At 35.4% G+C, this 60,948-nt stretch overlaps 1 protein-coding gene across 6 annotated transcripts; it reads right to left on the bottom strand.

The window, feature by feature from the left end:
* Positions 1–9,861: 9,861 nt before the first annotated feature.
* Positions 9,862–60,714, bottom strand: LOC125679753 (hemicentin-2-like). Of its 6 annotated transcripts, none has more exons than XM_056156195.1 (17): positions 60,634–60,714; positions 52,800–52,904; positions 43,945–44,208; positions 43,460–43,726; positions 42,956–43,225; positions 42,545–42,817; positions 41,302–41,577; positions 29,775–30,056; positions 29,153–29,404; positions 23,472–23,732; positions 17,962–18,246; positions 17,416–17,709; positions 16,392–17,331; positions 14,987–15,053; positions 14,692–14,811; positions 12,014–13,876; positions 9,862–10,396 (listed from the first exon to the last, which is right to left on the bottom strand). In XM_056156195.1, exons 1-13 carry the CDS (start codon positions 60,698–60,700, stop codon positions 17,228–17,230), a joined length of 3,000 nt encoding a protein of 999 aa, XP_056012170.1. In that variant the 5' UTR covers positions 60,701–60,714; the 3' UTR covers positions 9,862–10,396; positions 12,014–13,876; positions 14,692–14,811; positions 14,987–15,053; positions 16,392–17,227. The 6 variants fall into 6 exon arrangements, with proteins under 6 accessions (XP_056012170.1, XP_056012172.1, XP_056012173.1 ...); XM_056156197.1 differs by having other exon boundaries at positions 12,014–12,684; positions 13,029–14,811; XM_056156198.1 differs by having other exon boundaries at positions 12,014–12,155; positions 12,525–14,811.
* Between the last annotated feature and the right edge of the window lie 234 nt (positions 60,715–60,948).

Genomic DNA, 60,948 nt, shown 5'->3' on the forward strand with positions numbered 1-60,948 from the left:
ATCGCCCACTCCCCTATCGGATCCTTGCCACAACATCTCACAGTGCTGAATGCCCAGTCCTGAAAACCGACATCTGACCAACATAATCATGAGTAGAAAAGTAACAGTTTTAATATATTTGTGACTTCATCCATAAAACTATGATTTGATGAAGAAATATTTGCAACTGAACAACGTATTTCAGAATATGTAATACCCATTAGGATTTATGAAGAAAAAAAACAAGGGGAACATTTTATCTATACATGTTTTTTTATCAATGGTGGTTCCCGTCAATTAATCATTCTGATTGGTCAGACATACAGATGCGGTATTTTCTAATTGGGAAACGCTGAACGTGATGCCTACGTGTTACTTATTTCCTTGTTCCTGGTTTAGAGCAAAACAAACATTTAAGGAGGGGAAAAGGTTAGCTAGAATTTCTTATCATACATTGCAGTTTTCCTGTTTTATTTAAAAATGAAACAACTGTCAAGATCTGGTCACTGACAAAAGCACTGTAATATCAAGATAACACTAACAGAGAGACGCATGGTACAAGATGAACTGTGGTTAAAAATAGGGAATGTTTATCTTTCAAAAACACCCGATGTACCAAATGTTCCTTGAAATAATTTTATTGTTTGTAAGTCTTGAAATAAACTTTCTCATTCCCCAAGTTCTCTTTGACAATTACGTGTCATTCCAACACATAACATACCCAAAATAGAACACATGATATAATGACAACGTTCAATATACTGCTTTGTCGCTTACCCAAAATTACCATCTATTTACATACTTATAGACGCACGCTTTTGTTCACTTTTATTTATTGATCATGATTCTACATATTGATACAAAGATGAAAAGAAACAGTTTGAGATATTTCACTTTATTATATACCCATCAATGTATCGTTCTTTGATACTGTGGATTTCACAGCGTGTGATCCGGTTTTCCGGATCACCACACTGTGGTTTTCTGATTCCGTATCAGTATCCTCTGAAACTGATGCCGTCACAATGACGTCACCATGCATCAACGCAACGTTATTTGTGGAAAATATTGACCGCGTCACAAACGAAACCGCGTACACAAAACACAATTTCATGGTATGTCTGTGTTTTTGATAGTTTGGATTACATTTATTATCTTAGAAATGTGGATTTAAAATGCAGAAGGGGGTATATAATAAATTTATCATTACTACAGTAACTTGATCCGAAGAGTTGGATCACGTCTCGTTGACAGGCGCGGATCATCAGATCAAACTCGACGCTTCGCGTCTCGTGTGATCTGATGATCCACGCCTGTCAACTTGACGTGATCCGACTCTTCGGATCAATTTACTGTAGTAATAATATATATATAGAGTTCAACCCATTTTCTTTCAATAGAATGAATTCCTTCTACACGTCACCTGTAGTTTGTCTTACATCCCATATTGTTTTCGCCAGCTTTATCCAATATACCTACTCGACCAATCCATTGCCAATGTTTAGAAATTATTGCAGCAGAAGATAAAAATCTATAAAGTAATGGGGAAGAAAAATTATTTTGATACAAAGCAGTAATTTTTAGAAATCAGTGGGTTCTAGATCACAGACTGGTATACTTTATTAGTCCTCTACATACAACGTCGATGGGAACTTTAGGTTTTCGCTTTGTCCGCCCGTCTGTCCGTCATTTTTATCTGTTCTTGCAGATATTTATTTGATATTTAGTAAATTACTTTCCGATAACAAGTTACAGATCAAATTCGAATTTCGTCTCGGTCCGTTTATTTTTCACTAAGTTATGGCCCGTGAACTTAGAAAGATAGCATGAATTATCAGTTTTCCAGACTTTTTGTTTGTTGTGCTTGCAAATATTCATTTGATATTTGGTAAATTGCTTTGTCATAACAAGTTACAGATCAAGTTCGAACATTTTCTCGGTCCGTTGATTTTTCACAAAAGTTTGACCATTGGACTTAGATAAATTGCATGAATTATTAGTTTACATCCAATTTTCTTATTTCTGTAGATAAGCGTACTACATTCATTACAACTTTTAACATAGTAGTACAACAATGTAGCTATATTGCCCATGATCACCTACATTTCACAGTTCATTGACTTGGTTAAAGACTTGAACCAAATTATGAATTTTTGTTTGTTCCTGGTCTAGTCTTTGTACCTGAATAGTGGCAGATTCCCAACCATTCCTATCCTGGTTCCCCATTTCCCCTCTTTACCATTACCTACATAATGAACTTTGAATATTGTTACGATTCGGTTATTTTTGCGACTGGTAGGGGAATATGTATTGTCATGCAATCCTCTCAGAATGCTTGTTATTTTACATCTCACTGGCACTATCGTATGTCACACCCAGAATAAACTACACACATCAAACGTAATATGTTACGTCATACATAGAATTATATATACAGTGTAAATCTCACTGGTCATGCCTTATGTGTACGTGTGTGTAAGTGTGTGAAGGTGTGTGTACATGTAAGTAAAGATGTGTGTACCTGTATCTAAGTATATGTACGTGTAAATACTCGGTGAATGTGTGTTCGTGTATGTAAAGGTCGGTGTACGTCAATGCAAGTGTATGTAAGTGTGTGTACGTGGAAGTTTGTGTATGTGTATGTAAGTGTGTGTACGTGAATGTATGTGTGTGTTCGTCTATGTAAAATTGTGTGTACGTGTCTGTAAGTGTGTACTGTATGTAAGTTTGTGTGTTCGTGTATGTAATTGTGCATGTAAGTGTGTGTACGTGTATGAAAGTGTGTGGGTAAATGTGTATGTACGTGTATGTAAGTATATCTATGTAATTGCGTGTACATGTACGGTATGATAGTGTGTGTATGAAAGGTGAAGATAACGAACAATGATCAATTTCATATCTCCTATAAGCAATACAAAATAAAGAGTTGGGGAAACACGCACCCCTGGACTCACCAGAGGTGGGAGCAGGTGCCCAGGAGGTGCAAGCATCCCTTGTCGACCGCCCACACCCTCAGTGAACCCTATATTTTGATCAGATAAACTGAGTTATCCGTAGTCAAAATCAGTGTGCCAAGAACGGCTTAATAACCGGTATGAAACACATAACACGTCAAACAGCATTTGACCCAATGACAGGTTGTATTGGCAAAGTAGATCGTTATAACGACATTATAATTGACCAAATGTTGATTTTAAATGAGACTGTTGGAACCCCTGCACCATCAACTTGTTTGTCAGTAGCTTTCTTAAAAACTGATCACAAGCAGAACAAGCTCTTAGGTATGTAAGTGTATGCACGTCTATCTTAAGGTGTGTCTACGTGTAAGTATGTTTATATGTAAGTGTGTTTACGTGTGTGTATGTATATAAAGTCTTTGTACGTGTATGTAAGTGTGTGTATGTGCACAGTACATATAAGTGTCTGCACGTTGATCTAATTATGTTTACGTGTATGTAAATGTGTTTGTACGTGTATGTAAAGGTATGTGCATGTAAGGTTTGTAAGTATATGTGTGTGTATGTTTGTGTTTGATACGTTTGTATGTATGTTTATGCGTGTTTGTATGTGAATGTATATATGTTTGTGGTGTGTCAATGGAAGATTAGTCGTTTTGGAATTTGTTGTTGAATTTCATCAATATAACACAGAAATGATGTGATCAATGACACTCTCTCCCACACCTGCAATCAAGCATTCCCAGGTATACTAAGAGAGATTCCATGTTCAAATTACCAATAAATTCATCCTTAACTCAAGTGAAATACTGTCAGGGTATTTAGCGCATGTGTGTGTGTAAAGAGATAGTCCAATGTAACAAGCACATCACAAATCCAAATCAAATCAATACAAATTTCCTTTGCAAATTATCTGGGAGTCACTATCCACCGGGCATTCAGCTGAGGTAACCGTGTAGATTTCGTGGCTATGACGGCACATCATAATGAAGCTTTCTGTGTAGCAATGCAATCACTCTCCAAAACATAATGAGTTTCGTTATCAAACGTAAAGACCCATAGTGGATAATGGTACTTCACGCTGTAGGGAGCATCAGAAAACCGAATATTGTATAATACTACTCTGCCTCTGCCAGATTTGTAATGTGGGACTACCACAGGATGAGCAATATCACATCCATGCTCGGCAATCTTTCTTGTAGGACCTATGATAGCGATAGACAAAATTATTATAATGCTAACGACGGTTAATCATTCGGTGGAATCATTCATCATTCGGTAAAATCATTCATATTATGGTATCCCAACAGCAGCATCCATTAGGGGTCATAAGTCACAATTCTTAGAATGTTCCCTCCCTGTGTTCTTCCTAATTAATATGGCCAATCACAGTTTAATATTACCTGCAACAACGTCAAGAACGTATTTAAGCCAACTGCAGGAAGCAGCAACTCTGATTTGTACCAATCTCCACACACTGGGTTATCTCTATCGCTATTGTTTTAGAGATTAATTATTCCCACACCATCAGTACAGTATAGAATGAAATCCATCTGTAATATGATTGCTATATAGAGTGTGCACTATCTGCTATTGAATTGATAATATCATTATATACAATTATAAATACATCGACAAAATGCGATACAACAAACCATAAGAATTACTACATTTTCATGCTCTACACAAGTTTTGTTCAAACGGGATATATATCATCATTAAAGGCCTTGTAGACATATACAACTTATAATCGATTTCTCGCTACAATAAATTGATCGTTATATATTTAACAATTTGCAATATATGATGTTGTATCTAAGTGTGGGGATACATCATTACGAGTAATACCTTGATACAAAGTAGTTTAATGACGAGAGCTGGTAAGTTAATTCAGACAGACCTGTCGTTAGGTCGAATGTTGTCTGACCTGTTTCATATAAATTGTTAGGTCGTTCTTCTTCTATACATGTTAACTATAAATTATTCTGTTTGTCTGATTAAGATAGTGGGATATCTTCGGTTATGACTGGTTGACAGCGGATGCTTATTCCTCAAATGTACCTAATCCCACCATCTGTGTCGAGGGGTACAAGTCTGCCTTACTCTTAATTTTGTATTCTTTATGGGATATATGGAATTGAGTATTGTTTTTATCCTCACTTTTCCATCATAATACTAGAATGAAATTGAAATAAGGGCAACCGATGATTACTTTGCAAAATAAAAAAGACGATCAGTAGGATTATGAGAATTTTTTCAACTTTCATGCATAGGTAGAACATTTAATAGACGTATGTGTAGACTCAAATGTCCTCCAATTAAGCAATATACACTGTATGGTTGTGTCATTTTTAAATTCAGATCATGCAAATACAATAACTTTGCGAACCGAAAATTTTGTAGCTCAAACCATCTCGGATATGTTCGATTGTGTTCCATCCCCCCTAGTATGATGTCGTGTATGTCTCAAAATGCCGATCAGATGCGATACTATGTATGAGACGAGAAAGTACATGAGAATTACCTTAAAGTTAACGTCAAGCAATTGCCATATGTTATTAGAAAATCAATATTGTCAACTAACATTCAAAATCGTAACGGAGACAGATATACTCTTTAAAATGATTTATATCTGCAGTTTGTGTGACTGATCTAAAGGGGATGCTACTCCTCCTAGACACCTGATCCCACCTCTGGTGTGCCCAGGGGTCCGTGTTTGTTCAACTATCTATTTTGTATTGCTTGTTGGAGTTATGAGATTGACCACTGTTCGTTGTTTGCACCTTTCATCAATAAGAAGGTATTTTTATTGATACACTTTATTCCTCAATGTCTAGATACTACTCTAAATTAGGCTGACCTGTCATTTAGATACCCCCTTGTCTCGCTTGGTATTTTTGCTGGACTGGAACTTTACGCATCGGCTGGTTCTAAACCCATGTTCCACATATGTGTAAAGAATTAAGGCAGAACCCTGCTTTATAAATATTTCTTATCTTTTTGGAAAAAATAACATAACAGTGATCGAACTTTTAACATGTATATAGAATTAAAAAGCTGGACAAACACGGACACTTGGATATACTATAGGAGGAATAACTTTCCTAAGAAGATTATGGTCCCATTTCAACCGGTCACACCTACTGTGAGTTAAAATCAATCTTCAAAGAACGGCCTCAAATAGTATGAAACATGTTAGACAGCATTTGAGAGATTGTATTGGTAAATTAGTGATAACCACGACCAAAAACTTGAGAAATGTTGACTTTAAACGACTCTGTTGATGTCCCTGTAATAGCCACAGTCCGAAGTGTTTCAATTGGGACAAACCTGGTTCTGTAGATATATTTTGTCATGCAAGTGTAAGCAACAACGATTCGGAATACAAGCAGCATATATTGATACGTTTCTGTTGATAGATGACAGTCTGCAGGGCTCCGTTTTCATGTAATATGGTGGAACAGGGTTCAATAAAGAATGTTAGTGCTTTAGATTTAAGTATTAGCTACGTGGCTTACACAGGATCAATGGTCTTTACAATAACTGGATCATTTTACCGCAATCGCATTCAACCACTCGGACAATCTTTGAAGCCAACATGTCATTTGCAACTTAAAGGTGTTAATGGACTCGCAATTCCTTATGTTGGCTACATTACTCCTTATTTAACGTAGCTCATTGCACTGCATTTTTATTTAATGGCTTGTTAAAACACCTCTTATGAAGCATGATTTCACCATCGAAAAAGTGACACAAGCTCTTACGTATTTTGTATGAATTGTTTGATATTTATCCCGGAATGATACGTTTGACCGGTCGGCAGGGCCTTACTCCTTTTGGGTACCTGATCCCACCTTTGGTGTGTCCAGGGGTCATGTTTTCCCAATTATATCTATTTTGTAGTGCTTATGGGAATTATGAAATTGTTCACTGTTCGTTATCTTAACCTTTTATACTCTAGAGTTCAAATTTCGCTGTGATTTGATGCATAAAATGAATATCTAAGACACATGCCTAAACCATTAAAATAAGTGGTTTTTTTTTAAATTATGAAAATTGAAAACGTTATTTGCTAATATTTATAGATCTACAGATAGAATCTTAAAAAAAACATGTCAGTTAGAAAAAAAAATATATCAGAGAAATGTATTTTAAAAAGAAAGTGAAATAAATGGTCAAAATTCAGAAAAATTACGTTTTTTCTATTTGAACCAAGCCCGATCGGAATTATAAAATAAGTAGTCATAGAGAACATTGTAATCAGAAAACCACATCCCATTCAATATTGATTAGGAGCGGCACTTTTTTTCTCCAGTTTAAATAGAGTTATTATATATAAAATATTGTCATTTCATTTGAATTTCTTTTCATAATATATTTTTTCGATATATTTCTTTTCTAACTGACGTGTATTTCAAAGATTTTATTCGTAGATTTAAAAAAACAAATAACGTTTTCAATTTTCTAAAAAATGTTTTTCTATACATCTTAATCTTTTAGACATGTTTTATTAGATATTCATATTACGCACCAAATCACAACGAAATTTGGACTCAAAAATATCATTGCAAGAAAACATCTTTTTTATCATTCCGGGAAAATCCCCAAAATTGATTTAAAATGATGTAGAGATTGTATCACTCTTCCGATGGTAAAATCATACTTCATAAGAGGTGTTTCAACGATCCATTTAATATAATTTCAGTGTAATGAGCTACCTTAATCACATTGGAAAATCCATACCGCATCGTAGGTTCCCAATAGAAAAGGAATGAAGTGACAAGTGTACAAGAAAACGTTAAAGAACCGTTCCTGGAACAATCAGAATGAACATTCTCAATGAATTGAGAGAAATTTTAAATGATGTTCGCTCTAATGGAATTCTATGTGAAGCAGTTACGTCCAAAATCTGTTAGAACAAAAGTATGTTTGTGGCTTTGCTAGATTTATCGGAACTGTGCCATTTTGTGTTGCCGCATATACTGCTATGTATAGTGATTCCATGTACAGGACGACGTGTTACCAGTGAAGTTGCTGTTAATTATTTGACCAATGGTGCATATTTGCATAGAAATTTCCACATTGTAAACACGTGGGTCAATTTGGCAAAAGCACCAATAGGGGTTTGTGTAACTAATATTGGTGATGAAAATATTTATGTAAAACCTCGTACAATGATCGCTACTGTCTCAAGATGCGAGAGTGAAAGTGAACATTCCGACATTGGATCTAACCGTGTGGAAACATTGAGGAAGTTTATATTCGACAAAACTGTGAAACCTCGAAAATTGCGTTCCCTGTGGGAAAGTTTGATTTACCGGACGAACTATTCCGATTTGATTGCAGTAACGAAGAAGAGTCGCTACGTATAATCATCGTTTTATTCTGCAAACACAATGGATCTCTTCTCCAAGAATGATGATATCATCGGCTGTACGGGAACTGTAAAACGCCAGATCCGCCTCATTGATAACACCCAAATCGCTCAACAGTACTGGCGCATTCCACCGCCCCAATTCGTGGAAGTAAATCAGTATATCTGCAAGTTACTTCAGCCTTTTGTAATTGTGCGCAAGAAGGATAATTCGTTACTTTTGTGAGTGGAGTATCGCAAACTCAACGAGAAAACAATCAAAGACAAGTTTTCGTTACCAAGAGTAGAAGAAACATTTGGTGTTCTACATGGATCGTCTATTTTTTCAACTATCGGGTTATAACCAAATAGCAGTCGCTGACGAAGATAGAGAGAAAACCGCTATCACCACTCCATTCTGACGCCATGAATTCAACAGAATGCCAAAACGCACCAGCGACGTCCCAGTGTTTAATACAACATTGTTTCTGTGAGTTGCTTAACACGTTGTTAGTGTTTTGGGGTCACATAAATGTGTATTCTACAACATTGAGTGAACACATTGCTTGCTTTGACAAAATATTTACAATTTTTCGCAAGCATGGATTGAAACTAAAAAAAACGCACAAGTGCAAATTCTTTCAATCATCTATGAAACACTTGGGCTATGTAGTGAGCGAAGATAAAATATCTACAAAAGATGATAAGATCAAGAGCATCGAAAACTGGAAATTATCCGAAACAGTGAAAGAATTGAAACGATTTCGTGGATTTGCGGGATATTACCACCGTTCTATAGGAACTTTTCCCAGATTGACGAACCTTCATTCGAAATCTCCAAGACCAATGGAAAGCATTCGAAAACAAAGTTTTGTGACAAATGGACAAATGAGTGTCAAGGTTCATTCGAAAAGCTAAAAATCGTCTTATCAACTGCATCATTACTGGAATATGCGGATTTCCCATTACCATTCATCGTAGACGCTGACGCCAGTGGACATGGACTTCGTGCTGTATTATCCCAGATTCAAACTTGACATACTGTTGTGATTCTGTACGCCAGTAGAGACCTCAGACCGAATGAAAAATCAGCAAAAAATATGAGTAATATAAAATTGATTAACAGCCCTTGTGTGGAGTGGTATTGAAAAAATCAGGGATTATCTAATAAGAAACAAGTTCACTGTATTAACAGACATCAATTCTTTGAAATACCTATCTAAGCAAAACTTACAGATTTCGAAATTAAATACCGACCAGGGAAGAACACCAACGCTCATACTGCAATTTCAACTTTATAATTCCTCGGTTTTCATATGAGACAGGGTTTTCATCTTGGTTACTACATGTATGTACGCCCGTTTATTAAAAAACCAACCAACAAATTTGTTAATAATATTTTATGCTTGGAAATTCTTGGCATGGAATATACCGAGTATGAAATGTGTTCAATAAATACATGTCTAAACCCATTAAGTTGATCCCTATAGTGAATTGTCATCAGTTTTGATAAACTTATTGAATGTAATACAATTGTCTTGGAAGTGCAATTAATAGAAATAACTTTCTTTGTGCAAGGAACTTGAAGGATAACTTTACAATATGATAGCTTAAAGTGAAGACATCACCCCTTACACATGAAAACAAAGGCTTAATTTAACTTAATTTACTCTTCAAGTTTTAGCATCATCAGCTAATGCATTGTGAGCTTCGTAATCTTTGACAAGTAAATTTAGAGTATGTTGCTTCAAGCCTGAAACATCATTTTTGCTGTAGATATGTGTGACAACTTTAAGAGTATTTATGAAACTTTATACAATTCTTGATATTTTGAAATAAAAAGTTTATACATAAGAACAAGGATGTCAAATGTTAAAACATTGTGACAAAAAAGTAATGATTTAATGTCAAATGAATTTATGAACTGTATAAAGGAAGACAGTCTTCCAGCTCCATTAGACGTATCATCAACCACGCCATTGTGTTTCATCATTCTTCCTACAAATGTCCATCATTTTCACAGCTAATGCCTTTAGACTTCTGGGACGATGTCTGGGTTCCTTCACCCCACAAACCGCAGACATCTGGATTATTTCTGACGTTCTAGCTGGAAAGGAAAATGTCCCTGTCAATATCAAAGTAAATATCTGTACACGTGTAGAGATATTTTGTAAGATTATCTAAGCATAGATGCTCCTCCTAGGCACTTACCTCTGGTATATCCAAGGGTCTGTGTAAGCCCAACTCTCTATTTTGTATTGCTTATAGGACTTATGAGATTGATAACCATTAGTTATCTTCACATTTCACATATATATATATATATATATATATATATATATATATATATATATATATATATATATATATAAGAAATGAACATCACTTTTGAGCTGTTCATGGTCAGTATGAACGGATTTGGATTTCAGGCAAATTCTGTGAATCGCGTTAGCGATTCACAGAAAATTTGCCTCAAATCCAAATCCGTTCATATTGACCATGAACAGCTCAAAAGTGATGTTCATTTCTTACATTTATATTTATGTACTAAAACACCGTTTGTTTACATTGCTTCTATTTTGTTGCATAAAACGAACTCCTAGCCTCTGTCGCAGTAGTTATTGTGACGTACGTCAACACATAGACATGACGTCACATTTCGTCTCGTCCTGCCTTTTATCAACATTGCAAGGTGCACTGTATTTTGGAGGTAGGAGACAGCAAGATTGGGATGATAATCCACGTAAGTTTACAATCTTAATCCAAGGGTGTGACCTGCGAGATCTTTGTAACAGATGTTCTATTTTTTTCAAATCATTACCCTCTCTCAGTCGCGTGCTTTAAGCTAGTTCATAATCCGTTCATAGTCAATATGAACGGATTGTGTCGCGCGCTGAAATTGGTTGGTTCATAGAGGAAAATGCGATTTGTAATATAAATATATATATATATATATATGTGTGTGTGTGTGTGTGTATCTATATATATCTATATCTATATATAGTTTGTGAAAAGAATATAATATTTGATATAGTAAATATATCCAATAATGAATATCAAGAAACACAAACCTGGAATAATTTTTCACTATTAGCGCTTTCGGATTTTGCCAAAAGTTCATCGATCAATGGCACAAGCCGAAAACGGTAACAGTGAATTATTACTCGACTTTAATATTGGATATATATATATATATATATATATATATATATATATATATATATATATCACTTTAAACCCACAACATCCAAAGTGTCAGATTTAATAGTGGATACGAGGTCGAATAAAAAAGGATATAAAAGCTCTAAAATGACCAACGATACGAGCAAAAGTGGGCAAAAGTGAATTGATAAATTTGCTGGACAATATAACATTTACACATTGTATTTATATCTATGTAAATATTATACCGTTCTGAGGAAGGGACAGATTGTCCCGAAAATTTTAAAATTCACTTTGAAATTTATAGGGGATTCAGTGACACTTGCAAGTCATTTGTACATAATAAACGGGTTAAGTTTCCTTAAGTGAAATGAATAATCAATTTAGTAAGATCCTTGTAAACTACACATTTCTCACTTCTGTCTATTCAAGCTTATTTTGTGTCTGAAACTAGAGCGCTATGTGTTAACCATCAAACCTGCTGCATAAAATGGAAATTTGAATACCAATAATTTAACAATTGAGAATTTCAAAACATTTTTCTTCACGAACGACTACTTACTTAATTATCAAGCCGTTGGTCTCTTGGTTGAAGATCATACGAAATTGGCCTGTTGGCACTAAAAAGTCCCTCTACAGCGTTACATTTCCTATGTCGTTCTCTCTCTCTGTGTAAAAAATCCCATTACCATTGTAGTCGTCAGCTGAAACACATTTGGAAAGATATTTAAGCTACACTTGTTTTAAATGTACCCTCTTTACCATTTCATATGTATGATATATGTATAAAACTGAACTAATAATTAGGGATTTCACCTGCAATAAAATGTATCTCTCATTATGACAAATGATCTTTAACAAGGTAAACAGTTAGTGGCTCAAAGACAACCATCATCTAATCATCTCAAATATAAAATACAACAATATAAAGTTTATATAAGTTTCCTGGAAATAGCAAACCCTTTGCAATGGAGCGTAATGGAAACTGTAAAAAAAAAACATGCCTGTAAATTGCAATGAACTTCATCCATGCAACCATTTTAACTGGAATAGAAAAAGTTAAATATGTGTACCCATGCAATTAGAGCCTATGCTATTATTTGCCGATCTTTGAAATTTCAGCTGATGACGTTTGCGCTCTGTGCTCCTTTGCACTTGCTCAGGGTGATTATTCAACTTGTTTTCTAGTATGCCGGTGCGTTTAATAGCGAATTCTCCTGATGACATGACTAGCTATACAAATGAAATTCACATATTAATCAAATCAACAAAATTATATTAAACTTTGCATTTCAACTTTGCACGTGAAAAAGAATCTTGGATGAATTCAAAGAGAACATGGTATTTAGTTTTCTTCATGTACATACATTGATAATATTGCGAATTAACTACCACACTTATATTCTAATAACACAAGTTATTTAAACATTCTTGTTTTAAAAATTCCTTAACTCTCTAAATTATGTAAACTTTAATGTTACTAATTAAATTTCTGATTTAGTAGGGGGATAATTTCACGAATTGCATGTAACATAAGGCTCATGACGGGTGTGACTGGTTAACAGGGATATATTTACTCCTAGGCACATCGCCCACATCTAGTATTTTCAAAGGTTCGTGGTTGACCTACTCGTAATTTGTATTCTTCATAATAGTGATGAGATAGATCACTGTTCGCTTTCAACATCGAATTCTAAAACTAAAAAAACAATTCCAAAAAATTGTTTACTTGTAAATTTCAAATTTAAACACATAGGAAGAAACTGACATGAGAGTTACATATAGCTCTTATCCTTAGACGAATTTGACTCCACTTTTTTGGCACGCTGTTTTTGGCTATATTTAGCTCTAAAACTTCATTGTTATTTCGGATTTCAAACATTTCGGTTGAGCATCACTGAAGAGACATTATTTGTCGAAATGCGCATCTGGTGCATCAAAATTGGTACCGTATAAGTTTTACATTATATAACACGTTTTCTTTTACCTTGGAGTTATATAACACGTTTTCTTTTACCTTGGATTTATACTTATTACCCTCGCTTCTAGACAAATTGTTACAGAGAATCTAGTCTCTGTAAAACTAAAGGAATATCAAAATGTCATGACTGATGACAATTTCAATATGCATGGGTAACTTCAATTTCCTAAACATAATGGTATATCTTTCAGCATACAAATTATGATACTTACAAAAGTTTGGGTGACTTCTTAGAAACCACATTGTTGAAATTTTAATTCTAGTTGGTTGGTATTGATCCCATTTTTGTAACCTTACCAGCTTTTGCAACATATATACTTATGCCATTATCTTTGATGTGACTTTTACGTCAGATCAGACTGGGGTTCCCAATGCAGAATCCATTTTTATCTACAGCCTTTCGTCCATGCTTACGTCACAATCCACATGACTCATGTTCACCTGCTATTTAAAAGACATGTATGAATAAACAGACACTATAAACGTATCCTGAATTAGATGAAATTGCGACCATCTTCACTGCAAACCAAAACACCATTCATCAAATCAAAATAATAATTCTCTTATTAACTCCATCACATTTTCATTTGAACTGTAATGTAGTACAATTCCTTGCAACGAAAATATTAAGAATTTGGCATATACAGATACAGTGAACTCGAAATAAAAGACATCAATGCCTTCCAGATCCCATATGGGCTTCGTTGTTAGATTTTTATGATGAATATAAATGTTAACGGCAAACTAGCAACATCATGACAAACGGGATTACCTCAGCTTCCCCACTGTCAACTTGTCATATCTATGCAGCTATACTCCATCATCATATGCATAAAGTATTGAAAGAACAATTTCTGTATGTGTTGAAGTTTTGGGTTTTAGGCTCACGGCGGCTGTGACTGGTCGACAGGGGGTGCTTAATCCCCCTAGGCACCTGATCCCACCTCTAATATATCAAATTGTCCGTGTTTGCCCAACTATCTGTTTTGTATTGCTTATAGGAGTCATGAGATTGATCACTGTTCGTTATCTTCACCATTAACAGTACATATCAACATATATAGCGCGGTGGTTAAAGCAAAGGACTAGTAATGTAGAGGTCTTAAGTTCGATTTCCATTCAACCCCCAACAATTTTTTTTTTTTTGTTACATATCAAGACAAGTAAGAACTGGTCAACATCAAAGTGTCTCCTACAATAAAGGAAACATTTCTCAATATGGTATCTAAATTACGTACTTAAGTACTACTCGTATGTACCTATGCACCTTTGAATCCGTTTCGGTATGGCTGCTGTCAGCCTTTTGCTTAGCCAGGATTCATTGTTGCCTTCACTCCACCAATAATAGTAGACTCATTGTCCATGACCATAGTTTTCACCTGATGGAATTCAGAGAATTGTTGTACATTTCAAACTTACAATGTAATTTACTTAGTTTAAGGGCATAGTATAGAATCATTACCGTGAGATTATCATCATGTTTTTATTATTTATGATACATCTAATCTAAAACATTTCAAAGTAAATCATGACCAAAAAGATTCGTAAAATTACCCCCTTCATCACTGATATCTTGTAGAATATGCCTTGCTATGACAGGCCTCCCAGCCTTTACAGAGTCCTGCCAATTTAATGAACAGCATGTTGTTAAACAGTGTATTTTCTTGCTTTTCATTGCATAATCACACATTTCCTGGTCTTCTCTCCAATCTCAGTAAATGGTAATTAAGGTTAATGATGAAATTATGACATATGAAAGGTGAAGATAACGAACCGTGATCAATCTCATAAATCCCATAAGCAATACAAAATAGATAGTTGGACAAACACGGACCCCTGGACACACCAGAGGTGCCTAGGATGAGTAAGCATCCCATGTCAACCTGTTACGCCCGTCGTGAGCCCTATATCTTGATAAGGTAAACAGAGTTATCCGTAGTCTAAATCCGTCTGCCAAGAATCGGTATGAAACACCCGCTGTAAGCTCCACATACCGACATACATGTATATGTTGCCATAACCCTAATGATCAACAATTGTGCCTATATCATCTCTGAATATATTCTAAATTGATCAAGTTAGAATACACCTAATATTGAAAAACATTATTAAAGATATAACTAGATACAGTCTCGTTATGTTAATCATTAAATACAGCATTACTCTTCAAGTTTGCAAGTAAGGCCGAAAACAAAATGAAAGACTTATACTAACAAGATAGTGGACATTATCATAACTCCTGTAAGGAATACAAAATTAAGAGTAGAAAAAACAAGGACCCCCGGACACAGCATAGGTATGTTCATTTGCCTAGGAGGAGTAAGCATCCCCTGTCGACCGGTTACACCCGTCGTGGGCTTCATGCAGTAATTCAGAAGAAGAGGGTTCGTGTCCTAATCTGGGGGTCGTGAGTTCGATTCCCGCTCGTACCGTGGCCGCGTCAAACATAAAACGTTAAAATATGTAATGATTATTCCCTCGCAAAACGCTGGAAATTTAAAACTGAGAATCACAGGTCTTTCTGACATGATTTAAAACGGAGGTCCTGTGTCGTAGCAGGCGTCGACATGATAAAGAACCCTCACTGCTACGGTCCCGAGTGCTAAGTTTAGGTCTAAATATCTGGTACCTCACCTACAGCTGGTGACATCTCAATATGAGTGAATAATTATCGACGGGACGTAAAATAAAAATCAACAAAACCATGCTATTATTGACTAAAAGATGAACCGAAAGTTGAAAGGAATTCAATTTCAGTTTAGCAAAACCAGGTAGTTCATATTGTGTCTAGATTCACCAAATCTTGTATCATCATTCCTACAGTTTTAAATACAAGACAAGAAATGCAAGGGCATATTGTTAGGGACTACTTGGCTGTAGAAAAAGTTGCCCTTCGAGATGATATTCTTGACAAGATCGTAAAATTGATATTAAAACAGAAATAATTGGTTTTCATTACCTGCTGCCAGTTTATTGTTGGTAGTCCAAGCTTTTTCCTCTTATCTCCGTTGTGTGCTTTGAGTCAGTCGTCATATCATGGGCTTGATTGTATAAGGTGTTTCTACATCTTTCTTCCCATACATACGAGATACCAAACTTGTCAGATTCAAAGTCTCGTAAAATCTGACAGTATTTGAGGGTTGTCTGCCAGAATGCCAAAATCTGCAATCCTTCGACATCTCCCAACACTCCCTACAAATTCACATTCCATACCTCTATCTCGTTCGCCACGTCTTCATACTTACTTCATAGTCAGGTACCACTGGGGTTATCTATTCAATATTGAATCTAATATTGATACATGAACTTCACCTAAGATAGAGGGAGATGTACAAAAATAGGGATATTGTTCATTTCCATTGTGTCATTATTTTGTATTTATCGTTTGCCGCATTACTTACGCCGTAAGGGTAATCTCTGCTCCAAATCCATCTCTTGAAAAACAACCGATGACTCAATTTCTTCTTCTTTATACCTCCAGTGGTCCCGCCCATTTTCTGTAAGGGCTTTTTGCGTTCTATTTTAATTTGTCTTTTTAATTGCTCCTTGAATTTTGTCTTTGCATTGTTCTATTTGTAGGTTGTTTGGTACTCGATGCACTAACCGAAATCGGACCGAGATTCATTTTCGGTTTAACAAAAACACAGTCTTCTACTTTAAGGAATTGTTTTGTGAAATATATCAAGATCCCCATAAAGTATACACTCTAGTGTGTACTACATATTGTTCATTATATGTGATATCAATAACATGTGTTTGGCTAAATGTATCTGTATGGAACCATGAGTTTATATGTCAACCAGAATTAACCTTGCTTAGTTTAGAATATTTCTTTGCATACTTACCCTCAACACTAAAGTTTTTGGAGAAGAAATGTGTTGTTAAATTGAAAACTATACCTGAAAGAAAAAAAAATGGATCAAAATTTCATTCGAAGAAAATGAAGTTATTTCAAAATTTTCAACTTGGTAATTTTGACATACCTTGTATTGTGCACTTTACAGTTGATCCCGACCTCCTACTTCCAAAACGGTTTTCCGCAACGATTCGGAAAAAATAAGGAACATAGGGTTGAAGAAAATTGATATATGCAGATAAATGGCCGACATTGTCTGATGTCACCGGATGTGGATTGTGGGAGAGCCATGATGACGCTACATTGGTTGTGTATTCAATAACAAATCTCTGATCGCTTCCTCCGTCAAATTCAGGCTTCCATTGGATTAGTGCAGTGTTTGAACAGTTCACAGTCAGTTCAGTGGGTGGATGAGGGGGACCTTTACAATTGTTAATGTTTTAAAGACACGAAACATATTAACATAATCATTTTAATTTCTGATACTGAATGTATGCAAGAAAAACGTTAAACTGATATCAGATATGATTTGATTGTTACAAGAATGGTCTAAGTTTAGATATGTGCAATCCACAATTTAGTGCAAATCAAATCATTTATGAAAATAAAAAATTATCGAAAACACCTTTAAAGAATATACATACATCAACCATATATCAACATTTACCCATACCTTGAATGTTGAATTCTGTTTCATTTCGTCCAAATTTATTATTCAATGTAAGTTGATAGGTTCCGAAATCATGTACGCTCATATGACTAACAATGATACTTGTAAAGCCCTTTCCGGTCGCTGTAGGAATTTTCGGAACACCTTTCCTCACATCTTCCTTTGAGAAAAATGTCCATGATGCATTTGGGCTTGGCTTTGCCATAAACTTCACTGTCAGATTCAATACATCTCCAATTCCAAAACCTTTGTTTGTGGTATTTGAAGACGTGATAATAATAGGAGCACCTGAAAAACCAAGAGATCCATGGGTCATCTGAGTCACCTTGGACCATATCTACAGATTTTCCATATATATTCACATGTAAAACTTTGATGCCTATTGTGGCCACGACCTACCCACGGGAACCATGATTTTACAAACTTGAATCTGAACTATGTCAGGAAGCTTTCAGGTGATTGTAAACTTCTTGAGAAGATTTTTAAAGATTTTTTTTCTATATATCAGTATATAAAACAGTGATCAATCTCATAACTCCCACAAGCAACACAGAACAGAGAGGTGGGCAAACACGGTTCCCTGGACACACCAGATACATTGTCTATGCTATTTCAAAGTATTATGAAAACATAGAAACATATGCAAGGTGAAGATAACGAACAGTGATCAATCTCATAACTCCTATAAGCAATACAAAATAGTTAGTTGGGCAAACACGGACCCCTGGACACACCAGAGGTACGATCAGGTGCCTAGGAGGAGTAAGCATCCCCTGTTGACTGGTCACACCCGCCGTGAGCCCTATATCCTGATCAGGTAAACAGAGTTATCCGCAGTCAAAATCAGTGTGCTAAGAACGGCTTAACAATCAGTATGAAACACGTCAGACAGCATTTGACCCAATGCGAGGTTGTATTGACGAACTAGATCGTCAGATTTGAATGATGCTGGTTTGAATAATGATAATCTGAGTTGGAAATGGCTTGATTGATTGATGTTTTCCGGCACACCCAACAATTTTTCAGTTATATGGTGGCGCCCAATTTTATTGGTGGAAGAGGGAACCTAGATACAATGTACCTAGGAAGAGACCACCGACCTTCTGAAAGTAAACTGGGAGACTTTCTCACTTACTGGCGCGAGCAGGATTCGAACTCGCGCCGACAGAGGTGAGAGGCCGTGTGATTTGAGCGCAATGCTCCAACCACTCGGCCACGGAGGCCCCTGAAGATGACTTTAGGATATATAACATTTCTATGCCAAACCCCAAACCTAAGAGTGAGTCCCCCCCCCCCCCCCCCCAATCAATACACGGATGATAATGGTAATGTTACTTAATAACGCTTTGCTTCCGTTTCAAATATTAATGACGTAACTCATCAACCTGACATACCTTATGCAGATTCTAAAGGTGACGGAAATCTTACTAGTGTAACTAGTCAGGAAAATAAATGGTATCGTGTTAGCATTCCCAGCTGATAAAGCAATACAACAGGAATGTATCAGTCGGAAAATTCTAAAGGCATGCAAAGAAATTATTTCTAAACCTCTATCTATACTAGCGGAAAGAAGAAACTGTGCATTATTTAATATATGAACAAATTATAAAAAATAACAATGAACAAATTTTATTTTTTCTAATACTGTTAACAAATGTATTCGTTACAACATTTCATAATCCATTAATGTTAACGTTGAATAACGTCAATTTCAGCACATGCGAAAGAAACTGGTATTCGAACTTGAATTAACAAAGTTGATAACGCGTGTGACCACCATTTGCATTCACGCATGGTTGACAACGGCGCCTCATTGAAGCCACTAAAGTGTACAGAAATGCTTGAGGGATGTTGTTCCAGATGTTGGTTAAAGCCTGGCCTAAATCAGTCAATGGTACTGGCTGATTTGGTAAACGGCGTAGACATCGTTGCATTTCATCCTAGACGTGCTCGATCGGCAATAAATCGGGGGAAACAGCTGGCCAAGGCAAAACATCGACATTCTGTTGAACAAAACAGTCCCTGACTACACGTACAACATGTGGCCTTGTGTTGTCTTGCTGCAGAGTGATGTGATTTTGTTGTCCCTATATGAAGGGTATCACATGGCGCTGAATCATTTCGTCTTGATAGCGTACGCCGGTGAGATTTCCATTGTCAGTTTGTAAAGGGGTCCTTCCATGTACTGTTATTCCGCCACAAACCATAACGCTACCTCCAACGAATTGTCGACGTTGGACAACACAAGCGTCCTGGGACCGCTCCCCAACGCGACGATACACTCTACAAAGACCGTCACTGATATCCAAATGAAATCTGGATTCATCAGTGAACAAAATATTAGCCCAGTCCTGTATTCTAAATTGCAGATGTCGTCTGCACCACGCTAGTCTAGCGATACGATGACGTTGAAACAGTATTGGGCGCACCGCTAGACGTCTTGGTCTGATGTTGTGCTCGCGCAGACTATTACGCACAATTCCTGGACTGATTGGTCGAAGTCCAGGAATGCTACGAGCAGTCAAACTTGCTGTCTGGAAACGATTTCTCAAGTGCACAAGTGTAATATGGTTGTCCTGTCGACGCGATGTTACACGAGGACGCCCAGAACGTGGTCGATCCCGAGTGTTACCAGATTGTTGGAAACGTCTCCATAATGACTGGATGGTGTTCCAATGAACTCCAAAGTGTCTTCTTACGATATTTTGTGTCATTCCAAGAGCACGATTACGTTGGTTTTCGCTGAGTTTTGGCATGACAGAGGGGTACATTTTGCCAAAACTAAAGGTGCTTTTATTAAGGAATAGTTTGCAAACAAACCGTTTACACTTCTTACTACAAGCAGTATTGGCCAGTGAAACTCATGCGTACGAAAACTTCAATAAGCAACATGCTTTCACTAACCATGAAAAAGTCCGTGCATCTGAGTCGGGTACTAACGATATTGTTCAAAAACATCACCTTTATCGATTGTTTAGATTTTATAAATATAAACAATAAATATAGAAAAATTATACTGAATTTTAAAATGCACATTTTCTTTTTCCCCTAGTATATGTTGTATTTACGTTTAAAAGTCTATCCAAATTTGCCCAGCTCTTAATTTGTATTTCTTATAGAAGTTATGAGATTGATCATTGTTCGTAATCTTCACCTTTTCATATACTTGTTTTCTTTAGGAGATAGAGGGTTCCATGTTTGCCCAAACTCTCTTATTTTTGTACTGCTATATGAGTTATGAGATTGATCAATGTTCGTCATCTTCATCTTTTCATATACCTCTTTTCTCTAAGGGAGATACACCTTTAGTTATTTCATATTGTAGACCAATGTCACACTTTGAATAGCAATAGTAAAATATTTGAAAGAATTATGTTTAAACACGTTTCTGGGAGAGGACTACAACTCCTTGGGATCTCCGTAGTGGTGCAGATGTGGAAATTTTCGATCATTCTAAACATTTGCTGGCTTTCTGTACGTAAGTAAAAATGATATGTTTCTTAGTCAATAGATGAACTTATAACCTGCAACTTACGATTTGTGAGACTTTACTGTTTTTAACCATTTCGATGTATTCCAATATCTTGATTCATATTATGCACCATGTTTGATGGAACGTCCGGTTGTCAAGTTATTTAAGAAATGAACATCACCTTTGAGCTGTTCATGGTCAGTATGAACGGATTTGGATTTGAGGCATATTCTTTGACTCGCTAGCGCGATTCACAGAAAATTTGCCTCGAATCCAAATCTGTTCATATTGACCATGAACAGCTCAAAAGTGATGTTCATTTCTTATATTTATATTCATTTACTAAAACATCGTTTGTTTACATTGATTCTATTTTGTTGCATAAAACGAACTCCTAGCCTCTCTCACAGTAGTTATTGTGACGTACATGTACGTCAACACATAGACATGATGTCACATTTCGTCTCTCCCTGCCTTTTTTGGAGGCAGGAGACCGCAAGATTGGGATGATAATCAACGTAAGTTTACAATCTTAATCCAAAGGTGTGACTTGTGAGATCTTTGTAACAGATGTTCTATTTTTTTCAAATCATTGCGCTCTCTCAGGCGCGTGCTTTAAGCTAGTTCATAATCCGTTCATATCAATGTGAACGGATTGTGCCGCACGCTGAAATTGGTTGGTTCATAGAGGGAAATACAATTTGTAATATAAATATAAGTATATGTCCATATAAGGCACTGTAATATTTACATCAATGGGCGAGTGCAGAGGAGGAAGCAATTTTGTCGGCATTGAAAAGGTTTATTTGATATCAAGTTAAAAATCGAACAATGGTGGAAAATTTTCTGCATTAACGTGTAATATTTTAAGCGATAGGCATTATCCATATGACTGAAAATTCTCAAAATGGACGTTAAACAGTATATTCTATGGTCGTTACAGTTCGCTAATATAACCTAGCATTGGGTCAAATGCAGCATGTCTGACGTGTTTCATACCAATTGTTAGGATGTTCTTGGTACCCTGATTTTGACTACGGATAAATCCGTTTACCTGATCAAGATATAAGGCTCACGGCGGTTGTGACCGGTCGACAGGGGATGTTTACTCCTCCTAGGAACCTGGTCCAACCTCTGGTATATCCAGGGGTCCGTGTTTGCCCAACTAGCTATGTTGTATTGCTTATAGGAGTAATGAGATTGGTCGCTGTTCGTTATTTTCACCTTTCATCCAACCAACCAACGTTTTGTATAAATGGCAATGAACTACGTTCAAATCAAAAGATCAGAAAAAGTAAGGTATAGAAACTTATCCAATGTTACTTAACAAGTGTACCCCCGGGCTCTGTACTTGGCCTACTATTATTTTCTATTTAACGTCGACATTTCTGAAAACATGTTATGTATATCATATTCAGACAATGAAGTTCACACGAGAGGTAACTTTAAATCATGACCCAAATATTTTGAATGATGGTTACCTTTCAAGTAGTCAGTTCAAAATTGTATTGTTTAGTTTAGAAATGATAACCAACTTTTTAAAAATAGATTCAGCTAGAAGTTGGTCATGACCACAAAAGCTCAGAATCATAACTTTCCTTGAATCTATGGAGGTCAAATTATATGGCTGAATTTGTGAACAAAGGTTCTGAGAATATTGGAATTTAAAAAAAGCTGACGTTTTCTGTCTCACAAAAAACATTGTCGAAATTATGTATAGATTTTATAAGACTATTACTAGAATATGCAGTTCAAGTCTGATCTGATTGTACCTTGGAATGTGATGGGGAGACTGAGCAGGTTTAATCAACAGCATTAAGACTCCCAAAAATAGCTCCAACAAATTGTTTGTACTTGGTAACAGGGTATGCACCAGTGACCCCAATTCTGATTGACATACACACAACCATGATATCATAACTCTTGCAGCTATCAATGATCTGATGCGTTATTGCATTTAGTAAGTGAAGTTTTGTTACTTAGGATAATAGGCATGCTAGGGATATTTTCTTCAGGTTGGAACAATTCTGTAGTTACTTACACTGAACAGTAAGTGTTTTAGAGGTGGACTGCTTTCCAACAATATTCTCAGCAACAATTCTGTATTTCCCTTCATCTAGACAAGAACTAATGTTTATTTTATACGTTTTGTCTCCTGTGAAATTGGAAAAGAATTCCAACTTCTCCTCCTTGTGGAATATTGTCACATTTGATGCAGGAAAACTGTCAACACTAAAGTTAAGCTTCAGCGAGCCAGGGGCAGCGATCCGTGGAAAATTCGAAACTGTTAATCTCGGTTTATCTGTAAGAGAGAAGTAGTGTAAAATCATTATTAAAGTTTTTAAATAAGATGACGTACGGAGAGGAAACCTAAGGACAATTATGAAAACGATTCGGCGTGCGTAGAAACAGATGCAAAATGTGTCCCGCCAAACAAAAAGTACGACAACGTTAATTGATATACATATCGTAACCGATGAGGAAAATACATCAAAGTGTTTACACATTTACATTCACTGCGGACCAACTGCGGTAGTTACAGCGTTTCTTTCGTAAACAGGAGATTGTGAGTTCGAGCCGCGTTTGTACAAGGGCTGAGTCAAACATAAGTTGTAAATATAGGTAGTGATTGCTCCTTCGCTAAGCGTTCGGTATTTAGAAGTGAGAATCACAGGTCTTTAAAATATGATCTTATAAACGCGGTCCTGTGTCGCGAAAAGTGTTAGCAAGTTAAACAACTCTTAGTGCTACGTAACGGCTCTGGATGCAAAGCATATAGGTCTAAATTTGTGTTAATTCACCTATAGCTGATGACATCTCAATGTGAATCAAAACAAATAACCACTCTTTCATTGTGAGCATCCTGCTTAATTTCTATTGAAATCCATAAATTTTTATTTGACATTTTGAAGACATTATTTGTTTCAATTTAGTTACATGTAGACACGATTTTATTTCTGGTTCACGTTCTATGAACTGGCATTGTTGAGATTGTTAGAAAATATGTTTCTGTGTTTATTTTAATCTTGTGTAATAAATAACGTTTATCTCTGTTACAAGATGGTTTATCATATGGGTTTAAAGTTTATCTTCCTTGAACGATTACCTTTGTTCAAATATGGAAATCATTACAAAATATGGAGATTACTGAAATCATTACTAAATATGGAGATTACTGAAATCATTACTAAATATGGAGACAAGTCACGGTCAGATGATTTTCAGCTGTTGCATTTAGATACATACAATTTGCGGGTAAAACAATATTTAGGTAATTGAAAGTACAGCTGTATTTATATCAAAATTAAATAATCCACCATTTTATCATTTTAAAAAATGAAACAGGGTACAAAATTAGTAAAAAGAACACAGAGAAAGAAGCACTGGAAATACTTAAGTAGTACTTACGACGATTATAGAACAAAAATGTGACGGGCGGAAGAAGAGATAAATCAGCATAATACATGTACGTTCTCCGCATGAGGAAAATAAAAAAAAATTAAAACGCTCAATACTCGAATCTGAATGCCAGCGGCACGTTAAGCAAAATATATTTCCCATGGATAGTGATAATTGCTTTGCCAAGTCTTTAAAACAGAGTTACGGTAGAAATTGATACGATAACCAAATATCACCACTACGACAGTAAGCGACACGCATACGGTAGTCAGTCACGTTTCAAAACGATTGAAAAACTCCTGATTGGACATAGTAAATAGTCATGCAATGGGTGAATATCAATCTATATTTCAGCTCTAAGAATTAGATACATGTTTAAACTGCATTAAAGTATATTAAATGCGTTGAAATAGATTGAAAATATGTACTATTTTATAGCCTTTTTAGGCCACCTGAGTAACCCAAGCCAACTATTGCTATTGGTGTGCGTCCGTCGTCCCCTCCGTGCGTTCACAATTGAACATTTGTAAGTTTTTCTTCACAACTATAATTTCAATTCTGATAAAATTTAATATGGATCATATTTTGGACAAAGGGAGCAAAATGTGTAAATTCAATACTCCCACAGGTACCACCGGGACATGGTACAAACTTGTCTACAACTGAAAACTAAACGCATAAAACTTCCGTATAGAGCAGAAGTTTATTAACTATATATATTGTTTCACGTTCCTCCCGAGAATATTTCACTCATATGAAGACGTCAACATTGCCGGTGAAGAATTGCAAAATCTAGGCCTGTACTCCGCGCCTACGGCCATTGAGCAGGGAGGTATCTTAATCGTGACGCACCTACAGTTGTATTGGACCTCGGTTTTTGCGGTCTCATCCGAAGGACAGTCTCTTACGACAAGCAACGGTATTGAAGACTTATTCTAACCTTGATTCCCACGGGAAAGTGGAACAGGGAGGCGTCTACCAAAATTGTAAATTTCATGATCCACGTGGTAGAGATTCTGACTCCGGGGTGGGGCCAATCTTGAGAAGTAATGTGTGTGTAAAAAAAATTAAAGAACATCTTTAATGTCATTGATATTAAATTGCAACTACCGAGATATTTAAAGACAACCCGTAGCCTTTTACCAAGATTTTGAATTTGATGATCCAAGGACTAAGGTAGTAGGCATCAAGGTTTGGCAAAAATGATCATAGTGATTGAATGTCTACATTTAGAACAATTTTAACATTATCTTAATATCTACATGTGCCAGTTGAATTCTTTTCAAATTTGGTATAAGCATCTTTTTGGGTCAAAGGAGAAGTAAATAGTAAATTCTAGACCCCCCCCCCTTTCCCCCGAAACCCTGACCATTTCGCACAATTCGTCTCTACAACCACAGATCTGTATCAAAAATTGAATATATGCATATATTATATAGAGCTGGAGTGCTAAAAAAATGTTTTTATGACCCCCGCGATAGAGGTTCTGACTGCAGGGCATGACTAAACTTGGCATTTAGTATCTGTCTTTCACATATCAATAACATCTTCTTCAATGCTATTGATATTTAATTCAAGCCGGTACAGCTGTAGGAGTTTTGGTTCCACGGCGAAGCTGCATCATTTGAAATACTCATTTGATTTGGGTAGTACTCTATGAACACTAAATGTATATTTAGGAAAGGCAGACATATATGTGCCAAAGTTGTTAATTTCCTAACCAGAGGGTTTTGACTCTAGGATGAGTTTAAAATAGTCATCTAGTGTAAATATAACGTACATGAAGTAATATCGTTCATCAGTATGGACACGTTCGGGGCGTTTGTAGTTTAAAGCTGACATGATTTAATAAATATATATAGAAATTTAAAGAACATTTTTTTTAATTGGGGAGGGGGGTATTGACTTGACCCAAACATGAACACATGGTATACTGTACAAATGGCAACGATATTTCATTCCTTCAGTGGATTAACATTAATGGTTATGTTTCCAGTACTGTTGGCATTCCTTCATTCTATATTTATTCAAAAGCTTCTACATGAGAAGAAAAAGATCCCGGTCGATGAAATCCGGAAACAGGAAGGGGGCGGGGGATTCTATACTCTATACTCTCTATACTGACTTTGTACATAGGGGGAAATTATGTGCTGGGGCGCTTTTTACCCCTATGGGGCAAGATCTATCCCGGGCCCGTTTTTCCGGGGAGGGGGTCTATGCGGGGGGAAAGTCTATGCTATAACACCGGGAATTTCTGAAAATGCTTCAGTATACCCTCCATAATTCTCCTACTGTTTTCTATCGCCAAGAACGTTGATTATTTTTTAAAAATTTGAAGTTAAAATGTTATTGTTCCAAATAAACAATTGTTACTTGGGTTACCCCCCCCCCCCTTTGCATAGCTACTCGCTACAATTTAGCGCTGTGTTTGAAAACGTTTTTATTTAATATTTCTGCTTAAATTACATTTTGTCATGGAAGAAAATATTATATTTGAAAATAAATTGTGTGCAACATCATTTTTTCATATAGTTTTGTTAAATTTTAAGAGATTAAAGAAGAAATAGCCATTTGAAATTTGAGGGCGAAACAGCCCCTTGACAACGGACCGAGACGGAGATATCTGGGCCCTTAGGGCTAGACAGTCCTACCTCCTTGCAGCTGTCTCACTCGGGTCAAGATAGGTGTATCAGGGCTAATACATTACTAGGTACAATGTATATGATATAGTAGAATTCTATGTGTCCGTCATATTTCTCTGCTTATCCACCATGTTAGTTGGATGTTCTATTGTTATATTATCAGGGTTTGCATGGTATATAAGGGGACGAATTTTGCTACACTTCACTTCACATCAATGTCTTCAATTTACCTGTACGGGTAGCTTCGACAGGTAACACGTACATCTTCGTTTCTAATTTATAGGACATCAAGAAGAAATGAAATGCTTTTTCGCATTTGATTCGGGGTGGTTTTTGGCGAGTTAGCCATGTGCATTAAATATCATGCATATGACATGCATTTGTATATTGCAAGAATTGCAATAAATAGTATATTTTATGCTCTTTGCTTATTCAATTATATCAGTATGTAATTGGCAAAATGATTTCTCCGCATTTCATAAGAAACTGCAAATACTTGCAAGTATGCACGAAAAGCCTGTTTTTGTTGTTGTTGTTGTTGTTGTTGTTGTTGCATTTTTGTCTAAATCATCTAAACTTTCAAAATGTTTCATTCGTGTACAATAGATCATTTGTAATTTTTGAGCAAAGCATAATGTTTTAAAATGTGATTTTACTTATTTCTCATTCCCTTTCTATTACTATCGGAGATGTGCATTGGTCTAGTCCACCTAGAAAAACCACTCAGGTGTGACAACCACACTGGGGGTATATACGGGTAGAGTAAATTAGTCTACCTGAGAGAAATATGGCGGATAAGATGAGAAATGTGTACGTATTTATTGAATCATGTCAGCTTTAAGCACTTTGGTTTATAATGCTGCTGGATATTATAATTCAGCTTAGATAAATTATTGTAGATTTCTTGCCTTTAAGCCTAGTGAACTTTTACTTAACACTCAGGTGACGTATATGGTTTGTGAATCTCTTGGTATGTAATGAGGTCATTATTCTTTGTTCATGCGCAATTTCATCAGTGCTAATTCGGGGTTGAAGAGAACGTTTCTTTTGTAAACGTGAACGGAGGACTCATGTTTTGCACACTGATTTTGACTATGGATTACTCCGTTTACCTCAATCAAGATATAGAGCTCATGTCGCGTGTAACTGATCAACAGGGCATGCTTACTCCTCTGGTTGCGTCCAACTTTTAATGTTGCATTTTTCTGCGGTTCTATGAGATTGATCACTCCCTAATCCCTTATACGGAAAAGTGATCAATTCATCAGTCACATGTTATTTTATCTTGACGCCAATCGATATTGCAGATCACTGTACTTACACTTTATATAGATATCAACAGAATTACTGGAATTTGTGGGCGTGTCTGCTACATAATTCTTTGCTGAACAACTGTACCGTCCTGAGTTTTCTTTCGTTTTATATATATCTCCAGAAAGTCTGTTTTGTTTGCGTCTATCGTTGTGGTAAAACATATAAGAACATGATGGATTGCAGTCTGCATGACAAGTTAGCTTTACATATCCTTGTTTCTCAATTAAATTATTTCCATCGCTTGTGTACTGAATGCTCACATTGACTGGACCATATGAAGTAGAAAAATACATAATGTAGACAATACATGATGAGAAAGACCCACATTTAGCTGATACCAGTTGAGTATTACTCCGGAAATACCTACACTGTACGTTCAAATTATAGGATGTAGAGGTTGTTCCAAAGTAGTCACTGACTGTACAGGTGTATACTCCATTATCTGTCCTTAAAAGGGTGCTAAAGTGAAGACGTTCCCCATTGTGAATTAACTTTCCCTCGTGGAACCAACTGTAGGATAGACATCCGTTATTGCAAGTAGCCGAACACTCCATTTCAAACGGTTCGTGTTGTCTTCCACGTGGAGGTTTTGTTGTAATCCTTACGCTGTCCGGTCCCTCTAAACAGAGATAAGAAATGTACTAACTCATGTAAGTAATACCATGTTTTAAATATACATGTATACGTCTTTAAATTAGTTTTGTGGTGTGGATTTTCGATTTTGATATAGGAACAGCCAACGGAATATTACACAGAATATGTTTGACTTTTAATTTTACATGAATGATTACACAACATATTAAAAATTGTGTTTAGGTTACATTATTGATGGATTCATGAGCATTATCACAACTCACAAGTTTCAACCGTCTTGGAAAAATCAAATATGATCAATAATGCTCTGATAATATACGGGTATCTTGAACCTCCAAATTTGTATAGGGTTCTTAAAATTAACATGCTGTAATTTTCTATCAAATACTACTCACTCTTCATTTCCACTGTTATCCATCTACTTTCTCTTTCGCTGACGTCATTCGTTGCTGCACATTTAAAGCGTCTACTATCGTTATATGTAAAATTTATATTTGCAAATAATGTGTCGCCTGTATTAAAGATTGTGTCCGGCCAGTACGGATTCTCCATCTTCCATGTGTAGGTACACTTTGGCAGACAATCCGCTTGACATGTAATATTCTCCAGTGGTCTTCCTCCTCGATTTGAATAATAAACGTTACTGTCTGGTATTACTTTCACAGTCGTGGGCGAATCTAAAATGTGATAGTATATACATTGATTTAATTTCGTAATTATTCTGTAACATTTTGTAAAGTTCAGAATAAAGGATATACAAACCATTCCACTTCCAACATGTTAATTGTTCCATATTTCACACGGCGACTTAACAAAATAATGTGATTTATTCACTCGAATAATCAATTAAGTATGGAAAAATCCACACATGTTAAGTTCCTTGTAGAGTTACAGACACAACATGAAACTTGTTTATTTGAAAGTTAAAAATTTGTATGTATTCCGCAAAATTAATGTAAAATCAAGCATTCATTTCTTCTCATATGAGTGTTCAAGAAATTGATGTAAAACTGGGGCGTTTCAAATTTTAAACTTGATAATACATCGCACATATTAAGCATTCGTGATACAGTGAACACTGCCTAATTCAACACCAGTGTAAACATGGAATGGAAAACGGAATGGAATTTAAGAATAGAATGAATAATGTAGCCAACACCAACCAAACTAAGGGGGGGGGGGGTGCTTACATTTGATTAAAATTAAAATTTTGCTGTTTTTTAACAAGCAGTATTAGCTTCAATATTATAAATAAGTTAAGCAAAGTTATACGTCTGTTATAAGAATTTACGTTTTACGATAATTTTGAAATCCTGGCATTGACAGATGTGTTAACGTGCAGCGTCACCTATGGGTTGAGAATGGAAATAACTTATCATTAACTTTTAATTCATGTCTTTTAGGTACAATGTATGTTTAGACTTACACATTTTTTCTTTATTTGTGAAACAGTAGACTGTCACAATGGTGGTGGTGGGGGGTTGACAAAGCCGGGAAAAAGATGATATCCACAGGAGCTTCCTTAATATTGTTCATGGTAATATAATAGTTTTAAAACACAAATGCATTGCATGATTGATTGATTGATTAAGATTTTACGCCGTTTTGGCAATATTTCAGCCATTTTACGGCGGCCAACTAATTGAATTATCGATTCTGTGGATAAGTTCCCGTTCTCTGTGATTTCTGATTCCCTTGTTCATAATAAGCCTTTTGATTTTACAAAATGCTGACTTCCTCACAATAGTATTGCATGTAATATTTTTCATTCCGTTCCGTGTTTTAGCAACACCCACCTGTACTTGCCTTGATAAATTTAAAAAAAAAAATCATTAATTTTCTTTATGAAGTGAATTATAGAGTTTTGATGTGATTCTTTCAATGGGACTGCAGTTTATCTGAAATACATGTGAAACACCCTGTTAGATTTTTCCCATCTCGGAAACGCGGTAAACATTTAATCCACGATGCGAATATGTATTACCTGTGTATGCTTGCGTATCTACACATGACTAGTGAATGTCCTACTGTCCTTGAGAAGAATAGTTTAATTTTTTTTTACCTACATGTATATATCACATTTCAAATCTTGATACCCTCTTGTGGCCCCATCCTTTTCCCTGAAGCTCTGAATTTGCATTCTTTAAGGACGCTTTCACATACGTGTTATCCTTTCTGCCCCAGTGTTTATTGAGAAGAACTTAAAAAGGTGCTACCATATTTTCATTATTTCGTAAGTATCTCCCCATTTGAAAGAGGTGTGAACCTTCATTTTAATATCCAATAAATCTTTATGGTTTATGACAATCCTAGTTGAAATTGACCAAGTTGTTCTGGAAAGAAGTAACGGAATGCTATAAAACATAGCTGGCACTATTGGTCTGGCCTGGCCTAAAAGTTAATTTCGCCCAAATTTTGGCCTCTAATTTGGCTCCAACCGAAATTTTGTTCTGACTTGGTTGGTCAGGCCTACAATTTATTCTGTCAAATTGTTTTTGCCGTAAACAAAATGATTTCCCCCCAGTTGTTTTATCGAGTTTATCGATTTATTATTGCCTTTAGTGTTCTAAAGTTATAACAGAAGGATGATATATTTTTGTACGCATCAAAATAATCATATATACATGTACTATCACCTATGTGATTGATTTTATTGAATATATATTCATCAGTTCATTAATAACATCATATTTTCTTTCCTATTTTGAAATTATGTACTAGTTCGCACATGTACCAAAAATAGCATACTGGTGGTATGCTTGGTCTATTAATTTCTTTTCAGAATTGATTAATTTCATTGGTATATTTTTGGTTTTACTCTTGCAACGTTGTAATAAATACATGATATCTGTCTGCTGTTGTGTACATGTGCACATTTAAACTACTAAAGCTTATTTCTTGATTCCAAAATGTGCACCTTGCAAACTTTCTTCTTTTACCAATGCTTTGATATAGAACTGGGTACTGATGAATCATCACTGTAAGATATTCTGCTTTCACTCTCATTGATAAGATAAATTATGTTTGAAATTTGATTATGTTTCACATTGGCCAATGGAGCCTGATCAGTTTTGATAGTACGTATAAAATAAAATATAGAACTTGTTCCCAGTATTGTGACCCCATCGTACATCCACCACCCGCGGCCATGGTGTGAGCAAATTTGAATCCGCATTACTCTAGGATTCCTGCATATTAGATCTTAACATGCCTAATGAAAGCCCTACTGTTCCTGAGATGAGTGTTCCTATACGGTGTAAACTTTGATCTCCTATTGTGGATCCACCCTACGAATAGAATCATGGTTTGAAGAATGTTGAATCTACATTCTTAAAGGAATCTGTCACATTTTAGTTTCGTCAGGCCCACTTGTTCTTGGGGAGAGGATTATAGTTCTAGTCATATCTTTCTTTATTTATCTGTCCGCCCGTCCGTCTGTCCGTAAACCTTTTATATTTTCATCTTGTTATATTGTTGAATATTGGTAATCGTTGGCTGGCAAAATGCACTCGCAATCTTATGCATTTTCACATCCAACTCGTGCCAGTATTCACCAACATAAGTTCAATAACCCTGTAATATTGGAATATCCAGTAATTTAGTTAATTAAGATAAATAGCAGGACCACACTTAATGACATCTACATGCAAATGTTCCCAAGTTGATTGGATTCTAGTTTTTTGTTATGCCCCTGCAACTATAGTCAGGGGCATATCGTTTTGTCTTTGTCTGTCTGTCCGAAACTTTAACCCTGTTTATAACGTTTGAGTTGTAAGTGTAAAATGTTCCATATGCATATTATGTGTGACATGACCTTTTCTTTTGTAGCAAAGTTTTAATCTTGTTATCTTTACCTTGGACTTTGGTCTATTTTACAGAAAACTTAACCTATTTGATATTTCTTGGAACTATATTCAACTAAATTTATATTTAGTCAAACTTTTGACTTAAGTCTATTTTCAGTTTATGATTGTGGGGCCTGATATTGAAGTGAAAATCAAATATGTATGGGCAAAACAATGAATCACTTCCAAAATATCAATTAATATATTCGTTAACATTTGTCAACAATTATATATATATATATATATATATATATATATATATATATATATATATATATATACATACATATATACAAAGCACTAAAATGACCAACGACACAAACAACCAGATTGTCAAATTTTCGGGACGACCCCTCCCTTCTCCAGGACAAACGAAAAGAATTACATAATGTGGCCAATATCAACAGAGAATAATAACAACAACTACATATGAATACATCTAGCACTACAACTACACTAATCTACAAACGTATTTACAACGCAGACTACTTGTTTTTAGGTCTTTAAGCTTGCCAATCAATGTTAAAAATGGATCGAATTAGGATATGCCTTATTCGTCCAAAGAGCTGATTCAATATATATATACTATATATATATATATATATATATATATATATATATATATATATATATATATATATATATGTGTGTGTGTGTGTGTGTGTGTGTGTGTGTGTGTGTGTGTGTGTGTGTGTGTACATTTATTACGCTATATATCTCAATAATATTGCGCGGTTAATAATTGAAATTCTATTTTTTCCCCCGATTAATGACAATGAACAATGAACAAACTTGTATAATAGTATAGATATTTTAATCCCTTAATTTTTTTTTTAATTTTAAATAGCTCCTCGTTATAATGCCACTTCTGATTATTGCCTAAAAATCTCGAGAATAGATTTCTCCCCGTTATAATACTAACCATGCATAATGCCACATATCTCCGATTTCCACAAACAATAGGTCGAATTATATAGGTTTTATGCCCGATGATAATGTAAAATGTCTTCACACTTGAGCGATGCATTGAAGTGTGACGGACTGGATAAATTATTCCAATGGTCAGAATCTCTTTTGACTGCTGAGCGAATTACCAGTAATGGTGAATTCTTTTTATTGCCACCCACGGTCACTGGCAGGTGATGGTAAATATATAGTATGTGCATGTATAAAAAAGGAAGGGTAAGGCACTATTTTTGAGGCAAATTCGGATTTGGGTTATTGTGGGCGTTTCGCAAACGGCCTGACGCGTTGAATCGTTCATATATACCTTACTTTCAATATATGTACGGTTTCATTACGCTCCAATGCCGTTCATTCGAAGAAAAAGATGTTTTTACACCTCCAAGTACCTAAGAATTTGGCTAGACTGTCTTACTTCTGGTTTAATCGCACTGAATCGAAAGGTAAGTTCTGATTGGTCAATGTAATAAACATTTATAAGTTTATAATGTCATTCTTATTGGTTCTGAAATAATGATAGGAATATTTGAACTATAAAAACAAACATGGCTCATATACGTAACCACTAGTCTTTAATACCATCTTGAAGTAATATTCCTGCGAGTTATTTCTTCTACATATGTATTTATGGATTAGATAACATGTGTCAATTCAGACTTTAATTTTATTATTGACCAATCAGAACTTACCTTTCGATTCAGTGCATTAAAACTTTAAAAGATATGACTTATTTGGACTCATCCTATAGTCAAAACGTTGGGTTGTGAAATTCACTTTTTTGTACATCCTTTTCTGCTATTCTTAAGTATGCATTTAAATTGTATATAGTATCAGCAAATTTACATATAAATACTATATACTAAGTTTGACCCTACTCTGGAATCAGAACCCCTACTCTTGGGATCATCAAATTTACAATATTGGTAAAGGACTACCTGCTCTTTCTAAATATCCATTTAGTTTCAGATTAGTATCAATAAAACTAAAGGAGATATCATTTAAGTGTTTTATATATAAACACTATATGGTAAGTTTGGCCCTGTCCTTTGGACAGAACCCCAACCCCGGGGATCATGACATTTATAATTTTGCTAGAGGCCTTCTGCTCTACATTACTATGCACTTAGTTTCTCTTAAACATGAACATTGGTAAATTTTGGGCAGTTTTTGCCCCGCCTCTAAGACCAAAGGGTGCAGGGATTCTGAAATTTACGATATATGTCCTCCTTGTTCTAAAGATGTTTAATACAAAATTTGAAAAGAATTGGAATAATAGTTATCAAGACGTTAAACATTTCTATTGTTCATACATTTAATAACTGACCATTTTGGCCCCACCCTGATAACAAAACCCCTACTCCTGGGATCATCAAATTTACAATTTTGGTCAAGGGCTCTGTGCTTTGTCTAAATATCCATTCAATGGTTTCAAATTAGTATCAATAGCACTAAAGAAGATATTATTTAAAGATACACTACAGCTCATTTTCCACATTTTAATAAAGTGTTTTAAAAACATGTATTAATAAAATGATAAAAATCATATCGATACTGACAATTTTGAACAATTGAATGCATCAATTTGCTCTAAACTGCGCTTTGAAGATCATCCGGAATTCAAAGGTTTCTTTATGCTGACTCGGACTTTTGAATGGTTATTTACATCACGTGGTTTTGAATGACAGCGAAGGTGTTGTGTAAGAAATTATCTAAATTCCCCTTCAAGGGGGTCCACACTCACCTTTCAAATATAAGATTATTCCCTGCTCATTATAATAAGTAAATAATTATATAAATCATTATTTCAACAGAAACACTCCCATGTTGCTATTGACCGATGTTTTTTACGACTAGTTAACACTTGTCGTGTTCAGATAAAAATAACATGTACGCTTACTTTTAAAGCAGTGTCTTCGCGGCTAGTCCCAGTGGCAGATTTAAGAGGGCCAGGCCCCCTCCCTTTTTTCGCCACAAATTGTGAGTGAAACTACAAATTTTGCACCCAGAATGGCCGATTACTTTGGTTGATATTGGACTTTCACATCCCCCTTCGGAAATCCTAGATCCACCACTGAGTTACAATCGTTTCTCCTAGATCTTTGTTTTCCAACGGTCATACTGATCCGAAGGTCAATTTAATTTCAGGTATGAGTTTTATCTCATTTTATTTTTACCTCTTTTCTCACAGAATCTTTCAAAATTCTGGATCTATCCACTACACTTTCTCTCACTGGATGACATGCTGCACTGTTTACTGTCTATGCGCATACGTCTGAAGACCGAAGGAGGAGACTCGATATTTTTTGTATAGGCCATCAAAAAGTATTAATTTTTATGTTAAAACAAGAATTTTTAACTTTAGATAGGTGTTATTTTCGCAAAGTTCATACATTCAACAATGCAACAAAAATTGAGAAAGCCCTGAGAAAATTGTCATTTCATGATTTTTGCGCAAAAAGCTGTAGTGTCTCTTTAAGTGTTTACACATATACATGATATAGTAAGTTTGGTCCTGATCTGGGGTCAGAACCCCTACCTCGGGGGTCATGAAATTTACAATTATGAAAGGGAACTTCCTGCTCTACATCATTATGCATTTAGTTTGTCTTTCACATGTGCAGTTCTAGAGAATTTTCTTTTTGAAAATTTTTCAAGTTTGTGCATTTTTGTCCCATGCCTAAGGCCTCATGGATGCAGGAAACCTGAAACTTACCATTTATGTCCAGCTTGTTCCAAAGACCTCCCTACCAAATTTGAAAAGAATTGAAATGATAATTATCAACAAAAAGTTAAATTTTCTATTGTGTGCACATTTAATAACTGACCATTTTGGCCCCACATTAATACCAAAATCCCCACCTCAGGGATCATCAAATTTACAGTTTTAGTATAAAAAAAACTACCTGTTTTTTCTAAATATCTATTTAATTTCAATATAGTATCAATAGCACTAAAGAAGATGTTATTCAAGTGTTTTACACATCAACACCATATAGTAAGTTTGGTCCCACATTGGAGTCAGAACCAATACTCCGGGGTTTATGAAATGTACTATTTTGGTAGAAGACTTCCTTCTGTAAATCACCATGTGATCACTGTTCGTTATCTTCGCTTTTCATGTGTGTGGTTCTTGAGAAGAAACGTTTTGAAAATTGGTAGCTTTTGGACAGTTTTGTTCCGCCCCTAGGTCCCCAGGGGTGCAGGACTCCTGAAATGTACAATTTATGTCCCCTTGGTCCCAAAGATGCTTCATACCAAATTTGAAAAGAATTGGAATAATAGTTATCAAGAAGTTGAAAATGTTCAGTTGTTAATGCATGACGACGGACGAAAACCAATTGCTATAGGTCAACTCAGGTGACCTATTGTGGCCTTAGTTTACTAAGAGTTCTTTAGAATGTTTTCAGAATTCTTATTAAATTTACAACACTTCTGGCATATGTAGTCGCCCAGTATGTTTGAATTTTCTTCTTCACAGGTGTTACTGTTTTCACGAGGGGCAAACATAGGGCAGAAAGAAGTAAAGTTCAGGCCTATGCCCACGTTATAAGCTAAAGTACATAGAAACAATCAATGTATATTGTAGATATAGTATCAGGGGTAAAATCAAAAGATCGATTTCAGATGAAACACAAAATTCATGTAGGAGGATTGACTGATGAAATATTGTTTTATGTCTCTCTCGAGAATATTTCACTCATATGGAGACGTCACCATTGCCGGTGAAGGGCTGCAAAATTTAGGCCTATGCTCGGCGCTTATGTCCATTGAGCAGGGGGGGGGGGATCTTTATCGTGCCAAACCCGCTGTGACACAGGACCTCGGTTTTCGCGGTCTCATCCGAAGGACCGCCCCATTTAGTCGCCTCTTACGACAAGCAAGGGGTTACTGAGGACCTATTCTAACCCGTTTGGGGGGGGGTCTCGATGAAAATTATGTGAATTTATTATTTTGTTAAACATTGAGCTATTGATCTCGTCCCGAAACGTAAAAAAGAATTAAAAAATATTTTTCAATCATAATTCTCTGTAAAATAGATTCAACAAGAGGACCATGGCCACATTTCTCACCTGAGTCAACTACCCCCGGGGAACTTAAGTTTTACAAAATTGAATTCGCACTGTGTCAGGAAGCTTTCATGTAAATTTCATTAAAATTTTGAAATATTTATGTTAGTATGTAAAACTTTCATCCTCTATTGTGGGGTAGGATGGGACATCCTACCCCCAGGGGCCAATGCTTTTTACAAAATTTAATCTCCACTCTGTCAGAAAACTTTCATGTAGATGTAAACTTCTTTGACCCAATGGTTATTGCAAAGAAGATTTTAAAAGATTTTCTCTATATACATGTATAAGTATGTAAAACTTTGATCCCCAGTTGTGGCCCTATCCTACCCCTGGAGGCCATGCTTTTAACAAACTTGAATCAGCACTGTGTCAGGAAGCTTTCATGTAAATATAAGCTTTTCTAGCCCTGCGATTATTCAGAGGAAGATTTCTAATGATTTTTCTAATATATTTGTATGTAAAACTTTTCTCCCATATTGTGGTCCCATCCTAACCTCGGGGACCAAGAGTTCCACAAACTTGAATCTGCACTATGTCACGAAACTTTCATGTAAATATAAAATGTTCTGGCTCAGTGGTTCTTGAGAAGATTTTTAAAGATTTTCCCTATATATTTGTATGTAAAACTGTGTTCCCCTATTGTTGCCCATCATACCCCCGGGGGCCATGATTTTCACAAACTTGAATCTGCATTATGCCAGGGAGCTTTCATGCAAATGTCAGCTTTTCTGGCTCAGTGGTTCTTGAGAAGAAGATTTTTAAAGATTTTTCCTATATATTTGAATGCAAAACTTTGCTTCCCTATTGTGACCCCATCATTTCTCCGGGGGCCATGATTTTAACAAACTGAAATCTGCACTATTTTAGGAAGATTTCATGTAAATCTCAGCTTTTACGGCTCATTGGTTCTTTAGAAGATTTTTAAATGACCCACTCTATTTTTGCATTTTTGTGATTATATCCCCTTTGAAGGAGACATAGCCCTTCATTTGAACAAAATTGAAAGCCCTTTATCCAAGCATGCTTTAGGCCAAGTGTGGTTGAAATTGGTTTAGTAGTGCTGAAGACGAAGTCAAAAATGTAAAAAGGTTTACAGACGGACGGACAAACGACGGATAATAGGCAATCAGAAAAGCTCACTTGAGGTTTCAGCTCAGGTGAAACAACGGCTCAGTTGTAAGTTTATACTCATGCAAGGTGAAGATAACGAACAGTGATCGATCTCATAACTCCTACAAGCAATACAAAATAGATAGTTGGGCAAACACGGACCCCTGGACACACCAGAGGTGGGATCAGGTGCCTAGGAGGAGTAAGCATCCCCTGTTGACCGGTCACACCCGCCGTGAGCCCCATATCCTGATCAGGTAAACGGTGTTATCCGCAGTCAAATCAGTGTGCCAAGAACGGCTTAACAATCGGTATGAAACACGTCAGACAGCATTTGACCCAATGCGAGGTTGTATTGGCGAACTAGATCGTTATAACGACCATAGAATTTGCGAAATGCTGACTTCAATCGAGACTGTTGAAATCCCTGTACCATCAACTTGTTTGTCAGTAGCTTACCTCGATTTAAAAACTGACTATACCCAGAACAAGCTCTTCCATATCGAATCAGTTGAGATATATGAACACCATATCCAGGTGATAATGGAATATTGCTACTTAAATGTGGGAAGTTGACGATGGAGAAGCTGAAATCATCCCGTTTGTCATACAGTTGAGTTGTCAGTTTGCCGTTAATGTCTACTTTCAATAAAATATCTAAGTATGAAGCAGAAGTGGACGACTCTGAGGTGTCCTTTATTTCGAGCTCACAGGGATATATCAAATCGACATATGAATGAAAGCTATCATTGTTAATAGACAAAACGTCATCGATATATCTAAATGTCGAATTGAAGGTCACATGCAGCGAGAGATTTTTTCTTCTCGCGTAGAAGTTTTTGAATAAATTCTGCTTCATATGAATGTAAAAACAGGTCAGCTAACAAAGGAGCACAGTTCGTGTCCATGGGAATTCCAACAGACTGTTGGAAGACCTGATCACCAAAGACCACGAAGATATTGTCAATGAGGAACTCTAGCATATTTTTTATTTCAACTTCAGAGTATTTGTGAGTGGAATCAGAGTGGTGTTTTACAAAGTAAGTTTTTGAATGACTGATCACTAGATATGAATATTTCCGTTTTCCGTTTTTGTTGCAGAAGCAACTGTCTATGATGTCAAAAAGTCTAGTTTTTAATTTATCATAAGGAATGATCGTGTATAGTGTTGAAAAGTAATAGGTTTTAATGCTATTGAATTGGGAAAAATTCTGTGATTTCAAGTTTACTAAAAGTTCTTCAGAATTTTTTAGAATGCACATTCGATTAACACCACTTCTGGCATTTGTAGTCGCACAGTAAGTTTGAAGTTTCTCCTTCACAGCTGTTAACATTTTCGTGAGGAGCAAAGATATTATTACAATAATGCGATATATTTCACTCAAATAAACAATTACGTATGACAAAATCAACATGCATTTGTGAAGTTCCTTAACAAAGTTAAAGACACAACGTGTAGTTTAAACATCTGAAACTTATAATAAGAATGCATTTCCCAAAATTAATGCAGAAGTATGGATTCTTCTCATTTGAATATTTAAGAAATTGAAGGAAGACGAAGATATTTTGAATTTTAGAATTCAGTGTACACAGTAAGTATTCGTTATGCAGTGAACACTGCCTGATTCGATACCTCTGTAACCCGTTTTACTGGACATCCTGACTCTTAATTTCATTCTCAATTCTATATTATTATTGTTTGCATTGTTTATCCAACATACTGAGAATTCCGACCAAAAAAGAATGTTTCCTAGTGTATGTCGGATTAGACAAGTTTCACTGTGTACACGAGTATCGAACTTGACTCCCGGTAGTATGTGAATGATGTCAAGCTTTGAATACATCAAACTCGTAATGATCTCACGATATCCCATGTATTAGATATACCTGTAGATGAAAGCCTTAAGAGATCGTTACACACAAATGATACTTACATTGAACTGTTATTTTCACTTGTGTAGAAGATACAGTCCCTTCAACTCCACTGGCTTCACATTTATAGTTTCCAGACTCTCGTCTATCGGATGTAATATGTATGGTCTTGTGTTGTTGATGAGACAGCAGTTGCCCATCTTTATACCACGATGTCTTACATGCTGGATTGCAGTCTGCTGAACATGTCAGCGAAGTACCAGAATCCCATTCTATCAGAACAATTTCAGCATCAGCATTTCCCCTGCCCTTCATAATGCTGAGGTTTCTTGGTCCATCTTTCATGATCAAAAATGAGTTTTAGATTTATTTCACATACATGTATCAAATACAATAGTATATAAGGACGAATGAACGCAAATAATTATGCCCCAGTCTCTCATAGATATGTAGTGAATTATGTTTAATTTTCCTGATCATTAGATTTTGATCTGAATATTGCTAAATGATCGAACACCAGGGTGACCTTACGTGCTACCTACATAGTACCCACTGTAGACACACTTTTGTCCGCGGGGTCATTATTCCGCGAATAAGTTATATTTCCAGATTAGTCCGCGAGGTTACAATTTCGCGGATGTGGTAGAACAGACTTATATCCTATCGTTTCATTATTACTGCATTGTTTTTCAATTTAACAACAATAAATTACTGGTTGATCAGCCGTTTATAGGGATGCGCCTTGAATTGTATATATACATGTATACTCGACGATACGTTTAACTAGAAACAAATATTTTGTAATACATTGATATATTTTATTCTATAGTAAAGTTGATAAAATCCAAGTAGTTAGTACCCAAGTGGTTTGGGCTGTATATAGCTGTTCATCTCTAGTCGTCAGTGATTGAGAGTTTGTTACAAACAAAACACGCCATGATAGGATACACCTGATCGGTACTGGTTAAAACCCGGTCTCGGTCTTCGGTTATAAATATTTACCGTACTCGTACTCAAACTCAGCCATGTTTGTTTTGAGTACAACTCAAACAGCTACAAAGCATACTCGAAAAATCTTGAATATGCACTTCTTTTGAGTATGAGAATTTTTTAATATAAGTTGTATAGCCTTCACTGTTGAGTATGAGTACGATTTATAGCACGGGATTTGAGTATGAAAACGTGCTTGAAAAGGTTTTATAACCTCCAGGCCGATAGGTGCTGATTTAAACCTGTTCTCGGTTAAAATATTGTGATACATTTTACACTTTGTACTCATTATCTAGAGAAAGAAACATGACTCACAGAGAATGGCCAGTTGAAAGTTTTCATGTGACTCGGTGTTGTCAGATAATTTACATTTATAAATTCCATCATCGGAAACAAGCGCTTGTCGACTTGGAAATATGCTCTGGTTAGTGTCAATCGTATTGTAGACCTCGGAATTCCTCAGAACCGTGATGGTAGAAGAATCACAACCTTCATAGTTACAGTCAATGGTACACACAACATTGGATGGAAGGTTACGGTTTACATCAAGTAAAATCTTCTTTATGGGTGATAACCTGACAGTCTTATCTGTAATATCCATATAATTCAGGTAATTCTCATTTTCCAATCATGCTTCACTGTTTTTGTAAAGATAAAGCTGATATAAACGTAAATAAGACTAGATATTTTCTGCAATATAATAAATATCATTGATGTTTGACTTACATTTGAGATGAAGTCTGACTGTGTTAGAGGACTTTACATTAGTCCCCTGCACAGAATTCCTGGCTGTGCAGCTGTACTGTCCCGAGTTTTCTCGATCCATGGCAAAGGTATATGTCTTTTTTGAAGATAACCAGCGTCTGTTGTGGTATAAACTCCACCGATTACATTGTGGATTACAGTCTGCATTACAAGTGATGCTTATTTTTCCATCCCCTTCCCATAATTCATCACGATCGCTGGTATACTGAATTGTCACATTGGTGGGTCCATCTAAATATAAAACTAGCTGCTACACAATCAAACCAAAAACCATATAAAAATCAGTCCTTTAAACTTGAAGTAGCCTCTCTACTGGTTTCCAATGCAAATCAATGAGTTTTCATTTTTCGTAACATTATCTTCTTAGTTCTATTGTAAATTTAAACTATCGAAATTATTACTTCTTTAATTTTGATATCAAGCATTAGTGTACATTCATTAAATTCTCATTAATGTTGAACCTACATTTGATATTGAGCGTGATAGAATTAGAGGAAATAGCGGGAGTCGACACAGAATTCCTGGCTGTGCAGCTGTACTGTCCCGAGTTTTCTCGATACATGGCAAAGGTATATGTCTGTTTTGAAGATAACCAGCGTCTGTTGTGGTATAACCTCCACCGATTACATTGTGGATTACAGTCTGCATTACAAGTGATGCTTATTTTTCCATCCCCTTCCCATAATTCATCACGATCGCTGGTATACTGAATTGTCACATTGGTGGGTCCATCTAAATATAAAACTAGCTGCTACACAATCAAACCAAAAACCATATAAAAATCAGTCCTTTAAACTTGAAGTAGCCTCTCTACTGGTTTCAATGCAACTCAACGTGTTTTTATTCGTCGTACCATTATCTCCTTGATCGTACATTTACCCTATACAAACTATTACTTCTTTAATTTTGATATCAAGCATTCATTACATTCTCATTAATGTTGAACCTACATTTAATATCGAGCATGATAGTTTTAGAGAAACTTGCAGAAGTAGACACAGAATTCCTGGCTGCGCAGCTGTACTCTCCCGATTTTTTCCGATCCATGCTGAACGCATATGCCTTTCCTGTAGATACGTCGCGTCCATTGTGACGTATCCAATAATTACACCGTGGATTACAGTCTGCATTACAAGTGATGATTATCTCTCCACGTCCTTCCCATAATTCCTTACGGTCGCCGGTATACTGAATGGCCACATTGTTGGGACCATCTATAAATAAAAATAACTAGATGTATTACCCTTTTGTAACATCTACAGAAAGGTCTTCTGAGACAAACAACCCATGGGTCTTGGCGTCCAATACTTACTGTAGAACATACACGTAAATTAGAAGTGTTGTATGTACACTATATGCTGGATTAATCCTCCTGAAATTCCAAACACTCCCCTAACATCCCAAACACTCCCCGACATTCCAAACACCCCCCTATCATTCCAAACACTCCACTAACATTCCAAACACTTCCCGACATTCCAAACACTCCCCTAACATTCCGAACTCTCCCCTAACATTTCAAACACTCCCCTGACATTCCAAACATCCGCTAACATCCCAAACACTCCCCTAACGTTCCAAACACTCCCCTCATCACCCTGTAACTTTTCTCTGACTACTTTTCTATCATTAATCCCATTTCATCCCCCTATCACAAGCTTTAAAGAAGTGACCCATGGGCCACATCGCTCAAGTCACCTTGGCTCTACCATTGTTCAGCTGTTGAGAGTTTTATCAATCTTTATTTTTTTGAAAAATGTTGACCACACATTTGACATTGTGGCCCCACTGGACCTAGCCCCCCCCCCAAATCACAGCATAACTGAAAGTGAATTCACAACATCTTGCTGTTCTGGATACGTCCAATGTCATTAGGTCATTGATCACAGTATGATATAATGATCTTGCCAGAAAAAACCTATGTACAGAACTTGAAATCTTGATTTTGAGATATTAGATAGGGGAAAGTTATATTGAAATTAGGTCAAACTTTCCATCAAGGTAACAGGATCAAGCTTCACAAAATATGAAAGGCTTACTTTAAATAGTTCAGGAGGTATTTAATAGGTCATTGCTTTTTTAAAAAATAGGTCAAACTCCAAGGTTAAAGGATCACACCATTGTATACAAGGTCTTGCCATAAAGAAGCTATATACAAAATATGAAAGGCCTATCTAAAATAGTTCCGAAAATATTTAATGGGCTATCATTTCTTAAAGGTATGTCAAATTCCGAATTCAAGGTCACAAGGTCAAAATGAAAGGTCTAGCCTTAAGAAATGTATAATATTATACAAAATATGAAAGATATACCTTTAATAGGTCAGGACATATTGTATAGGCCAGATTTTTATCAAAGGTAGGTCAAAGTTTCAGGTCAAGGTCACAAGATCGCATACCATTGATCACATGACATGTCTTTACATAAAATATGTACAGTTAATATACAAAATATAAATCCCTAGTTTGAATAGTTCAAGAGATATTTTAAAGATATCTCCTATATATCGACATGTACCACTTTAATTCACCACTGTAGCCCAACCATACAGTAGAAGAAGGTGGCACAAGACAAAAAATAGTTCCCCTCCACATACTAGACCAAAATAAGTAAACATATAAAGGTAACAGAAGTAAATGCCAAAATACAATGTACTACAATACGTATTCAATATAATCCATAACCGAGGCAAAGGCAAACCAATGTAGTCTACATGTTCATAACTACATATGAAATGTAAATAGCTTACGTATAAAACATTTTATGATATAACATTTTATTTATTTGGTTTTTAAATCAATGAGAGTATGAACTGTTATGCTGACGTACTTTATGAAGTGTGCTGATGTATCGCCGAATTTTGACCAGGGTTGAAAAATGACCCGAATGGGGGGGGGGGGGGGGGGCATTTTTCAACGTTGCATACAGTACGGTGTTGGATTTAGACCCTAGTCAGTTGACAATTGGTTAACCCCTCGTATGGCATATACAATTTTGCTGCTTCAACCTCACACACATACATATGGAATAAAACCAATCTATGATTATATATTCTATCTAAAAGCCATTGATTTTCTTTACTTTGTTTGACAGTCATGCATAGCACCACGTTTGTTGTTTAAATGCGTGTTTGAATCTACTGATCTTCCACACAATCAGTAAGAGATAAATCACTGATGAATTGAAATAATCAAATAGAATAATCAAAACAAAATGAACAGATTCATAAATTTGAAGAAATACATATCTCATCATATAGCCCTTCAGCAATAAACTTGCATTAGACTGATCCGAATTTTTGAAAGGCGTTAATGTGATAGGTAACTGATAGTTACTCCCAGCAATGGGAACACAGTATACCTGAGATGCATGTGAAATATCGCGTTGGATTCGCGGAAATGCGGTTATTATGCTGGACAGGTCAAACATATCAAGCCCTAAGTCATAATATTAAAGAACTTATATTACGGTATATGATAGGATCGTTTTGCAAAACTTATCGTAATCTTCTATCTTATTAAATAACTTCTTTTGTTGTAAGTCGTATTGAAACTCTTCAGTGCATGAGGTTATAAAACTGAACATATATACCTGCGCGCGAGAGCCGACGCTCTGACGCGCAGAAACAGCTCCCCTAGTTCAGTTAAAAATATATATTTGCAGTTCGTTAATGACTATAACAAACCAAATGATGGTCCCTTAATGCTTGTTGGGGGAAGGTGCTGAAAAACGGATAAATTTACCCACTCATAATTTCCTTTCCCATTTCTTATATTTAAAAAAAAAATCGAATAAGTATGAATCCACCAAGGCATTGAATAGCACCGGTTGTAAAGTTTCATGAGTATGTGCAAGTATACACATATAGTTCATGTGAAGGGAAAAAACAATCTTGAAATACTTATCATCATAAAAACCATAAATGATAAATTAATCATTGGAAACATATGGTTTATTAGAGAATATACAAAACAACTATTGCTCTTTTGGCACATACCTATCACTTTTGTTTGATCCGCGCACTCACAATCATCTATCAGAGAAAGTAACGCATTGTGATAAAAGGTGGCAAGATGATATAGCCCTTTAATTGTGTATGAAGACAAGGATTAAATTGTAATTGCATGACAAATTGCTTAAGTTCGTAGGATACTTATACATGTAGGATTTAAGAGATTGATCACTGTTCGTTATTTTCGTCTTTCATGGTTTATGTCTCCCCGCACTAAATACATGAGGTTGTAGAGGTACTGCCTGGGCCAACGATACTTCGCGACTAGCTGCAATAATGCAATTTTTCCCCTGACGTTTTCGGGAGAAGGTTACAATTCCGTAAGATCTTCGTAATGGTGCGAAATGTGTTCGTGAATGTACACCGCACTCAATTCTTCGTCTGTCATGCTTGTTATCGCAATTTCTCGTAAATGAAAAGCCAAAACATGACATTCAGCACTAAAAATGTAGTTGTTCAACATGGACTTTAGTTTTCCTGACAGAGAAAGGGAAATCGTATGGTGGCAGAAATTATTTACACTCTGATATTAGTGTTTGAACTTGCTATCAAATCTAAACCTTTCCAATACCGACGGAATCGCTTCCTCCTGCATATTCATATAGCCTTATACGGGCAATAAAGGCAATTATATGCAAATAGATTGACAATCAGAAGTTCGGCTACAGTATACAAATCATGGAGCACAATATGAGTATATGGAAATTTTAAAAACGGTAGAATAAAGTCTCATAAACGTAAGTTGCGGGTTGTGAATTTAAATAATGACTAAGAAACATACATGTATACATGCAATATCAACTTTGTTTAAAGAAAACCTGCAAATATTTAGAATGATTGAAAATGTTACGGGAACGAATCACTCCCGCATCTGCACCATAACGGAAAGATCCTAAGGAGTTGTACCCCCTCCCCACGTTAAGGAAGGCTACATTTCTACAGCTGCCTCTAGACTACCTCAACATTGAGGTAGACAAACGGATTATTTCTAGATCGCGAAGCACCCACACCACACTTTTTTTGGATTAATATATGACATCCAACATTAGAAATGTAGCCATTTTAAATGATTTTAATAACCATAGTAACAAAGATTTTATGGATTAATTGCCACAAAATCTAAGACAGAGGTTCGCCAACTGCAAATCCTAAATCTTTGTATACATGAAACGGCCGTACATCGTAGTTTACATGTATGTCTGACAACAAATTCTATGATTTACGACTTTTGAGGATGTTTGCATAATAACATGACTAATGAAGGCCCTCCTGTTCTTGAACAGAATATCTTTAAAAGATGCCCCTTATATATATTGATCTTCTATTATGACCCCATCCTACTCCCGGAGGCCATGCCTCTATGCAGTTTGAATTTACATTCTTTAAGAAAGCTTTCACAGAAGTTATATCTTTTCTGATGCAATGGTTAAGAATTTTTAAAGATGCCACCATTATTTTCGTTATTCCTTTATTGTTTCCTTCTTTGAAATTGGTGTGTGACTTCGTAAGAACAATTTTGAATACACAATATCCAATAATGCTTTATGGTACATGTATATGGTAAGTGTCATTAAAATTACCAAGTTGTTCTGAAAAAGAAGTAAACAATTGTCATGATTTAAGCAAACTTGAATCTGCATTACTTGCGGACGATTGCTTATTGGTATGACTAATCCAAGCCCGGCTGTTCTTGAAAAGATTTTTAAAAAAATCCTTTACAGGGTATATCTTCAAAATTCACCTAATCTGTTTCAGGAGTTATTGTTACATGTATTGCCAGCAAGATTATGCTATGTATGGAGTTTGTTAAGAATACTGACTACTGAAAGCGTCTTAGCCTAATGCAATGCTGCCCATCAACTTCAGCTAAACAACAGGTGAGATTGGATTCAATGTTCTGTAACGATTTATAATTTCTGATTTTATTGATAAATATGATAATACAGGACAACATAAAGTTCTAGTGTTATCACATGTACCATTTTTGTGCTCAAACATAAACATTTTAAAATAGGTCGCCATTGAACATGGGGATATTACCCCATTTACTAGATTATGAAACTTACATTAACGACCACAAATAAAATGAGAAAATTGGCATTCCCTGATTTCAAGGAATCGTAAAATACATTTTCATTACAGATAGGATGTCGCCCCCAGAAGAAAAACGTTGGAATGGTTAGTAAAAGAAACAAAAGAAAACCATCTCTAATCCAAAATATGCCTTGCTCAAATTCAGCCAGAAATGAGTCGTTTTAAGGATGTACGGGACTGACGATTTTAAAATTACCACGCAACTCCAAATGACGTAAATAAATCGTTCACATTGCCAGTTTGATTCCGATTACATGTTAGATAATATCTTCAATGCAATTAATTCTATAGATATATTTTACATAAACTAAGACAAAAATATATTACGACTTTAATTACTTTTCGGCAATGTAAACATAGTGAGACTTTTGACGCATTGAAATGCAGGGAAAACGCGGATTTCAGTTAGCTAAAGCGATCCAGCGGTACAGCAATGTTTCTTTGGCCCAAAGAATACGATGGAAAGCTGCCTCACAAGACGCCGGATCATCTGTATCCGCAATCGCAGACGCATGACATCTGTTCAGGTTTGCTAATCACTGTTAACAGGTTAATACATTAATACCGAGTACGCACGTCAAATAAGAAGAACAAATTGTTCAAGAGCAAATCTTCCCAAACATTCCATGAAAATCGATGCTTGAAAACAATATTGAAATAGGGTATGAATTCACCGGCGCTTATTAAATTGTCAATGTCAGCTGATTGTTCATATACTTTGTAGATCTAGACCAAGCTAAATTATTTAGCGCAACCTACAAAAAGTATGATACAAGGGTCTGAGTATGAATATGTTAAAATATTTGTCAAGTTTTAATATACATCTCTGTATTTTCTTGATGAGATTCGCATTGTTTTAAGAATATTGGTAATTTATTATATTCGTGTCTTACTTAGTTGGTGTGTCCTTGCATGTGTAGACATTTACTTTCACAAAGGTAGAAAACAGAGTTAGTAAAAGGGAGATGAAACTTACACACAGTTGTTTATTTCCACGTAAAATGATTATTGTTATATATAAGTGATTCTTTTCCTATAATACCAGTATATCATTGACCGTATTTGTTCTTAATTTATAGCTCATGTCCTAAACGTTTAGAAATAAAATAGATATTCAGAGTTTCTGCATAAATTTTTTGACAAATTTATTAAATTGAATCATGAAATTTTGACACATTGCCAAAAATCTGCAAATACCGGAAACCTATTGTTTTTGGAATTGAAATATAATCGTTAAAAATCCACAAACAGAGATACACATGTAGGCAGTCATATTTCTTTTTTAAAGTGCTTAAATTTTTTGATATATTGAATTATAAAATTTGACTGAGGAAAATCATCAATGGATTGAAAGCTGACAAAGAAAAACATTGATTTTGAAACCTGCTTCAAAGGAAAAGTTCAATTAGATTCATGTTTTAATCAAAAAGTGTCAACCACAACACGCATAAGTAATAAGACTCTGAACTTTGACCTTTGTTCGATTTACAGCGACTTGCGTAAAAACCATTGTTATCACTACAGTATGAAAACCGTAAATGGTACGAACACGAAATATTCACTAAACTTATTGCCTGATCAACTGTAAAAGATGACTTCCTGTTTTTGATGATTTGTCGTTCCCTAACGAGAATTAATGCCCTTAAAAAATTTGAATTTCGCATAGAAAATTAGAACTCCTACAGTATTTGTCCTAGGAAGACAGGACCAACTGAAGTGAGATCCCTGACCTTGAAAATTATGTCAAGGTCAAAGGTCAAGGTCATCAAGAAACTTTGAAAATAAGCACTTTTCATACCATCTAAAGCATATAAAGTACAGATTTTTGTATTCAGAGACAATGTTTGAATGTCTGAAAAGGTGGAAAGACCTCTAATTGTTCGCGAACAATTAGGATTACTAGTTATTATTACATTATTATACCAGACCGAAATTCTATAGGCAAATTCAGAAGTAGAAATTACCTCTAGCTTCAGCTCGCACAACTCTACACTAACTAAATCATGATTTTTCTACAAAGGGAACAAGATACCCCTCGATCCGAAAAGAAAGAACTATAGATATGTCACTTTCCATGGGAAAAAAAATGATTGAAACAGTTTTTTCCATCATTTTAAAATTTGCAATTAAATTGAGTTTCTAAAACCGGAAATTCCTAGGGCCAACTAAATATCAGGGGGGTAAAAACGGTGTTCCGGAAGTAACTAGAAAATGTGCTATTCATTGGTAATGAATGGAAGTAAATTAAGTATTCTTTGATTGATATTGACCAATAATATTCACATTTGAGCATAGCTATAAAGTATCATGCAACAATTATACATCAGAAAACAATTCCCTAGCTTGAGAATATACCGACCCACAGAAGTTCGTGACCTTATATTTTGACCAATCAAATGGGCTGAAACAATAGGGTCCTCCCACCACCATGAATCGCAGACAAACATCAGGCATCCGCCATTATTGGTATAGTAACTACAGATTTCTGTTGGATGTGAAAGGTGAAGATAACGAACAGTGATCAATCTCATAACTCCTTTAATCGATACAAAATAGATACTTGGGTAAACGCGGATCCCTGGACACACCAGAGGTGGGATCCGGTGTCTAGGAGGAGTAAGCATTTCCTGTCGACCGATCACACCCGCCGTGAGCCCTATATCCTGATCAGGTAAACGGATTTATCCGCAGTCAAAATCAGTGTGCCAAGAACGGCTTAACAATCGGTATGAAACACATCAGACAGAAGTTGACCCAGTGATAAGTTGTATTGACAAACTAGATCGTTATAACGACCATAAAATTTACGAAATGCTGACTTCATTTGAGATTGTTGAACCCCCTGTATCATCAACTTGTTTGTCAGTAGCTTACCTCGTTTTAACAACTGACAATACAGAACAAGCTCTTGAGTATCGAATCAGTTGAGGGATATAAACACCATATACAGGTGATCATGGAATATTGCTACATTAATATGGGAAGTTAACGATGGCGAAACTGAAATCATCGCGTTTTTCATACAGTTGAGTTGTCAGTTTGCCGTTAAGGGTTAAAACTTTCAATAAAATATCTAAGTATGAAGCAGAAGTTGACGAGTCTGTGGTATCTTTTATTTCGAGCTCACAGGAATATATCGAATCGACATACTAGTGAAAGTTATTATTGTTAATAGACAAAACGTAACAAGCTTTAAAGACCGAGAAAATAAGCACCACGTTCAAATTTACCTGGTCTGTGAACCCGTGTAAATCAGGGGAAATTAAGCTTCATATTGGCTGCTAGAAATTGATGGACATTTAGTTACTAGTCCTTGTATATACCTTATCTACCTAATCTGGCGATCGAGGTGTCCGTGCAATCTTCTGATGCTTACCCTCCTGCAGTGAATGAAAAACGCTGCGGAGCTCTACATATTTTCGATTTATCATTCTTAAAATCACATCGTTATTCAATTTTATTTGAACAATAAATATGTAATCACCGAACTGTCATTTTTATACCATAAAGCAAATTTCACTAAAATGTTTCATTTTTATAAGCTTAATAATTTTTCTCCATTTTATCTCCACGAAAAAGTTTCAACAATTCGATAAAGCGTATTTTAATATTTGAAGTTGTAAACACGTGCCATATATTTAACTTCATTTACAAAGAGAGCATTAGTTGAAGGAATATACGACAGTGTTTCATACTCACAATCGGCCACTGTGGTAGGATTAATATCCACTTTGTCAGTCTGTAACTCCATTGTGGAATCACTATTTGAACTCAGGATAACTGCAGTTGGAATTGGATTATTTCCTGCAGAATAAAATCAAAGATAGTGGAATAAAAATCATTTAAGGCATTTTAATGAAAAGGGTTTAATATCATTCAAAGCAGGAATCTGTTACCGGTATCAAGTTTTAAATTAAAGTGAATGGAAACCATGAATATAAAGAACAATAATCATTCTCGTAAATACTTTCTTTTACTTTCCATTTCGTCTAGTTTTAAGTTAGCTACATATGTACTGATAGTTGTCCTTAAATATCCACTCATTCATTTTCCTCAATTTTGTTTATCATTATATTTTATTTTATCCTTAAACATATTAAAGCTATATGGTCCGAATTACAACATTTTTTCCATCTCGTAAAAAGCTATTAAATCATCGCACGTATGTAGTTATGAGGCTGTATGACATATCATTCATTACTCCACCTGTTTTAACCAAAATTATTTGATTTTAAATCGATGTTTACAAATAACCGCGTCACTCTGCCATTTCAAGTGACAGTCACGTGACCAGTTCAAACGGTGGTCTCATCTGTGTAAAGCTGTGTATTTTGTTACAACAGTACCTTGTCATAAGTTTAATAGAAATAAAAATGTCAAATACTTCTTAGTAATTCGTTGTTTTACGCTCTTTCAGCCATAAACTAGACAGTTGTGTATGAGTTAATACATCATGTTGGGATTCCCCTGACGCGCGTGGGTCTATTTATAGACGTCTAACACTGTATAATGTATGCGTTATCTGGAACACCTCGGACCTTTCACCGAAACCACGTGTTTTGGGTGATAGGCCCGAGGTTTACCGGATGATTTATATATGTACCACACAATATTTACTTTCTAAATAATATTCTCACTGTTTTCTTTTATATGCAGATGTGTTCGAGCATGTAATTAAGGGAAAGTTAATAACTTTATAAAGTAATTTATCTGCTTTAAAGTAATTATGTACAAAAATAATACATGAAGATTGGGTCATCCAGCTTTAAATATCAACATAAACAATCAGGTTTATTGAAATGATCTCTTTGCAGCCTCCAAAGGATTTTTTAAAAGTCAAAATTGAGTAAAAATAAGATGAAGGCCTATAAGAGTTTTATTAACACCAGAAATATTGCTGTCATACAATGTATATACTTATGTAAGTTAATGTCACACCGTTACAAAATCAACATGAATTGCAAATTTAAAACGAATCTAAGACCAAAAAAGATGATTTGACCAAATGTACGCTAAATATGGCGTTTCGCAGTCACTCTAAGACATATCTTTTCTGATAACAAAAATTCGGCTCATTAAATTTCTTATTTCATTTTTACAAGCAGTCAAGTATTAGGGGGGGGGGATACCAAATTGGGTTACATCTATAACTACGTCAAATTTTGTAACTTTAATTCCCTCCATTCCGAAAATGAATTTAAAATTTTTTTTATCGACAACAGAGATAAACTACTGACATTTCTACAGGTTAGGTGTTTAATTATTTAATCAATGAGTTTTTCTTTTTCGTTGGATGGATGTATATAACATACAGGAGGGAACACCGCATCATTGCATGTAACATCATCTAAAGAGTGAATCCGCCAAAAAACCATGCAAAATACCAAAAGGATAATCGTAAGAAAAGATTTTTTTTTTGTTGTTTAATAGTTTCTTCATAAGTGTTAAAAGTCAAAATATCATCCTAAAATTGTCCGATCCCGCATCTATTATTTAGTATCGGCTTATTTGCATAAAAGTAGCGATTCATAACAAATTTATGAGGAATATTTGCACAATTTGGTTGGCTCGAAAATAATTTATTACAATGCATTTCTTTTGAAATTCTGTTTTTGTTATAAAAATGCGTTATCAACAACACAATAAATACTGTAGAAATGAATACTGGTGATTAGATTATTGATATGAGGTCTTGAGATAGACCCACGTCAACAATTAAGATCCCCCCTTTTTGAGAAGCTAATTTCTCTGAAGAGCAGGTAAAAAATATATTAAAATAATGATATTCTTTAGACTAATCCTAAACTAAACCTATCATTGGGTCAAATGTTGTCTCACATGTTTCATAAATTTATTCAATTAAACTTGATTTGTCTGTTGGTGTCAAGACAATTCAATCATTACATAAAATAGATACATAACCATGTCTTCTAACAATGCAAATAATAAGAAAGGTTTACTAAAAGGAATGGAAATAGATAGTGACGTCTTTGCACTTGAGTTACGAAAAAAAAATCATGATTTGAGAGTTTAAGGACACATTAGGAGTAATGTCAATTTCTAAAACTTCATATAGTTTTCAAAGTCGTGTCTTAAAATTTAAAATGGAACTTAATAAAATGAGGGTTAGAGACCAAATTTTTAAATAAATTATTGGCGAAAATACTGAATTTTTATACAAAATTTCGAGTAAATCAAATTCAACTCTTTTAAGAATCGGTGTTCTGTTTGAAAAAATATCAACCAAATTAATCATTTACAACATTTGATCTAGTTCCAAGTTTCAACTACTTGTATCATAAATTAAATACACGTATAGGAGTATAAAAATAGAAGATAGATTAGATGAACCAGAAACTGTAATAGCATGCAGATTTAAAACTTTTTGATCAGTCAACCTCTCCACCACAATATATAGTCTCTGCAAAACCCTTTCAAAATTTGAATTGACACAATTTTTTTTTCAACTGGATAGAGTTCAGTAATAGAAGTGTAATATGTTTGCACCAATGGGATCAATATCGAACTAGCAAATACTTCGTTGTAGCATCCTGCGACATTGTGCTCAAACGCCCAGGAGCTAACTTCGATAAGGATTTATTCCTAGACTTTTATTTGAAACCATCTTTCTTGTTGTGAATCATTCAACATTTATCTTCTTTAGTGAAGACCGCTAAATCCAACATGTATGTGTTATAGAAGCCAATCCAAATACTACATATATAATCAATATACATACATACGTTGATTTACATTCGGCTAAATTGGCCTTTAATTTGTATTTGCGAGGGCCAAATGCAAAGAGACTAAAATCTAATATGTACATTAGTAGACAGGAGAAAGACAGTTTGATTTCAAGGGAGATGGAGGCATCCTGTTGATATTAATAAGTCACACAAAATATGTAATCTATAATAAAGGAAAGTGCTTTAGAATCGGTAACTCTGAAAAATTCGTATTATCATCTTTGATCACATTTATGACTGAAGTTATAATGAGTTTTATTGTTTCTTGATTCAACAAAGCATTGAAAAATGATATATCTTGTGACGGATTTATCCAACGTCAAGATATTTTCCGTATATTGCTTTAAATTTAAACTTTTATTAAACCATCGGTAACTGCAGTTGAATTGTACACCACAATCAGATTACATGTGATGTTCTCTGTGGGTTTTCCGCTGAACAGCGAGTGAAATATGGTTTTAATCCTGAAAGCAATACGTGGCTCTGTTACTATATAATGAAATACACGTCGCATTCCAATAGTATAAGATAAATAATATGTTATAGGATTTTTAGGTTATTGACTGAATATGTCAACCCTGCGATCGTTTCGCAGTGAAACTGACTGTGCATGCAAGTTCGTATCCGCCCATCCACCGAAGGCAGGGATACCTCACGATATTAGGTCAATAACCTGCTATAAAATTTTATACACTTTTAAATGAAATCGGCTGACGACTTTTCAATAGGAGTGAACACTTCTCGAATAAATGTAAAATAACCATTCTAAATCTATAAGGCCTAACTATCAGTTTGTATTTTCGGTAACATACAAAGTATTAACGAAGTTATAACCATCGGTGTATGTGACGGTGCAAGGTAAGGAGTGGCATATAATAGGTCATTTGATAGCTCTTGATTAGAGGGAAAGAAGTTACATCTCTTTTTAAAAGAGCATCTAGGACAATGTTTGACCACAGGCATCGGGTTCTAAAATCAGTGGGTTTGGTGTTGATGGAATGCTGTTTTCTTTTGTTGTGTGGAAATCGCTATGTGGGTGAGTATTTAATAGAATAGTTCCCTTAATTCAACAAATATCAGGACAAAATGTGTACACGGGTGGTGTAGTCATTCTATTGATGCTACTCAATGACAGAAATAAACCATGACATTGTATATCCTTGGTGAACAGTTGGGGTGCTCTTCCCTCCAATCGTATATTGTTCAGATTTTCTCATTAACAAGGATGTTGCTGTCCCTACCGATGATTTAGTAGGTTCTATAAATGATATCCAACCACTTGGAAGAGTTTACACGTACTTAACATAGAATAAAACGTCATAATGAGGCCAGGGGTTGGTTACTAGTTAATATGGAGATTTAACACTATTGATATCCTAATGATATTTCTGGGTTGGGAATAATTTACGAACTTATCTTTGTTATTTACCTTATACATGTATTTGGTTAAGAGGAGAAATATTACTAAAGGGCCACACAAATATATTTCGAAACATCTTTTTACAGACGTATATTCTGCTTTCAAATTCATTCATTCGCTGTTCATTATCTTCACCTTTTCATTACGTATACAAATATGCTCTTGGATTTGACCCCTGTTTAGTTAAAATATATTTTTTCATTTAGTTTAGCTAATATATATATATTTAGAAACACTTGATAATCCGCACATAAATGGTGTAGTTAGTTTTAATATTCAGTCATGAGCAAACTCAGCAAAAACTCAAGTCTTTGACTTTCAAAACCAACGAGTCACTTACAATGTAACCTGTATCCCTTCCGCTGATTGTCCATTATTCAAGTAGACGTGCATATATTTAAAAACAAAACATACCTCTTGTGCAAAACATGGATAAATCACATTGTCTAGTATGCAAAAACAGTGATTATTTTATATCTGATCACTCAAATTTGCAAAAATTTATATGGATTTTTCATTGAAAGTCAGGAGATATTCTTTGAGCCAAAGAATTTCAAACAAACTCAAACAACCAGCCAAACTATGTTGCAAATATTATTTGCTTGAGCCTCGAAAATATATTTTCCTTGTTCCTATTTTGTGTAAGTGATATTTCAATCTAATTACATTGTATAGTTTTGCGATATCATATGAACTTCAACCACAGTCATACTTGTATCATTCAAAAATGTTGAGAATAATCCAATGCAATCGGCTTTAACTGACGTTTGCAGAGGCTCTCCTTTCCAACTATGGGGCTTCTAACTCCTTAATGGTATTTCTATTTCAAGATAAAAAAAATGTACGAGTATATTGTTTTCATTGTGCAGAAACCGGGAAACAGACGCAAACTATCAGACCAAAAGGAAGTTTACTGAGTCAACGCCCTCTCTTTTCAGATTCATTCTATTGAATGATTGATTGATATTGACACTTTCAATACTAATAATTGTTTGCAATTCGCATGATAATCTTGATAAATACAGTACGTCTATTTTTTTTATTCATATCTACATTTCCAATAGTCAAACTTTGATATCTTTGCAAATTGTATTGATAGCCATTTCCCCATGAATGCGCTACAGTGGTGAACACTGTACCTAAGTTTATGAAGCTTACTAAAAATAGTACGTCTATTGCAACGACTGTGAATTCTGACAGAAGTGAAATTAGGCTGTAAATATAAAGAATATTGTTCTTCATGAAATATGCTGGTGTAAATCAACCCAGTTTATGCATTTAAAAAAACTGACATTTATTCCTTAGCAGGGCTTTTTAATGGTTATCTTGATAAGCATGCTTTCTTAATTTCAATTCTTAAACACACTAATTGGATTGCAGACCTAATATTGCACGTATTAACCAAGCATGTTTGCGTACTCTACTATCCATCTGTTGCTTTACGAAGTATACAAGGTTATGTTTTATTTATCGCTTTTTGTGGGTTGAAATAGAAGGCTTTAATCTTTCATTTATGTTATTTCTTTTGCAACAGCTTAGATATTTTTCTTGTTCAAAAATGGATGAAATGACGTCAGGTCACAATATACATATGAAAGGCGAAGATAACGAACAGTGATCAATCTCATAACTTCTATAAGCAATACATAATATATAGTTGGGCAAACACGGACCCCTGGACACACCAAGGGGTGGGATCAAGTTCCTAGGATGAGTAATCATATGCCGTTTCCTCCATTGTTCTGCAAATGATTTATTGGTATTTAATTTATTGTCTAGTCATGTAATATAGTAGACCGCACACCTATATTTACTGATGAATGGGACCAAATCAAATTTGTAACATCCGCTACAGACATTGCACTATTCAGTTCTCGGAAATACGTCACACTCGGAACTTGTACTTTACACCCTTGAAGTAACGTTCCTAAGGTGGTGGGTATGACTATATGCAAAGAATAACCTCTAAAGCTTCTAGCATGATTAGTTGTATATTGTTTAACGTCCCGCTTGATAATATTTCACTCATATAGAGACGCCATCATTGCTAGTGAAGGGCTGCAAAATGTAGGCCTATGCTCAGCACTTTGGGCCTTAGATATTTACCGTGCAAGACATACTGTGATATGAATTTTTTATGACGCGGAAGAATATTGCGGTAGCAACAAAATGGAAACTTAACAGTCAAACATATTCTGACATCATTCTTAGTACGTCATATGGTGCATTAAAATTGGTACCGTATAAGTTTTATATTATAACCCCTGGGTCGAGGCCTCTGCTGGTGGACTGTTAGTCCCCGAAGGTCTCTACAGCCCAGTAGCTAAGTAATTCGTTACTAGCTTGAAAATACGGATGTATTTTTAATTGCTGTTATAAAATTTAGAAATTCATTTCAAAATTAAGGATTATCTCCCTCATGCATAGCTCTTATCTTTAGACGATTTTGACTCCACTTTTTTGGCACACTGTTTTTCCCAATAATAGGTCTAAAACGTCATTGTTGTTTCGGATTTCAAACATTTGGGTTGAGCATCACTGAAGAGACATTATTTGTCGAAATGCGCATATGGTGCATCAAAATTGGTACCATATAAGATTTACATAGTTATAACTATCTAGTTTGTCAATACAACCTATCATTGGGTCACATGCTGTTTGGAAGTCTCCGTATGAGTGAACAATCCTCGAGAGGGACGTTAAACAATATACAATCAATCATGCTGTCTGGTTGTTTCATATCGATTGTTAGGCCGTTCATGACACACTAATTTTGACAACGGATAACTCCCTTTACCTGATCAAGATATTGAGCTCTTGACAGGTGTGACCGGTTGACAGGGGATGCTCACTCCTCTTAGGCACATGATCCCACCTTTGGTATATCAAGGGGTCCGTGTTTGCCCAACTCTCTATTTTGTATAGCTAATAGGAGTTATGAGATAGATCACTGTTCGTTATATTCACCTTTCATAGCAGGATTAAACGACAACTTTGTAGATACGATAAACAGAATGTCGATAAAGGCAAATGAACTAATGAAATTGAATTATTAGTACAATTGAATTATTAGTATAAATTCGCCAAGGTGAGATAAAGTGAATCTCATTGTTTAGTATGACATGAATAAAATGAATTACACTGTATATCATAATTATGGCAAAGTGAGCTTATTTAGAACAAAATCGTCAAGGTGAGCTGAATTTGAATGATTGTTCTGTATCAAATCATACAATATTGCAAAAGTACTCGTTGTTTTAAACAGTCTGTAAACACGATTGACTACGAACAAGGAAGGATTGAATTACAAAAGTTATCTTAAATACATGTACCATTTTCTTACCTCTGTACTAACCCTGACCCTTACCTTGAACAAATGACATTGCTAGATGAAAGACGAACAACACAAAGTAGGGATGTCCTCTCCCCTCCATCTTCTTTGTGTGTGAAAGGCGATGTGTAGGATGAGGAAGTAAATGCTTGTTTATAAAAGTAGATAACGAGTGACGCTTGATTTTCCTTGCATATATATCACTACAGAAATAGCACAGTGATGTTATTTTCTATATGCATTACGTGAAGAAAGTTTATATAAAAGAAACTTAAACATAGAATATTGATACATCGTAGGTTTTTGGGTTTTTTTGCATCTTAACCAAATGTGTCACCTTGGAGCAAATGA

The sequence above is a fragment of the Ostrea edulis genome, chromosome 2 (assembly GCF_947568905.1).
Source record: "Ostrea edulis chromosome 2, xbOstEdul1.1, whole genome shotgun sequence".
Lineage (NCBI taxonomy): Eukaryota > Metazoa > Mollusca > Bivalvia > Ostreida > Ostreidae > Ostrea > Ostrea edulis.

What these genes read in the sequence shown, in the direction of transcription:
- LOC125679753 (XM_056156196.1), bottom strand. Translation starts at nt 60,700, where the DNA reads ATGGAGGGGAGAGGACATCCCTACTTTGTGTTGTTCGTCTTTCATCTA. An exon ending in CTATAATTTGAACGTACAGT is followed by an intron (nt 23,733 to 29,152) that starts GTAGGTATTTCC and finishes TCTCTCTTACAG; the next exon opens with ATAAACCGAGATTAACAGTT. An exon ending in TAAAACACTTACTGTTCAGT is followed by an intron (nt 18,247 to 23,471) that starts GTAAGTAACTAC and finishes TTGGTTTTTCAG; the next exon opens with GTGCTCCTATTATTATCACG.